General features: G+C 37.7%; 1 protein-coding gene across 3 annotated transcripts; it reads left to right on the plus strand.

The window, feature by feature from the left end:
- Nucleotides 1-11,138: 11,138 nt before the first annotated feature.
- LOC138172730 (hepatitis A virus cellular receptor 1 homolog) lies at nt 11,139-44,557 on the plus strand. 3 transcript variants are annotated; one of them, XM_069102505.1, is made up of 7 exons: nt 11,140-11,290; nt 14,882-15,223; nt 25,153-25,242; nt 31,030-31,085; nt 36,071-36,179; nt 40,552-40,588; nt 42,252-44,557. In XM_069102505.1, exons 1-7 carry the CDS (start codon nt 11,242-11,244, stop codon nt 42,451-42,453), a joined length of 885 nt encoding a protein of 294 aa, XP_068958606.1. In that variant the 5' UTR covers nt 11,140-11,241; the 3' UTR covers nt 42,454-44,557. The 3 variants fall into 3 exon arrangements, with proteins under 3 accessions (XP_068958608.1, XP_068958606.1, XP_068958607.1); XM_069102506.1 differs by having other exon boundaries at nt 11,163-11,290; nt 14,885-15,223; XM_069102507.1 differs by lacking the exon at nt 25,153-25,242 and having other exon boundaries at nt 11,139-11,290.
- Nucleotides 44,558-72,089: the final 27,532 nt, after the last annotated feature.

The following is a 72,089-nucleotide window of genomic DNA, read 5'->3' on the forward strand; positions in this document are numbered from 1 at the left end:
TTATCTGTACCTTTGTGCAGGCTGTATTCTCCCTATTGTCTTTTTTTTTTGGAGGGGGGAAGACAGGACAATTGGGGTTAAATGACTTGCCTGAGGTCACAGAGCTAGTAAGTGTTAAGTGTCTGAGATCAGATTTAAACTCAGGTCCTCCTGACTCCAGGGTCAGTGCTCTGTGCCACCTACCCCCCCCCCCCATCCTCTCTATTAACTTTCTCAAACTCCAGGAGAATGTAATCTCCTTGAGAGCAGGGATATTTGTCTTTGCATCCTTGAATTTAGCAATTGTGTCTTGCATATAGTAGACATTTAAATGTTGACTTGAAATGGCTTAACTGCTACATTCTCAATGGAACAACTTTGGGGGCAGTTAGTTGAAACAGTTGTTAGAGGACTGGGCTTGGAATCAGTAAGACTCATCTTTATGAGTTCCAATATGGCCTCAGATACTTACTAGCTGTGTGACCCTGGGTGGGTCACTTCATTCTGTTTGTCTCAGTTTCTTCATCTGTAAAATGAGTTGCAGAAAGATATGGCAAACCCTTCCAGTATTTTTGCCTAGAAAACCCCAAATGTGGTCATGAAGAATTGGACATTGCTGAAAGCAATTGAATATTGTGGAACTCCTTTGAAGTGGACTGTATTCATTTGGACATACAAGTTCTGCCCTCTGGGTTAAAAAAAAGGCCACATAACTTTGTTGATAAGTTGTTCGGTGGTATATGGCTCTTCATAATCCCATTTGGGGTTTTCTTGGGAAAGATACTAGAGTGGTTTGCTATTTGTCCTTCAGCTTATTTTGCAGGTGAGAAAACTGAGGCAAACAGGGTCACGTGACTTGCCCAGGTTCACACAACCAGGCAGTATCTGAGGTCACATTTGAACTCAGGTCTTTTTGACTCCAGGCCTGGTGATCTATTCAGTTCACCTCCTAGCTGCTCTATATTGATGTTATATTGAAGTAGTTCAGCTCTTATAAATAAATCTTATCCTTTGTAAGACCCTATTTTTTGTTTATTTTTCATTTTGTCTTCTTGAAATGAAGACTCCTCAAGGAAGAACCAATTTGTCTTGATTGCTGTGTTTAGTGCCTCCAATAGTAAAATAAATAAATAAAATAAATTGTGAATATAGGCGATCCATCTAAGACTGACTCATTCTGAGGTGCAAAAGGCAATTTATACTTATGGGTGATTTTACCTCTGGGCTTACAGCAGGCTCAGTCCTACTATTCTCTGTGCTGTCTCCAGCAGGAGTCTCCTAGTCGGAGTCAGAACACACCTGGTTTCAGGGTCTTTGTTGAAGGCAGTAAAGTAGTTGCTTCCAGAAGAGAGCAGATTGTTTATCCCGGAATTAAGTTTGTCTGCTAATCCTTTTACTGCCAAATACCAGACTATTGTTTGTGTTAATGATTGGTTTAAATTTACTAGGCAAAAATTTGTGAGGGGAGATGTGTGGGATGGAGAAGTTTGACTTTTCAAAGATACTTCAAAGTGTGGTTATGCAAAGAGATAGGGAATGGGATTCTGGGAGAAAGTTTCATTTAGGAAGAGAAGGAAGTAGATAAGGAAAGTGCTGAGGAAACACAGCACAAAGCATTTCTTCTGACCAGGCTACACTTCATTAAAGGTGAGTGGATTTGTAAGAAAACTTAAATGCCAAGAGAAGATCCCACCAAGGTAGGCAGATTTGGGCAAAACATTTTCCTTAATGCTTTGGCATTAAGAACTAAAAGGGGGAGATTGATAACTAACGAGAGAAAAAAATCTTATTTAAAAGTTGTGAGATGCCCTGGCTGATCTTCCTTCACTCCTGCTTCTTTCACAAGTTTTCTTTTATTTTAAACAGAATCCTGTTGTGAAATCACTGGTGTGAGTTCTTCAGGGGTCCGGGAGGATGTTCCCTATTTCCTCTAGTTCCCTGGGTGGGCTGATACCAGACTTGATTAATTCAAAGGTGTATGAGAAATGGGAAGGTTTAGGTAGGGAGGGAATGTTGTTCACTTTGATAATTTGCAAAGTATGACCTGGTGTAATTCTAAGAGGGAAATACTAGGGGTGGCTGGTTGGGGAAACCAATTATATTAAAATTGATAAGTCCAGAACATGCCATTCATGGTCACAGGAAATGTAGGCTGGAGTCAACAGCTATCTGTCTTGTTGATAGAGGAACTATGGTTCCTGGGCTTAGTTTAATCTAATTTTATTCCAGTCTAGTCCCATGACAATTAAAATCTTATAACGAAAATATTTCTAAGTCAGTGTTGCCTGGTGGCAAGGGGATTGAACATGTAATTGGAATAATACATAGCTTTAATGTTCATAGACAGTTTTTCTTTCCTATCCATTCCCAACTCTGAAGTAGAACATAAAGTTGAGAAAAGGGACTTTGATTTTTGTATTTTCAGTACCTAACCTTGCACACAGAGGGCATTTAATAAATGTATGCTGAATTGAGAGTATTACAAGTATTATTAGTCTGATTTTATGGAGGTAGAAACTGAGGCTCAGAGAGAAAAAAATTGATTTCTAATATTATGTGGCTAGTAAATTTGGGACCTGTGTGTTGAACCTGGCTCTGATAATTTCAGATCTAGATCTCTTCTCAGTACCAGGACTGATCAGCCACAGTCAAACACACTATACCTTGACCCCACCATGGTGATGTCATTCATTGATCTTCTTTGAGTAAGAAGGACAAATGACAACAAGGATTATGGCTCTGATCTGTAATTTACCAGCTGACCTGTTAAATATGGATAATCCACTAGCCACCTCTTAGAGTTGTTCATTGAGTATCAAATGAGATGCACTTTTTGGCCATTAAAAACCAGCTGTAACTGTAAGTAGCATCATCATTATGTGAAATAATGTTTGCTGCCACAAAATTCCAATACAATTAAAGCAGTTTTAAATAGTCTCTTAGAGTTGGATTTGACCTTGTACTAACTTGTACTTGCTCGATACAGATAAAGAGAATTTTAATTTTGCCCTATCTGAGAGAAATATTCTCTGCTCTCCTTTGGAAATTGCTGATGCTTAGCATTTTATCTGTTTTGCATCTCTCTGTGTTGCTCTAGGAAAACAAAACAACACCGAGGGGAAATTGTACGGCTTTATAGCCTCAGGCTGAATTCTTTTCCCCTTCTCTATATAAATAGCCGGGTTGGTTAGGGACTGCTTCTTTGTTTCTTCCTGGTGTGACTTGGGGCTTAGAATCTTTGTATCAAATCGTGGTGAAAAGTAGTCTTGGCCCACTTAGGCAGCTCAGTCAGATACATAATAGATACTTAACTTTTCTTGTTTTACTAGAATGTAGCATCATTAAAGCGTTTGTTCTAAATATTTTTGTGTGGTAGAAAAAGAGTTTTCAAAATGCTCTGACATTTGTACCTTTTTCAATATGGCTGAGGTTAATTTTGGTAAGTGCATCTTATATTAGAAAAACATTCCATACCCTTTGAGCTTCACTCTGAAGTAGGTCCTCTAATATCTCTGAGTCTCTTTCCTCCTGTAAAATGGGGGTATTAACATATTATCATGGATTTAGCATTGGAAGGTACCTTAGACATCTTTGAGTCAAATTCCCTTTCATTTACACATGCAGAAACCTAGGTTTAGAGAATTTAAATAACTTGACTCTGGACCTACTGGCTGTGAGAGACAAAGAAAAATCTGGATTCAAACTCAAGTCCACTGCCTCCAACAGCATGCCTTGAGCTGTCCTGAGATAAAGTTGAAGGGTTGTTTTGAAGAAAGAACTTTACAAAACTTCTGAGAAATGAGAATTATTCACATCTTATTATTGAGGAAACTGATGAACAGAATACAGGTATATATGGATAATATGAGAGATCTGGGTACATCATAAAATCACAGTATTTTTTTTTTCCTTTACTTTTTTGTATTTGAGAAATTGCATAATTGTTTTAAAATTTTTATAATTTCCCATGACAAACTCCTCTATTCCACTTTAGCTATACATAAAAATGCATCATAACCCTAATCTTGAAATCACTGACAAATATTCATTATGTTACTGAGTTTTGAGATTCCTTGACATGATCATGATCTTTATCATAACATCTTTCCCTCTACCTTATAACCCCTAACCATGTTATTTTTCCTCACCATGACCTGCAATCCTTTTGTACCTCACTTCTTTTTTTAAAAATTAATTTGTTTGTTTCCTTTTAGTTTACAGGATTCAATTCCACAATTCCTTGAGTTTCACATTGTCCCCCTCCCTTTTCTCTCCCCCCCCCTCCATGGCAGCATATAGTCAAGTATAGGATCTGTAAATACTTTCACATTATACATTAGTCAGGTTATAAAGACGGATTGTGTCAGATGGAATAAAAAATGGTAAAGAGGACATAAAACCAAACAAGAGAAGGAAAAAGATCAGGTATTTTGCTTCCACCTGGAAATAAACTCTGTTCTTTCTAGTTCTTTCTCTGGATGCACATATTTTGGGGTTTACTTATATCACTGCATTGCTGAGAAGAGTCCAGTCTATCATAGTTGGTCATCACACATACATTGTGTCTGTAATTGTGTACAAATTTCTCCTGGTTCTACTCTTCTCACTCAGCATCAGTTCTTTTAAGCCTCTCCAGGTAAATATGAAGACCTGTCTGCTCCTCGTTTCTTATAGCACAATAGTATTCCATAACATGCATATGCCACAACTTGTTCAGCCATTCCCCAATTGATGGGCACCCCCTTAATTTCCAATTCTTTGCTACCACAAAAAGAGCTGCTATAAACATTTTTGTACATATGTGTCTTCCTCCCAGTTCTATGATCTCTTTGGGATATAACCCTAGGAGTGGTATTGCTGGGTCAAAGGATATGAAAGTATTTATAGCCCTTTGGGCATAATTCCAGATTGCTCTCCAGAAAGGCTGGATCAGTTCACAACTCCACCAGCAATGCATTAGTGTTCCAATTTGCCCACATCCTCTCCAGCATTTGTCATTTCCCTGTTTTGTCATCTTAGCCAGTCTGACTAGTGAGATGTGGTACCTCGGGGTTGTTTTGATTTGCATTTCTCTAATCAATAGAATGATAGTATTTTAAAACAGTTAGGTAGCACTATGAATAGAGCACTGGACTTGGAGTCAGGGAGAGCTGAGTTAGAATGTGGACTCAATTACTTGACAGCTGTGTGATCCTGGGCAAGTTACTTAACCTCTATCTGCCTCAGTTTCCTCAACTGTGAAATGGGGATAATAATAGCATTTAACTTCCAGTGTTATTGTGAGAATCAAAAAGGATAATATTTGCAAAGAACTTAGAGTGCCTGGCATGTAATAGGTGCTTAATAAATGATTGCTTCCTTTCCCCTGGTAGAGATATCATCCAGTCTAATTCTCTTTATATTTACATGAGGAAACTGAGACCCAGAAAGGGAAAGTCATTTGCTTAATATTAGACAACTAGAGAATGGCAGAGCTGGACTAGAACACAATTCTCTTGACTCCCAATCTAATGCTCTTTCTGTTCTGGTAACAGAAGCTTTAGTGTCAGAGACTTGTTGTTCTTATCTTTTCACTTTCCTGTTGAGGTTCTGTTCCTTTGCTGAATAACTTCCACGAAGGGAAGGAAGTGTGTTAAAGTCCATAGCAATGGATCTCAAGGTTCTAAATTACCCTTGTAGGGTCAATAACTACCTTCTGTGGCTATCTCTAGCTAGCACATGAAAAATTTCTCACTCAGGACTGAATTTAAATCATCTCCAACAGGTCCACTTTGTGATCTTGCTGAAAGTGCCAGTTTTTATATCCTTTTGGAAAGATGGGTAAGGAAGGGAAGGGACAGTTGCTCTCCTCTGGCTGATGAATGGAGCCCAGAGGAAGGGTCAGTGAATTTTCTGGTGCTTGGTTGAGTTTAGAGAATCATTTTTTCTTTTCAAATATGCTCCTTTTATTTCTAGGATGTGTTTGTTTGTGGATCTTTTGTTGTTAGAATGTCGCTGAGGCAGGAAGACAGTTGTCGAGTTTACTATTTTTTCCCCTCTGCCCTACTATGAAATTCCAAATGAATGCCTGTTAGTCTTCCCCTATTTTGCATCCAGTTTCTCAGGCTACCAGTTCTCTTTTTCCTCTCCATTTCTGTTTTTCAGATAGGAAAATAAGCTTGAATTAAAGCCCCTTTAGAATGAGTAGATAACCTTTGACCCAGTAATACCACTTCTAGGTCTGTATCTCAAAAAGATCATAGAAGTGGGAAAGGGATCCATATGTACAACAATATTTATAGTATCTTTTTGTGGTGGCAAAGAATTGGAAATCAAGGGGATACCCTTCAATTGGGAATGGCTAAACAAGTTGTGGTACATGAATGTAATGGCATACTATTGTGCTATAAGAAATAAGGAGCAGATGGACTTCATAATAATTTAGAGAGACTTGTATAAACTGATGCTGAATGAGAAGAGCAGAACCAGGAGAAATTTGTACACAATTACAGACACTTTGTATGTGTGATGACTAACTTTGATAGACTGGGCTCCTCTCAGCAATACAAGGTTAGAAGATAACTCCAAAAGACTCATAATAGAAAGAGATATCCACATCCAGAGGAAGAACTACAGAATCTGAATGCAGACTGAAGCAAACCACTTGCTCTCTCTTGTGTTTTGTTTTGTTTTGTCCCTTCTTTCTCATTGTTCACTCCATTGGTTATAATCCTTCTTTACAACTTGACTAATTTTTAACATGAAGTTATTTGTAGATCCTATATTTGATTACATGCCTCCATGGGGGGAGAGGGAAGGAAAGAGAGGGGGAGAAAATTTGAAACTCAAGGGATTGTGGAACTGAATATTGTAAACTAAAAAGTCAAAAAATAAATTTTTAAAAAAAGAATGAATAGATAGAATTATCATCAAATGGTATCCGATGAAACAGTATTAGACATAAAAGGTTCTCAGTAACTATTTGAGTGATTATTTTTACCTTAGGACCTCACATCTACTACCTTTTGTCTGGAAAGGGAGAAGGAAAGAAGGGATTTTTAATAGGCATATAGATAAGAGAATGAGAATGCAGAATCTAGGTGCCTCACTTTTTAAAGCATAACTACATTTTCTTTTCCCTTTTTTTTGGAGGGGGGAAGGCAGGGCAATTAGGGTTAAGTGACTTGCCCAAGGTCACATGGCTAGTTAAGTGTTAAATGTCTGAGGCTGGATTTGAACTCAGGTCCTCCTGACTCCAGCGCCAGTGCTCTATTCACTGTGCCACCTAGCTGCCCCTACATTTCATTTTCAATCAACAAGCATTTATTTTCTCTCTCTCACCTCTACTTTTGGGGGTAAAAAATCCAACCCGTGTAATGAACCTGCATATTCAAAAAACTAAATTCCCTCCATAGCTATGCCCCCAAATGTGTGTGTCATTCTTCATAACACTTTATCACCTCTCTGTCAGGAGGTGGGTAGCAGGTTGTCATTATCTCTCCTCTGGAATCATGGCTGGTTACTGCATTGATTGGACCTCTTTAAGTTTTTCAAAGTTTGTCTTTACAATGTTATAGTTATTGTATAAACTGGGGACTTCTCTGGGGTCTTCTCTCTTGCCTCTGCCTCAGTTCATGTGTGTCTTTCCAATGCTCTCTGAAACCATCCCTTTCATCATGTCTTGTGGCACAATCAGATTCTGTTATATTCCTAGTCATTTGCCAATTAATGCACAGACCCTTAGTTTCCAGTTCTTTGCCATTAACAAAAGAGCACCCATAAATATTTTTGTACATATGGTCAGGAAACCCATTCTAAGAAGTCTTGGTCCTTAGCTTTGTTAATAGCTCAGAGGTTGATACAGAATTAGTTGGGTGACCTTCCTGAGATACCTGACCTCAATTTCTTGATCTCCAAAATGGAATAATTGGATTAAAGATAAACCTTTCTCTGCTCTAAAATTTGATGACTAAGATCTCTACCTTTCTGTAGAATCTAAAGCCATATGACACAGGAAAGTTTGTGGCACACACTGAATCATTTAGGCATATAATTTCCCGGGTTTGAAGATCTGGCTGAGCCAAGCAATAATAATGAAGCTATATTCTGAGTGCCGGCTAATTTATGAAGGTTGTTTCAACAAAACTCCAAATCTTCTCTGGAATGATTTGAGGTTTTGGGTCACTCTCAGGTGACTCCCGGAGGATTTTTTTAAGAGTGAGAAGGACAGAATTGTACCTACAGCAAAATAGCTAATGATCCCGGGATTTTAGAACAGGAAGTAACTTTAGAAGCTATTCTGTCTAATTCCTTTTAAAGATAAGGAAAATCTCTAAGCTTTATTTTCAGAGGAAGCTGAGACTAAGGTGGATAGAGATCCTAACCCAGAATTAGGAAGAACCAAGTTCAAATCCTGCTTCCAACACTTACTAGCTCTATACTAGACCCTGTGAAAGTCACTTAATCTTTGTCTGCCTCAGTTTCCTTATCTGTAAAATGGGGACAATAATACCCTCTACCTTACAGGATGGTTATGAGAGCAAAATATTATTTGTAAAGCACTTTGCAAACCTTAAAACACCACACAAATGCTTTGTTGTTGTTTAATCGTTTTCAGTCATGTCTGGCTTTTCATGAACCCATTTGGGGTTTTCTTGGCAAAGATACTGGAGTGGTTTGCCCTTTCCTTCTCCAGCTCATTTTACAGATGAGGAAACTGAGGCAAACAGAGTTAAGTGACTTGGCCAGTCACACAGCTAGTAAGTATCCATGCCTGGATTTGAACTCATGTCCCTAGGACTCCAGGCCTGCCAGATTCTCTTATCCCCTGTACCACCTAGCTGTTTTATTAATTTGTTTTCTCACTAGTTTGTTTCTCAATTTGTTATTCCTCCTTACTCAAACAATATTGTGATTTAGCTCTGATAGGTATGCAAGTATGGATATGTGGAGATATGATAGAAATGCAATCCATTTTAGTGAGGAAGAAAAGTGCTCCCAGGGAGGAGAAGATAGTTTTGGAACTTGGAGGTCCAAGATAAGGACTAAACTGCCTTAGCCACCACCCCTCGGGCAGACTGATTAGTTATTCTAGTCCAAAGCATTAAAGGATTGTGGCCTTAGTAGACATAGTAAGTCTAGTTTAAATGATTGTGTCATCAAAAATTGATGACTTTAAAATTCATCACCCCACCCAGGGGAAGAGGGTCTGTGGAATTATATCCCAATTGGCAGTGATACAGAAGTAGAGAAATTCACTTATTTGAGAAAGGTTACTGCACTACTGAGTGCGGGGTACTGGGGGAGGCACAGAGTATAGGTAAAATGTAGGCCACATTACCACCCTCATGAAATTCATAAACTCTCTGGAGGTTTAGACACAAATTGGTGATTATAAGTAGTTAGGTGGTCCTGGACTCAACAAGATCTGACTTCATATCCTACCTGAAACACTTAGAACCTCAGATGTCCCAACTGCAAAGTAGTTAGTGATTATAGTGTTTTGGAACAGGAAATTGAATTAGAAGTCACTCAGTCCAAGTGACTCATTTTACAGATCAGAAAATTCTCTAAGCCAGGGGTGGGGATTTTGCAACCTTAAGGCCACATGTGGGCCGATAGGTCCTAAGTGTGACCCTTTAACTAAATTCTAGTGTGGCCCTTTAGGACCTAGAAGGTCACATATGGCTTGGAGGCTGCAGGTTCTCCACCTCTGCAAGCTTTAGGTTCAGAGGCAGTTAGGGGGTAAACTGGGTAGAGCCCCTGACCAAGAGTCAAGAAGACACATGTAGCCCTCTAGTTCCTCAAGCACAGCCCTTTGACTGAATCTAAACTTCACAGAACAAACCCCTTGTTCTGTAAAATACGGACTCAGTCAAAGGGCCACACCCAAGGACCTAGAAGGCCACATGTGACCTCAAGGTGGGAGTTCCCCCACAACAGCTCCAGACATTTGAGTGAGAGTTGAAGCAGGAATGGGATTTCAACAGGCAGTTTTGGGTGCCAGGCAAAGGAGTTTGAACTTCACAAGGTAAAGTAGAAATCACCCGCTCACATGCTGGCACAACACCCCCATTCATAGGGGTTCACTTGGATAGCACCTTTGGGGCTGGAGCCCAGCCTTAGGTTACGAAAGTTTGGTTTAGATTCTTTGAGATTTTGAGATAGACCAAGACAATTCTAAAAGACTCATGATGGAAAATGCTATCCACATCCAGTAAGTTATACATAAGAGTTGTAGTTCCATGTGCAATTATTTTTTTTTATTATACCATGTTATAGACATGCTTGTTTTATTCTATAAATAAAGTCTTGTCATACTTCTGTAGTCTTCATATTCTTAATCATTCCCCAATTTATAGGCATCTATTTTGTTTCTAGTTCCTTGTTATCCCACCAAAAAAGTGCTGTTAATGAATATTTTAGTATAGATAGGGCTTTTTTATGTCTATTAGAAATTTCAAGATAACTTGACTAGGCTCATGGATATACTTTGTTGCTAACAAGCAAAATTAGCCTTGTGGAGCATTGGAAGGTGAGGAGTGAATTCCAAAATGTCTGCCCTAAAAGAGGGGCTGTCTGGAATGTGTTCCCAAGGAAGGAGGCCTTTCTTGGGCTTTGGGAGACTAAGATTTCTTTCTGGGAACTCCCTTAATTTAGTTACACCATAGAGTCCTCTTCACTTTCCCTCATCTTTGCTGGGTCAGAAATAGTAACTTAGGTTGGATCTTATGTGGTGGGAACTAGAGTAAGTCTAGTTTAATTGTAATGAACTTGTAAGGTTTCCTTTTCCAATTATGCTGAAAGTAATAGATTCCATTGTCCAGAGGTGAGACAGCAATAAATGAAATTTCATAGGAAGCCATAGGAGACACATAGGAAATCTCATTAATTAATTAATTACATTAAATTAATCTCATTAATATAGAAAATAGTCCCCAATAGCTTATGAAAGCTTTTATTCCATATGAAATTGTCAGGGCTAAAATTTATGCTAATTAAATAAAATGTTGTTGAAAATTTCATTCATTCATTTCTTGAAAATATGCATGGTTAATGAGATGTCTTATGTGTCCAGACTTTAGGAACACCCTGTAGACAGTAGATACCATGGACTTTGCTGGTGCCTGGGGGATTTGTGGTTCTCAAGTTTGACGTCTCATATGACTTGTCAAGTCAGGGGAAAGAGGAAGTTAAAACTGAAAACTCAGACTTTTCTAAAAAACTTCTTTTCCCCCGGGAAACTCAACCAGTCTGTTGTCTGACTTTTTTCTAGCTGGTACCATGGGGTTTCCCGTCTTGTTCAGCTGTGTCCTGATGGTGCTTTTTGCAGGTATGTGAGGGGTGGGTGGCATGATCCACATATAGGAGGGCTTTGGGGCTTTGCTTGGTCCACATGCTTCTTGGATTTCAGTAAATCTCCTACCTGTCATTCAGTACTAAAGGAAAATAAATGACAATTTTCTGGGCATCTGCACTTGAGAAATGTAATATGAAGGTTAATTAATTTTTCATAAAGAAAGCTTTATTTGTCATTTACCATTACTATTATCACAAAGTTGTTAAATTATTAGAATACAGTCAAGTAAATTGGTGAGATCTGATTGTTTTATATCAACAAATAGTTTCATTTTTCTTTTTGAAAGAGATATTTATATATTTTAAACCTCCAGATTGCTTCTTGCTTTGGATTTAATGAGATCAGAGACAGATAAGTTGTTTTAAATGGGAATATTTTTATTTGGAATGTTTTAATAGGATAATATAGTTATTTTAAAACTATTCCACTCTGCTCCCTTGATAAGCTTCATGCAAAGGGCATGTGAAACTCAGTTTGGAAACCTCTGATCTACAAGGAAGACACTTGTGGATGGTGGAATAAGGACAGGAAAGAGGTGTTTGATTTGGCAAACCCAAAGCCTAGTTCACATTAGAGGGCATGGGAAATGGAGTACAGAGGGATGACCAGATAATGAGCTGGGAACCAAGCTAAAGTCAAATGCTATCTATGAATGAAGGAGGAAAATTTGCTCTTTATTTAGGATTAAAGGATGATAGATTTAGATCTAGAAGGGACCTCAGAGGCCATCTAGTGCAGCTTCCTCATTTTCCAGGTGGGGAAACTGTGAACTGTGGTAGTGAAATGACTCACCCAAGGTCATAGAAGTGGTGAGTCTCAGAGATGAGATTTGAACTGAGATCCTCTGCCTTCAAATCTAGTGCCATTTGTCAGGGTACTGCCAGAATATATCATACCATACATCCTACTGAGTGTAACAGGTGAGCCATCCACATTCTGCCTTTAAGCTGCTTGAATTGGTTTGTTCTGCCTCTTCTTTCTGTCTGTCTGTTCTCTCTGTTTTTTTTTCTGACTATTCTGTCTGCCTGTCTTGTCTGTCTGTTTGTTCTGTGTCTGTCTATTCTGTCTGTGCTGTCTGTCTATTCTGTCTGTTCTTTCTGTCTCTGTTCTGTTTGTTCTATCTCTCTGCTCTGACTGTCTTTTCTGTCTGTTCTGTCTGTCTGTGTCTATTCTGTCTGTCTATCTCTTCCTGTCCTGTCTGTTCTGCCTATCTATTCTGTCTGTCTATCTGTTTATCTATCTGTCTGTTCTGTCTATCTCCTGGATACCTAGCTTGTAATCTGGAGGGACCTGTAAGGTTTCATACTTAATAGCCTTGTTCTATGAGGCAAGTCACTTAACTGAACTTCATTTCCATATCTGGAAAATGGAAATACTTTCACCCCTTACTTCACAGGAAATTTTTATTTTGTAAACTTGAACATTCCATGGAAATGTAAACATTCTAATTTCTTCCTTAATACATTAAAACAAACAAAAATTTATTCCAGGGGGCTGTTCTTGTTTATTTTTATATAATGCTACACAATTTAGCCCTTTATTATTGGGCAATTTTTTTCTCTAAATGTTTATGTTTTTTGTTTTGTTTTCTCAGCTTAGAGAATTGTTTCTTGTTCCTTGGGATGGAAGTTTATACTTATATAGATAGAAGTTGATAGAATTGAATGCTGTCTGGTGCCTTGAACAAAGTTGGGTACACAGTGCATGCAACCCTTTTTATTAATTGATTTCTTTTTATTTTTTAATAATATTTTATTTTCCCCCAATTACATGAAAAATAATTTTCAACATTTTATATCTTAAAATTTTGAGTTTCAAATTCTTTCCCTCCCTTTCTTTTCTTCTACCTCCCTCCCCCAAAGATGGCAAGCAACTTGACACAGATTTTACATGTGCAACCATGCAAAAGATTTTCAGATTAATCATGTTGTGGAAGAAAACAGAGACAGTCTCCCCCCCCCCCAAAAAAAAAAATAAAGTGAAAAATAGTATGCTTTGATTTGCATTCGGATTATATAAGTTCCTTCTCTGGAAGTGGATAGTATTGTTTGTCATGAACTTTTTGGAATTGTCTTAGATCATTGTATTACTGAGAAGAGCTAAGTCATTTACAGTTGACCATTGTACAATTTTGCTGTTACTGTATAAGGTATTTTCCTGGTTCTACTCACTCTATTTTGCATCAGTTCATATAAATCTTTCCAGGATTTTCCTGAAATAATCCTGCTTGTCATTTCTCACAGCATTCCATTACATCTATTACATTCTATCTTATGCTATTTCATTACAATCATATACAGCAACTTGTTCAGCCATTTCCCAATTGTTGGGCATCCATCTCTTCAATTTCCAGTTCTTTGCTACCATAAAAAGAGCTGCTATAAATATTTTTGTACAAATCAATCTTTTCCCTTTAGGATACAGGCCTAGGAATGGTATTGCTGGGTCAAAGGGTATGCACACATTTATAGTGCTTCTGGGCACAATTTGAAATTGCTTCCCAGAATGCTTCACAATTCCATCAACAATGCATTAGTGTCCCAATTTTCCCACATCCTTTCAACATTTGTCATTTTCCTTTTCTGTCATATTAGCCTGTCCTATAGGTATGAGGTGGTACCTCAGAGTTGTCTCAATTTGCATTCCTCTAATCAACAATGATTTAGAGCATTTTTCATATGACTATAGATAGCTTTGATTTTTTTCTTCTGAAAACTGCCTGTTCATAGTCTTTGACTATTTATCAACTAGGGAATCAACTTGTATACTTATAAATTTGACTCTGTTCTCTTTATATTTGAAAAATAAGGCCTTTATCAGAGACACCTGGTGTAAATTTTTTCCCAACTTGCTGCTTTTCTTCTAATCTTGGTTGCATTGGTTTTGTTTGTGTGAAAAACCTTTTAATCTAATTATTGATTGACTTCTGAAGGTTTTAGGACATATCTCTGTCCTTACTCTGATAATCTTTACAACTTGAAAATAGTGGACCCTCATTTATGTGAAAATATATATTTTTAATTATACATAATTTTAAATTATATTTATTTTTTTTAAAGCATAATTTAGGAGTCCTGGGGTTGGAATCAGAAACCTTGGATTTGAAGCACAACTAAAACACTTAACTAGCTTTTGGACCCCCTGGCAAGTCCCTTAATTTCTTAATTTCAATTTCTTCCTGTAAAATGGAGATAAATAATATTCTCACCCACTAGTTCAGAGGTTATTCACATCAGTTCAACATGGCCAACTATTTATGGGTGTGATGCTAAGTATCCGAGCCCAGATTTGATCCCCAGGTCATCAACACTAGAGCCGGTGCTCTTACTCGCTGTGCTACCTGGCTGGCCCATCCTTATTTGATTCTAATAATCCTGTGAGGTAGGTGCTGTTATTATACCCATTTAACAAGATGAAGGAAATGGAGGTTGAGGTAACCTAAGTGATTGGCCCAGAGACACAGAACTAGTATCTGAGACAGGCCTGACCTCCTCTTACTGACAGCCATTCTAGCCACTACCTTAATCACCTATTTTCTAACCTCCATCCTTTTCTCTTTGCCAGCAGGTCCTTCTATGTCTGATCAGACTGTGACAGGAATAGTGGGTCAATCTGTCACTTTGCCCTGCATATATTCAGTGCAGAATGGTGTCACATCCATGTGTTGGGGTCGAGGATGGTGTCCTCTGAATGGGTGCTCCAATGAAATTATCTGGACAGATGGACACAAGATGACCTTTCAGCATTCCAACCGATACCACTTAAAGGAGAACCTTTCTCAAGGGATTGTGTCTTTGACGATAGGGAACCTGACAGAGGCAGATGAGGGGATATATTGCTGCCGGGTGGAAATTTCTGGTTGGTTTAATGACCAAAAAGTCACGGTGAAACTGAATGTTGAACAAGGTAAGCCTTTCTCTTTTCTTCAAATGAGATATATTTGTAAAACACTTAGCCCAGTGCCTGGCACATGGTAAATGTTACATAAATGCTTAATTTCTTCCACTCCCTTCCTTTGCTCTTTGAAAAATCTTCTAAGAGAAACTGTGTCAAAGGAACTTCTCTTAGGTTTTACTGATCTCAATTTCCTATTTGGATTATCTGAGGTCTTCATTCAAGGTCCTCTCTTCTGTATGGAAGCTGGCATTCAGATACCCCTGTCCACTCTTGCTTTTTATTTCCTTATGAGAATTGTGCTAGGATGATTCTGGTTTGTAGAGAGATATGTTCAGAAGATCCACCATTTCCAGGCATTTGGAAGAGATTTATAGAAAATGGTATACCTTTGTCACATCTTACTGTCATAACCAGTAAAAAGGATAATGCATTTTGGAAAGGATCTGGGTTTTCATCCTGACTCTGCTACTCCTGGGACTTTGGGACCACAGGTGGCAGAACTAGAGTGATAATTGGAACCATCTCTGGGCCCAAGCTTCCTCATCTGCAAAGTAAAGATGTCAGTTAGATGCTCATTATAAAGTTCTTTTTCAAGACTAAACCAAGAATTTTGTGACCTTCTCATCTGGCCCTTGCTAGACAGACCAAACAGTTCATTTCCATACTGAGATAATGTTGAGTACCCCAGATGGAATTGAAGAGATTCATTGCAATTCAGCAGTTTAACAGACATTTATCAAGCCCCATAAGTAAAAGTTACAGATAGATGTGGGAGAACAAATATGTCGACCCTGTCTTCAAAGAACTTAACTTTTACTGTATGGTTCTCTAAAGTTACTTGGTGTCTGACATCATCTTCCCCATTAGGACAGTTTCATTTATAGAAGGCCTGAGTCATAGTCATAGTAATGCTTCATTATTCACAACCTAACAAGAGTGAGACCTCAAACTCTGAACTCAACCCTTTTGCCTATTCTTGATGTTTTTTTTTTTTTTGAGGAGGAAAGGGATGTGGGTTGTGAACTTTTCGATGCAGTGCCCCCCAAATGGCTGACTCTGAGGAAGCCATGTCTGGCAATGGGAGAGATGCCAAGAGCAAGTGGGCTTAGAAGAAAGCGTTTAGAGGGTAGATGCTCCACTCATTGAGTAGAGACAAGCACCTAGTATGTGCCAGACCCTAGCACTGTACCACCCAGCCCCCTCTGCAATGAGACCATAGGAAAATGATTCCAAACTCAGCTCAAGTGCCATCTTTTTCATGAACATTTTGTCAATTGAGTACCCCTCTCCAAACTACCTTAAAGTCAACATAAAGTTCTTGAGGGCAAGGGCTCCTCCATTTCTATCTTGGTGGCCCCTCTGCTTAGCATGGTGCCTAGAACAATGTAAGAGCTTAAAAGACTGTTGTATGGATTGAATGATTCCTACCTTCTTGGAGTAGTGACACTTCCCATGCTGATTTTGTTTTTGCCTTCTTCCTTTCCCACCTCTGTGGAAAATGCTGCATTCTCATTTATTTATTTATTTTTTCATTCATTCATTGGGAGGAGGCATTTGGGGTTAAGTAACTTGCCCAGGGTCACACAGCTAGTATGTCTCAGAGGCTGCATTTGAACTCAGGTCCTTCTGATTTCAGGACCCATGCTCTATACACTGTGCCACCTATGTGCCCTGATGCATGGTGTTTCTGTTAGCTATTATAATTCAGTTGAATAAATATTACTGTTTTGAAAAATTGAAGATAATTCCATAACACCCCTTAAATAACTAGATATCCTCAAGGATGATGTCACAAAATTAGTATTGGGGAATTCTTGTAGTCGGAGTTTTAGGTAGGGGATATAAGAATGAAAATCAAGTTTTCAAGTGTCTTAGGTCATGCATATATTCTAGGTCATGCTCTAGAGAGGCTAAATCAATGAGGCAGATAATTTTTAAATCTCTTATTAAATACAAATACTCAGTAAAGTTAGAGAGGAATAACTCTCCAGATCCCCTTAGGGAATCAGTTAGGTCAGTGGCATCCAAGACCCATGATAGTATTTGAGGTATCTCAGGATTTTGAGCTCGAAGGATCCTCAGGTCATCCCATCTAACCTTTAGAGATGAGGAGGATGAAGAAACTGAGTTTCAGGGAAAGGATAAGTGACAATTGCTGAGGCATCAGAGACCTGAGATTAGAACCTGCAAAATTGGTGCCCTTTAGCCTTAGACCCCTGCTTAGCCCATTAATGAAATCCAATGGATTTTGCTGGCCCTCCCAACATTTGCTCATTTCCTTGCACTCTTTTGCCTGATAGACTTATTCTTACTTTCCGTGCCCTTTACTGTTCCCATAGCCTGTCCAAGGTCTCAGGTCACTCCTGGTTGGGCCAGAAAGTTAAAAGCTTTTGAGTTATTTCAGGTTTTATTCCTTTTGTTGTTACTGTTCTTATCTTGGCCCTTTGGAGCTAAATCTGAGATGAAGGTAGATGGGCAGTATCTTTCATCTAATCTCCAAGAAAAATTAGATGCCTCATGGACAGACATTTCCAAGTACATTATGCACCATCCAAGTGACCCAATTTATTTTTATGAAGATTTGGAGTCAGGGTATCCAGAGTTTAAGCATAATGACTTGCATCTAGAAGGTGTTTGATAAATACTTGTTGAAATGAAATGGGATCTTTTGAGAAGAAAGAGGCAAGCACGTCTTGTGGAAAGAGAACACTGGACTGAGAGTCAGGAGAGCAGGGTATCCTGGGAAATGTTTAACAAGTGATTTTCCACTGAGACACACTTTCAAGTTTAATCTTCATTCTAAAGATTTTCTTCATCACTTTCTTAAGACAATCAATAAAATAATAACTCAAACTCTGATTTATAATATTTGCCAATTTCCAAGGTGCAGACGCTCACACTGAAAATTTAACAACCAGCTCTCTGGTTCAAGCTTTCTCTCACATCCCCCTGTCCAAGTCAGGGCTCTGACTTTTTATCTTGGGCAAAATACTTAAATCTTTACCCACAGTCTTCCCAACTGTTGACAAAGCACATAGAGCCCTGGGTCTGGGGTCAAGAAGATCTGAATTCAAATCCAGCCTCAGACACTTTCTAGCTGTCTGATCTTGGGTAAGTCACAACCTCTATCTGCCTCAGTTTCTTCACTTGAAAATGGGAATGATAAGAGTGACTCTCATGGTTGTGAGGCAGTTAGATGGTACCACCATGCTAGATAGAGCACTGAGCCTGGAGACAGGAAGACCTGAGTTCTAATTTGATTTCAGACACACTTACTAGCTGTGTGAAGTACATAGCACTGGACCTGGAGTCTGGAAGACCTGAATTCAAATGTGGCCACAGACTCTTACTAGCTCTGTGTCATTAGGCAAGTCACTTAACCTTGTTTGCCTCAGTTTCCTATATGTAAAATGGAGACAAATAGATAAAACCTGTCTCCCAGGATGGTTGTAAGGATTAAAAAAGATAATATTTGTAAAGTGATTTGCAAACCTTAGAGCAATATTTAAGTTCTAGCTATTATATCTGTCAAGTAGGCATCATAATCTCTGACTTACCTCTTGAGTATAAATGAGACGTAAAGTTCTTTGGAAATATCTATGCAAATGAAGGGTGACAGTTATTTCTTTTTCCTCATAAATAAGCCCAGAGGAAGCCATCACTTGCTCATTAACTGTTCCTTGATGCTGACCCATGAAATAGATTTGTGTGGACCTTATATAAAATCTCACCCTGGGTTTTACTCTTACTAAAAGAGAGATAGATTCTAGAATCATAAGGATTTTAGAATTGGAAAATAAGTTCAAGTTGGAAGGGAGTTCAGTGGCCATTAAAATCCAAACCACATCTGATTAGGAATCTCTTCAACATCTCTGACAAGTAGTCATTCAGCCTTTGCTTGAAGACATCCAATTAGGGGAACTCACTCTTTTCTAAAGCAAGCCATTCTATTTTGAAATACCTCTGTTAATAACTAGCATTTATTTATCACTTTCAGATTTGCAAAGCCCTGTAAGAATATTATTTCATTTGATTCTCACAGTAACCCTGTGAGATAGGTATCATTATTATCCTCATTTTTTAGATGAAGAAATTCAGGTAGAGAGAGGTTAAGTGACTTGACCAGGGTCACACAGTCAGTCAATAAGCTCTTGAGGCAGAATTTGAACCTAGTTCTTCCTGAGTCCAGCTGTAGCACACTATGCACTGGGTCACCTAGCTGCCTCTAAGGAAGTTTCTCCCCCCCCCCCCTTCCTTCTAAGGAAGATTTTCTTTATATAAATCTGCCCTTTGCAAATACCATTTATTACTCCTAGTTCTACTCTCTGTGGCCATAAATGAGAAATGTCCTTCTCATTTCATAGATATGGCAGAGAACTTGTGCCCCAGATAAGAGAAATGACTTATCCATTCCTCAAAGTACCAGAATTGTCATCTGGCATGCATTCTATCTTCAAGTTTAAAGATCTTTCCACTATGTATACTCCTGAAACTTCTGTTTGTCATTCATAATGTTTCCCAATGCATGTTTTTTTTTTCTTGTGTCTTTGTGGCTTCATCCTTGTCTTCAAAGTTTATTTCTAATACTAGCCAATATTGTTACTGCTCTAACCTCTACTTCTTATCTGATGTAGACAACCACCTAGGTCAGAGGATTTTTCATGGTAGAGAGAAGAGGGAGAGCTCTCTGAGCTCTGAGATTAGAAATGGAATAAAGAAGAATGGGAGCTGATTTTTTTAAAAAATTGATTTCTGTAAAATAGACTTCTAAAGACTAGTAAGAATCTGATGCCCATTCTTTAGAAAGCCTTCTTCATGGAGACAAGATATCATGTTGCCAGGACTACCTTCAGAGAAGAGAATATATTTTCAATGAGATAAAATAGATTTTAAGCAAAGGAAATAAATCTGAAGAAGTCTTTAGAAGGACCAACTAAGGCCGACCCCTCCAGAGCTATCTTAGCACCTATTTTCTCTTTTCTTACTATAGAACCTGACTCATTGGTGGTGGAGTGATTAGATCCCAATACCCTTTATCCATTTAGGTAGCACCTACAATTGGCAAAGATAAGTGATTTCATTTGGACAGGTGAAAATTGTTTAGAAAGGACCTTTGGGGCCCTTTGTGGGGGAATGCATTTGTAGTCCGGGCTATGGGGAGGCTCTGAGGCTGGGATGTCTCTTTGGTTCAGAAGTTCTAAGATACAATGATCTAAAGCTGATTGCAGGTCTGCACTATAAATCTGGCACAAATATAATGAGTCCCCAACAGTAGGGAACCACCCTTCCTGCCTAAGGAAAGGTGAACCGTTCCAGGTTGGAATGGAGCAGGTTAAAGTTACTGTGATAATCAGTATTGGAATTGGGTCCATGAGTGAACTTCTTCCACACTTCAAGTCTGGGTGAAATAGGAAGACCTAGTCTTCCCCCACCAAAGAAAAGAAGGCCATTGGGATAATATAAAGAAATGTAACATTATGTCCTATTTTTCTAAAGTGGAAATTTGTAATGCAATTTAGAGTTCTGTTTAACTTTGCAATTCCAGTCACGTGGCTCATACTCTAAATTCTCTTTTAGACATCCCTATAATGAAAGTTTAGATCTTAAGATAAGAGGGAAGATAGTCTCATTTCACCATTGGGGAAATAGCTTGTCTCTATTTAGACAAATTATAGGAATAAGAATCTGCTAAACCTGACTTTTAATATGGATCTCAAAACCCTTTATAAAAGACCTTTGATCAAAATTCTGGGAGGATCAGAGGTTTTTCAAACTGTTAACCATCATAATCTAAGGGAACATTTTTCCATTGACTATCTATTTGACCCACTTAAACTTCCTAATGAACTGAGATTTGTTTAGAAGGAAGTGTAGACAAGCAGGATGGTTTTGAAATCATGTATGAGATTTATTACACACTTTTAAAAATAAGAAATATGAAATGGAGATCCATGGTTCATATATATGATTGTTTTAAGTTCAGGATAAAAATTTTTTCTGAGATTCAGAAAGAGGAATTTAGGTAATGTTTAAGTTTCTTTAAAAAATATTTTTTATTTATTTCTTTATATTTTCCCAACTGCATGTACACTTTTCAATTTATTTCAAAAAATTTTGTGTTCTAAATTATCTCTCCCTTTCACCCTCCCCCACTCCTTGAGAAGGCAAGTAATGTGATATTGATTGTACATATAAAGTCATGCAAAACATTTCCATATTAACCATGTAACAAGAAAACACACACAGAAAACCAAGAAAAATAAAGCAAAAAAATATGCTTAAATCTGTTGACTTCTTAATAGTTGTCTGGATCTGTGATTTCTTTGTACTGTTTCAGATTAGAGAAAATATTTTTTCTTTTAGGGTCTATGGAATTCCAAGGGGTCTATGGAGAGATTTCAGGGTGTCTATGAACTTGAATGGGAATATACATACATACACATATACACACAAACATATACATATGTGTGTATGTATATATAAATATACATGTATGGATGTGCATATATATTCATTTCAATATAGTGAATTTTGGCCACTATATGATGCAGTGGATACAGTGTGCCTGCTGCCTACAGTCAGAAAGACTCATCTTCCTATGTTCAAATCTGACCTTAGATACTTACTAACTGTGTGACTCCGGGCAAGTCATTTAACCCGGTTTGCTTCAGTTCCTCATCTATAAAATGAGCTGGAGAAGGAAATGGCATTTTGTGCCTTTAAAACCATCCTTCTGGTAATGTATCCTTGGATTTCTCCAGACCATCAAAGTATATGTGTGAGATTTGTGACACGAAAATGGTCACCATCTCCTTTTATGGCATTGTCTGGGGCACTGAGAGTGACTTGCCAAAGGTTACATACATCCTGTATGTGTCAGAGACAGCTTTTTAGGCCAGATTTCCCTTACTCCAAGTTGATTTTCAGTCCAACATTCTATGCTTCCTCTCAGTTTGGTTTATAGAACTATGAATTATCAATTTTTTTAAGGTGTCTATGAACCAGGGATTTGAACCCAGTAAAAAGTTTGCTGATATTTCTAAAGATGGCCAGACTTCTCAGTATTTACTTATTCATACATTACATGAAATTTAATGTAGAATTTAGAGAAGTCAGTGTCATTCTTTGAAGATCATGACAGGGAAGATAAGTAAGGACTTCTGCAACCATGCATCTTTAGCAATTGTCTCACAATCTTATTTTGATCCTTGCTTGCTTTGATGGAGTTTCTGGAGGAAGTGAGCTTGGAGCTGAGATTTGTTAGAGGAAGAAGGTACCGACACAGATGTGTGATTGTTGTAGGCACAAGAAAGAAGGGGGAAGAACCCCCTAAGACATAAAGTGGGGAAGGAACTAAGAGATCAAGAAATCTTTTGTAAAGTCATGAATTGGGCATTGAGACCAGAGTCAATTGACTCATGTGGTGTTTCCAGTTTTCATTGCTCTAGGAAAAGCTGCCTCTCAATAGAAGGCAGAAGAAGCAGGCTTTAGCTTAATTAATCCTTGTTTTTAATGTTTATTCTAACACTAGCCAGTGCTGTTACTGCTCTAACAACCTTCGCTTCCACTCCCCCAATGCTGACAACCCTAACATCCTCCACTTCTACTCATCCAGTATTGACAACCACCAAGGATCAAAGCTCAGGTAATGTTCCCGTGTTTCTAATCAGGAGATTTTTGCTGAAAGAAAGAAGACTTTCTGTACAGGAGCAATGTATGGCCTAGTGCAACTGAGATTTGAAATGGAATGGAGTAGATTGGAAACTGGTTAAAAACGTGATTTCTCTATAATGAATGGGTTTCCAAAGGGTGATGAGAGTGTGGCAACCATAGTTCTGAAGGCCCTCTCGGTGGAACACCTCAAATTGAAACATTAGGTTGTCATATAGTTAGGACTTCCTTTGGGGGAATAGCAGAGAGAAGAAAAAATATACTATCCTGCTCTCTGTTTTATAAACCTTCCAGAAATAAGAATAGTAATATTAATTACTAAATATTAATATCTAAGCCATTTCTGGTTTGGGGAGAGATGTCCAAACTGGCATAGTTCCTCCATGTCCTCTGATGTCACTCCCCCCACCAAGACAATTTGAGGCAACACTTATAGGCATACTGAACAAGGAAAAGATCATAATATGTTCAAATAGTTTTGAAATCTCTGCCTCCTGGCTTCCCTGGCTTCCTTCAATCTCAGCTAAAATCCCATTTACAAGCCTTTTCTCATTCCTCTTATTGGTAGTGCCTTCCTTCTGTAAATTATCTCTAATATATCCTTTATTTATCTTGCTTCTATTTGCAGTTGTATCCTCCCTTAGGCTGAGACCTATTCTGGGCAAAGTCTGTTTTTTTTTTCTTTTTCTTTCCTTTTGTATCCCCAGGCCTTTAATCAGTTTCTGGCACCTAGGTGTTGAATAAAGGCCTGTTGACTGTGTGACTGAGCTGGTTAACACTCCAAAATTGTAGACACTCTCTCTTCTGGGACCACCATCTTCAGGGATTCAAAGGGTCTCTTCCCTGTGATCAATATCACTTCTGAATAATAGAAGAGAGCTCTTTCTTTTGAATGGAATAAAGGCCAACTTCCTTTGGTGTTTCCTTGGCCACTTCCTCTGGGCTGGGGAGTGATTGAACTGAAAGAAGATGCACTGGAAGACTTCTCTGTTGGAACTTGAGTCTCTACTCTTGATCCATTTCTATTTCCTCATAAGCAGCCTGCACCCCTTCTCCCCTACCTTTTTTAGTACAAATATGAAAAGGTCTTTTAGAATAGAGAAATATTATTTTGTAATTTCCTATTGAAATAAAAAGGAGGTTTTTAATATGCTTCCACATGATGAAAGAGGAATTAATCAAACAGAGTGAAGGGAGCCAATCAAATTGAAAGCCAAGCTATGCCCAGGCTACACAGAAGGGAATAGGTTATATCAAGGATGGCAAGGAAAGAGACATAAAGAAGAAGAAAGACAATTGAGGGGGAGGGGTGGAGGAGAAGGCAAATTAGAGAAAGGGAAGTAATAACTAGAGTGGAAAAAATTAAAGATACGTAAGGAACTTACTTCTGGTATTCTCCCAGGGGCAAAGAGGAAGAAGAGGAGGGCCCATAGTACAGTGAAAGGAACAATAATTCTTGGGTTTAATGAGATACTGTTTGTAAAGCATTTAGCACAGTGCTTGGCACACTGGTGTTTATACCTTCCCTCCCTTAGAGTATTGGGGTTCAAATACTTATTTTGCTCCTGCCTTCCCATGTAGGCCTAGGCAAGTCACTTAACCTTTCTGGGCCTCTATTTTCAAATCCATAAAATGAGGGAGCTGGATTAGATGGCCTCTGAGGTCTTAAGAAAGAAAAACCTAGAGTCAAGGTCAACAAAGAAAGTTTCTTGAGAGTAGAAAGACCAGGCCTACAAATATGGTGGTCATTTGCCACCTGGTGAAGCTCCTGGAAGGAGGGGAGGTGGGGAAATTGAATTTGAAAAGGGGTATAGGGAGGAGGAAGGGAGGGTGGGAATTGATATGTGACTTACAAAGGAACAGAGAAAGGAGGATGATGTTGATGCAAACCCTTGCTCTTTGGCCTTGGAGAGTTCTTGTCTGAAAGGAAAAGTCACACCTGAACATGATAGAGGAAAAGGTTAACAAGGAAGAAGACCTTCCTGTATGCACCCCAAAAGAGATGATCTTTTTGAGGGGAGGCAGGAAGGAGGTAGTCTAAGGAAAAGAAAGGACAGAGTATGTGCTAGTTAACAGAACATGTCAAGTTTAGGAAAGAGAAAATTGGGAACTATAGAGAAAAGGTCATAATTTCCTGGGTGATGGAGAGTATGAGGTGAGGGAGACAGATACTAGTGGCTTTGGGGAAAATGGAAAAGACAAATTTGGGAGACATTCCTAGGGCTATAACAATGTTCTCTGATAGACTGTTTCTTTTGTTCTGGTAGTTTCTTCTACTCCCGTTTCGGACATAGTGACAACCAGACCCTCAGAAACATCAGATGGAAAAATCTGGACACAGCCTAATATCCCAATTGGTAATGATTTCTCCCCTTATGTTATTCACATAAAACAAGATAAACCGTGGTCTGTTTGAACACATATGAAGAACTCAACTGCTAATGTGTAGGTACATACCGATGGGTAATTGGTATGGTTCCATTCACATCAATTTGGTGGATTATCCTGAAGTAAGTAACACACTTGAAAGTTTTGCTATGTATCATAAATTTGCATGTCCATCCATTTATGTTATATCTACAAAAAGTGAGGTGGCTATATGGTCCACATATATGTAAAACTTCTTACATGCTAGGTGTATCAGCAATGCCATATTCACAATGCCTATAGAGATTACAAATATGCTGATATAATTATCCATTAGAAAATACGTCATGTTTGCCATATGAGGAAATAAACTAGAAAATTTATTAAGATACCAAAAGACTGAGTCCCAAAACCAGAAAGTGAAAGCCATCAGAGTAGTTATGACATTGGCACAGGTAGATAAAGTAGAAAGCACCCACATTTTTAAGCCTTTAAAACAGAACAGGCTACCTCAGGCAAAGGTCCTCCTCTCCCCACTCACAGCAACCACCCAGCGTCCTGGAAGAGCGCTCCCAGCAGCTCCGGCCCCTGGCAGTCCTCAGCAGGAGTCCTTAGCAGAAAGTCCTTAGCAGTTCTAACTCAAAAAGGGCTTCGCGCTGCCACTGCCTCTGCTGCTGCCGCCGTCACCACCACCGCCAGCCACCGAAGGAACGCTAGCTTGGCTTCCGCTTCCTCTTGCTCCGCCCCTTCCTGCTACGTCAGCAAGTCCAACGGGGCATGGAAGATCTTTAAATCCCATAACCCTTACACTAGGGTTGCTAAATTGTATAGGGAAAAGGAAGCCTTGTGGTATCTTAGCAAATGTGCCTGGGATCCCATCCTTTCTGGGAAACGATCCCAATTAAAGGGATAAAGACTGGAACTGTGATCTCACCATTATAGGAAGGGAATGGAACACACATTTATATAGTGCCTACTCTAGTTATTGGGAATTCCTTGGTGAGGAAACTTCTGGAAAAGTTGGTATCTTTTCTGCAGGTAGCTAAGTGGTTCAGTGGATAGAGTATTGGGCAGTTGTAGTAGTTGGGAAGACTTGTCTTTTTGAATTCAAATCTGGTCTCAGACACTTACTAGTTGTGTGACCCTGGGTTTAACCCTGTTTGCAAGTAGTTTGTGGCAAACCACTCCAATGTCTGCCAAGAAAACCCTAAATGGGGTCTTGAAGAGTAAGATACAATCAAACAACTTAACAAAAACAAAGACAACAACAAATCTGTACAGCTTATAGGTTTAGGGAGTTATTGAGAGCACTGAGAGATTAAGTAAGTTGAGGCTGGAGGTACAGAGCTAGCATGTGTTATGAAACCAGGTTGTCTAAGATTTGAAATTAGCTTTGTCTTCTACACTATTCTACCCATCTCTGTTCAATTAAAAGGGCCCTAAACTAAAAACATTCAGAACTTTCTTCACTCAAAACAATTGAAATGGCATTTTGCTCTGGACATTTGAACCTAATTCCTCCTGACATGAGTACAAAATAGTCACATGGAAATGGGTTAAACAACAGCATAGAAAGTGACAGTAGCCCTTAGAATGCAATCCTTTTAGGGGCAGCTAGGTGGAACAGTGACCCTGGAATCAGGAAGACCTGAGCTCAGGTTTGACCCCAGACACTTGACATTTATTAGTTGTGTGACCTTGAGCAAGTCACTTAACTCTGTTTGCTTCCTTCCCCCCCCCCCCCCAAAAAAAAATTCAATGTTGTGGAGAGGGCAAATGTGGGATCAGGAGGGTGGACATCATTCTCTAAAATCTGTCAGAAAAAAAGTTGTCTTGCTGAAGACAGGATCATAGATTTAAAGTTAGAAGGCCACCTAGTCCAGCCTTTTTATTTTATAAAAGAAATGAAAACCCACAGAGGTTACCTAAAGTTACAAAAGTCATAGCTGACATCTGAGTCCACGTTCTTTGACTTCCAAACCAGTCTTGTTTCCTTTGGGCCATGGTGCTTCTCTAAAACTGATGATGTATTTGAATCACTATTATAGTCAATGGATCAAGGACAAGTTCTTACTAAACTGTGCTTCAGTTGGCTATAAAACCCCAGACCACAAGAGACCTCAGAAATCATCTGGTCTAACCCTCTCACTTCACACAGGAAGAAACTGGCCAGAGAGATGAAAAGTCAGAGAGTTTGTTAATGGCAGAATTAGAATTAGCACTGGATTATAGCATTCAAGTTTCATTAGACTCCATGGGGCACTAGGCACAAGACAGGTAGAAACTTAAAACTAGGAGATAGTCATAAGGAACTGAAATGGGATTTTCGATTTGATTGTAGTCTTGTTTGCATTGAATTAACATCACATTTTCTATAGTTAGAGGATTTTCTTTTCTACTAAAGTCTTCCTCTCATACTTCATTGTGATGTGGTTGTGATGCTGGGTTCTTAAAGGTTGTGTTTGCCAGCAGAGCTCAACCTCTGGCAGGTCCTATGAAACTGGGAAAGTTTTGTGCATGAACCTAGTGAAGGACTGTAAGGCTGTCATCAAAGACCAGTCTAGCACAGGTCAGAGATCTTATACTGTGCTGGCTACAGAGTAATGATTTCTTTTTTGACTGCTGAAACTCTTGAAGGCCAACCATTTATTTAAAGAGTGGTTATGGTTTGCCTTTAAATGGTTGTGTTACCACCATTTAAAAGACTGAGGTATGAGAAGGGGACTTTATGTGTTAGGGAGGTTGAAGAGGCTATGACTCATATTTAACATAAGGAGGATCTTCATCTTTCTTTACCTGTTATTTGATATATTACCTTACTAGTTCTCTCATCTCAGGTGTTGTAGTGCCAGTGCTGTATTTATAGCACCCACGATCACGATAAAGACTGTGACTAGAATTCTCACATGTTGCTTTATCACAAAATATAACAAACTCTCCATATAGAAGACAGAAGCAAAACATTTATTTAGCCACCAGAAAACTGGATCCTCAAACCAGTAAGCTGATTCTATCATAGTAGTAAAGAAATTAACAAACCAGAACACAGAGAGCCACAGCATCCTTTAACCTTGCCACAAACCAATATAAGATAAATATTCACTCACAAACTTCTCTATCTCCTTGCCTGAGTGTCTTTGCTCTCCCACCATCTCTCTAGCTCTGACTCCCAGCTTTCTGTGGCTCTGCTTCACCCTTCAGCAAACTCCTCCCACCACAGGCTCCGTGTCTCTACATTCAGCCTATTGGGGGAAGAGTTTACTTTCAAAGAAGGGAAGATCTTCAAATTCCCCTTCCCATTACAGGTATTAAGCAATCAAGGGATATGTTCTGAAATTTCTTTATAAATTTCTAAAATTAATCAATTAACATTGAGACCCTACAAAAGTTTATTGAATAAATTAGTGAAACCTCTTTTCCCCTAAGGTTTTGCTCATTTCTTTTTTCAAACTCTAATTTCCTCACTAATTTTCCTAAGCATTAAGTTTGCTATTGATATAATTCGTTAGTGCAACACAATAATGCAACAAATAACTATTTGCAACATTTTGACTCTGAGGAAGATTATAGCTATAGTCACCTAATCATTGCTGAGTTCTGGAAACAAAGTTTCTTCATTCAACTTTCTTAGGGTGGTGAGCCAAAATCTCTCTAATAGTCTCTTCATCTCTTTGCCTCATTCATCTCTCTTTAGCCATGATAGGTACCTACAGAATTATGGTTTTACAAGTATCTAAGATTCCATTCTTTTTTTTTTGGGGGGGGGAAGAAGGAAAGGCAATTGGGGTTAAGTGACTTGCCCAAGGTCACACAGCTAGTTAAATGTCAAGTGTTTGAGGTCAAATTTGAATGGGTCCTCCTGAGTCCAGAGCCGGTGTTCTATTCACTGCACCACATACCTGCCTCTTATTGCATTCTTTCTTAAAGATACAGTAACAGTATATAGTCTCTGTGTGAGAGACTACCAAAGTTGGGGTTGCATATAGAATCATAATTCCCTTCCTCCACTTAAGGATGATATGTATGATATACATTTTGAGATCATGGGCTAGTTTGTAAATCTGTGAATTTTCCAAAATAATACCTTGAAAATAAAGTGAAAGCCTATTCTGCTATCTGATGTATATATCTGTCATCACTGCCATAGATGTAGAGCTAGAAGCCATGGTCCCTGGAAGACATAAGATCTTTATTTTTCTGGCAGTATAGCACTGAAGAAAGATAATTCTCTTGACAATCAAGAGACCTTGGTTTGGTTCCCAGCTATGATACTTACTAAGTAAGTGATTTTAGGTGACTTTCCCTCCCTAAGACTCAATTTTCTCATTTGTAAAATGGGGTTAATAATAGCTACACTATCTATACCTCAAGTTGTTAGCAAGAAGATTCTTTGTGAACTTTAAAGTATAACTTAGCAGGCTGCCATGAGGGAAATTTTCCCATGTAGCTTTGGGTTCCCTTAGAGACAAAGGAAGAAAAGTTCCATTTATTGGTGAAAGCTCTAGGAAGTCAGGTTCTTTTCTAACCTTGTGTCTAGATGTAACTTCAACATGGATAAGAAAGAAAATAGATGGAGACTGTATGGAGAAGGGGAGTTTTAGGGCATTCCTCAGCAGCTGCAAGCAGGGAGCCATATGGTGATGGGATAGAAGTGAGAGAAGTAGGAACAAGCAGATTGGAGAAACAAATGGTAGGATGCAGTTGGGAGTGGAGAGACAGAAGGAAAAACACATGGCCTCCCTGAATCCAGGACCCCTGGCAAAATCCTAATGAACCTTGAGTCAAAGCAAGAGGCTTCACAGATCTCTAGCCTGCTCCCAAAGATAATCAGCTTCATGAGTAAGAAGGGACCAAATTTTAAGTTTTTACCATCTGGGTCATGAGTTCTGAATAGATTATGTCTCTCTCCTCCTATTCTGATAGAATTAGTGGAGATGAATGTTGAAATTAAGATTAGATTCTCTTTGGGAGTTATTTTATTATTTGATTTACCCTGGCCATTTACATTGCTTTATGTCTTGGTTAAATAATTTTATTTGGTCTGGTGATTCTTTCATTGTCTGGGAATAATCTTACATAGGATGGAGACTTTTTCCTTGATTTGAGTAGCAAATTATGAAAAGTCACTTTTAAATGAATGAATGAAGTGACTCCTGTCCCATAGTCACCATTGTTACATAAATGTGAGTATTATTCATTTGAAATTGGAGTATTGGATAGAATGCAATAAGACTCCATACAAAATACAGATAGCTTACATTTAAAAAAATTTTAAGGCCATAGATTCATTCACAACAGCTCTGTGAGGTAAAGTATTACTATTGCCCTCATTTTATAGAGGAGAAAGGTGAGTTTTAGAGGAATTAACTTATCTAAGGTCAGTACCTCTACTGTTAACAATATGACCTATTTCTTTTCAAAGAGATTTAATTTAAGAGGTAAGTTCCAATTTGGCGGTATCTTTTAGTTACACTAATAAATCTAAGCTGAGTAATATTCATTCTGAGTTGTATTATTCTGTACTTTGCATATGCTTTTGGAAAGTTTCCCTGGGGTGCCGTTGATGGCTTTTTGGTTGATGTGAAAATTGTGGTTATCTTAAAGGTTAAATATATGTCTAACTCAAGTGTGACTGTAGCATTTGACCTAATATTGCGGTCATCTATTCTACTCTGTATGCATCAACAGAGAGTTATGCTTCTTTCTAGTTACTCAGAGTCTGTTAGTAGAAAGTCAAGCTTTCTTAGTTAATCTAATTGACATTTCCTTTCTTTCAGGAGTGAATGACACAGTGACAGGGACTTCAGAAGGCTACCAGTATGAAAACAAAACGGTAAGTAAATAGTTCCTCCTACTCCCAATGGCAATTATCAACCAGTTTCTCCTGTACCTAAAGTATTCCCTACAAATAAATTGAGCACAAGGGATGGTTCTTGGCGAAGCAGCTCATTTAGTGACACCCTCCTGGCTCCCAGTGACAATGAGCCTCACTGGAAATGTAATTATTTTTAAGGCCTCTCTTGGGAGTTTGGAAGATCAAGTTGATTATCTCCTTATTTTTTCATTTTTTTTTGGGGGGGGAGGTAGGGCAATTGGGTTAAGTGACTTGCCCAAGGTCACACTGCTAGTTTTGTGTTAAGTGTCTGAGGTGGGATTTGAACTCAGGTTCTCCTGACTCCTGGGCTGGTACTCTATTTACTGAACCACCTAACTGCCCTAAGTTGATTGTCTTAAAGCTTGTCAGTTGTAGTCTTTTAGATTCATCTTCCTTGACCTTTTGACACATTTATTTTCCAAGGCATAAATGAATTTTAGTTCTCTCCTTATGGTCCCAGAATTATCTCATCTGTTTGTATTAGCTATCAGAATATGTAGTCAGGAATTCAGAAAGAGTTAAACAAAAGTCACAGAGCAGTGAATAAAACTCCTACATTAAAGCTCATACACTTTATTGATAGGAGAAACCTTTTAGTTCTTCACGTACAACTCATTTCTACTTTTTATTTTTATATAATTCTACTTAGCATGGTTTAGGGCAACTATGTGGTATAGTGGATAGAATGCTGGTTCTGGAGTCAGGAAGACCTGAGTTCAAACCTGGACTCAGACACTAGCTTTGTGATCCTGGACAAGTCACTTACTCCTGTTTGCCTCAGTTTCCTCATCTGTAAAATGAACTGGGGAAGGGAATGGCAAAATACTCTAGTATTTTTGCCAGGAAAACTCCAAATGAGAACACCAAGAGCTGGATGTGACAAATTACTAAAAAGCAACAGCAAAAAACATGATTTTCAGGTTTCCCAGCTTTCATCAAACTGGGAACAGGAATTTCGAAGGCTAAGTGCATTATTAAGGGGCAGAGAAGCACAGTATGATTATTGATGGTGACAAGACAGAAAAACTACCAAAAAGCAGACAAAAAACTCAAGAAGCCTAATGGCACAGGACTATTTGCAGTAGGGACAAATGGAGGGGGCACACCTTAATAAATAAACCCTGAGACCATTGCAATACTGTATAATAATTGATATTTATAAGGATAGTCTATAGTCACTGATGGTTAAATTGTATTTAGAATATTTAAAAAGGGAAATAGGTAACACAGATTTTTATCCAAACTGTTTAAAATAAAAGTATTTGGGGGGTAATAAGTGGTGAGCTTCATGAGTAAAACTGAATTTTGAGTTTTTACCATCTGGGTCATGAGTTCTGAATAACTGTGTCTCTTTCCTCCTATTCTTATGGGATTAATGGAGATATATCCAGAAATTAACTTACAACAATTAAATTCAACAAATATTTATTCAATCCCTACTATGTGCAGAGCTCTATTCTATGGACTAGGTTAGGTAGAGAAAAGACAGAGGTCCTCTCCTCAAAAATTCCAGTCTAATTTAAGAATAAATCATATACATAAATAATTGCTAATCAATAATGTATAATGATGACCTTGAATCATCAAGAACAGGCTGTATTTAATATCTTGTATACTTTGTTTAAAGGGACAAAAAGATTCATCATTTTTTGGCTCATGAGATCATAGTTTATAGAGTTGGAAGAGACCTTAGGTTAAGAGAAGTGGTTACCTTAAACTTCTCCTTTTATAGATGGAGAAACCAAAGCCCAAAGACATTATATGACTTTTCCAAAGTCACACAGGTGACAGATAGAATTTGAACTTAGTGCCTCTGGTTCCAGACTCTCTACTCTACCCCTCTGTGCCATTCACAAGACCTGATGGGAGGCTACAAATACCTGTTTAAGTGTGTATGCACACTCAATTGCACACCTTTCTCTTAAAAACTATATTTAAAATTATATAATCAATAAACACAACATTCCCCTATACAAAAGAACAGGAGATCTGTGTATTGTTTATAGCTTTTTATGTATATTTCAAATTCAGCATGGTAGTTCCAACACTGTTCTTCTTGTTTGTATTTTGTTCTGAAGTTTCTTCTCTTCCCTATTTTAGTGATTCTTTTTTTTTTTAAAGCAATTGGTGTTAAGTAACTTGCTCAAGGTTACATGGCCAGGTGTTTCTGGGTGGGTGCTAAGTGGTTGAGCCCAGATTCGATCCCCAGGTCATTCCGACACTGGGGCCAGTGCTCTTACTCTCTGTGCTACCTGGCCGCCCCTTAGTGATTCTTTTTAGTATTAACATCATTCTCCAATAATTCCTCCTCACCCTCCTATAAGAGTCCTCCCTTATAACAAACAAGTGTAATCACATAAAAAGAAATTCCCATGTTGGCCATGTCTGAAAATATCTGTCTCAATGTACCACTTGTCCTTTGCTTCTCTGCTAGGAGATCTCCCCTCCCCTTATTTTTAACCATGCTCACCACAACTTCTATACTCCATTTTTTTTTTTTTTTGGTAAAAAATTGGGAAAGAGGAGTAATGAATTTCAGAATATTGTAGGAACATAGGTAGAAAAACTATATCCCCCTGGCCAGGAAGTGATGATTTAGGCTCCTTGAGGTCCCATCTAGTCCTGTCTTTCTGTGAAGAGTCCTAATGGATTCAATCCTTCTTTCCTATTTCCAGATGAAACTCCAGATTAGCAGAGTCCTTGAAACCACATACTTTGTAGTCATACATGCAAATAGATTTGTCACGTTGTGCGGCAACCCTAACCCTCAGTGTGAAATCCTCATCTTTTGGAAATACACCAATTATTTTAGGAAAAACACAATTAACACACACTTAAATGGGAACTCTGGGCTTTGAGATATTAATGATTTATAAGGTTATTGTGGATTATTCTCAAGAAAAGGGCCATGCACACTCTAGAGAAAATATGAAATGTCCTTCACAGTTCAATAATAAAACTGCCACAAATAGCAATACACACACACACACACACACACACACACACACACACATTGTGTGGGCATTTTTCTCCCCTACTATTGGTAGCTAAGCTTTTTACCCAAGACCTTTCACAATCTGATCCTGCTTTCCAGTCTTATCTCCTTCTGTTTTCTTCTTGTGACCTGTTTTCCAGACAGGCTGGCCTGTTTTGAATATTTTCAGCATTTTTCTTCATATGTGCCTTTGTTCTTGTTGTGGTATTCCTTGTTTCTAGGATATCTCCATTAACTGAAATCCTTGCCATCCTTTTAGTTCCAGTTAAAATGCTGTCTCCTCTATGTTAGCCTTTACTGATTTCCACCATATCTGACTCCCAGGTAGAAATGATCTCTTCCTCTTTTGAACTCTCACAATACTTTGCTTGTACCTCTTTTATATACTGTGAAGCACTTAGTATAGCTCCTGACGCATAGTAGGCATAGTACAAATGCTTATTATCCTCTCCCTTTTCCTCCCCTATTAAGTATTATTTATTTGTGCATATAAGATCTTGGTAACTGGTCCCATCACTTCCTGGCAAACAGAGGGAGATGAGATAGAAGCAGTGTCGGATTTTATCTTCTTAGGCTCAAAGATCACTGCAGATGGTGACTGCAGCTATGAAATTAGAAACAAACAAACCCAGAGAACACTTCCTCTGTGGCAGGAAAGCTATGACAAATGTGGAAAGCATACTAAAGAAGCAGAGATGTCACCATGCTGACAAAGGCCCATCTAGTCAAAACTAAGGTTTTTGTAGTAGCAATGTACGAGAGGACCACAGACTTGACACTTGAATTGTACTGGAGAAGACTTTTGAGAGTTCCTTAGACAGAGAGGAGATCAAATCAGTCAATACTTAAAAGAAATTAATTCAGCTTATTCACAGGAAGGTCAAATACTGAAGTTAAACCTTAAATATTTTGACCATATAATGAGAAGACAGGACTCATTAAGTGTATGGCAGAAGAGCGGATGGATAGAGAGTGTCATGGAAACAATGAACATGAACTTGGACAGACTTCAAGAGATAGTGAAGGATAGAAGGACTTGGTGTGCTATATAGTTCATGGGGTCACAAAGAATTGAATACAACCGAATGACTGAACAACAGCTATTCTAGATTGTAAGCCCTTTAAGGAAAGGGGCCTTGTCTTATTTATCTTCATGATCAATGAATATGCAAGATCTTTAAAAATACTTATGATATCCCACATACCTATAATTTCACAAGAGAGGAAGTGGACCAATCCTTGGTAAATTTGGTGTGATTTTTTGCAGTGAGAATCAGGTTTGATTAATTGGGTGTCAGTCCAATTCTTTTTTTCTTCTTTTTGGAGGGGGGAAGGCAAGGCAATTGGGGTTAAGTGACTTGCCCAAGGTCACACAGCTAGTAAGTGTCAAGTGTCTGAGGTTGGATTTGAACTCAGGTCCTCCTGACTCCAGGGCTGGTGCTCTATTCACTGTGCCACCTAGTTGCCCCAAGAATCAGTCCAATTCTTAAAAAGAGCAGTACTTTAACATGCTTTTAATAAGGCCATTGATTTTGTTTCTAATTCCCATCTAGTCTTCTTATATGCCAATTTCACTTATTTATATAACTTTAACTCTTGGTTTTGAGTTCCTTCCTTGGCAAATGAGATTAATATTGCTAGTTACCCGTAATCCTATAGTGTCTAGCCTTGCATGTAGTATGTCTTTGATAACTACTTGTTGGAATTTGACAAATGTCATCTTAGAAATAACTTGGCAGACATGATATTTATAAATTTCAAATTTATGAACTAGAATTTTGGAATTGGAATAACCTTAGAGAAAAATCTTGTCTTCCCTATCCCCACTTATTTTATTGATTTGGGAACATGAGATTAAATAATTCCATTAAACAACTAATAACTATCCTAAGTAATTCTTTCTAGGTGTTTCACCAATACCTTAATTATGTATCTTTGTATCTCACAGGTCTTTCTTCATGACCAGTTGGTGACCAATAATAAGGGAATATACATTGGAGTCAGTGTCTTTGTTGGGCTGCTTCTCATTCTGATTTTACTTGTCTTTGTTTTGAAACGTAAGTCATTTCCAAATTCTTGACAATGATGTGCTCTGAAAAACCTTTAATTTCTAGAAGGATACCAGATTAGAAGAAGAAAAGGCTTTGAGTTTATATCAGGGATTATATCAAGCCACATGGTGACTTCTACTATGAGACTGTAAGTTTGGTGTAAAACTTCTGATAGAATTACTGTTGTGGCATCAAATTTGGAGACTGGTCATAGGCACTAGTTGAAAATTTGATAGATCAACCCAATTATTTAAAGAACAATGTTAAGCGTAAGTTATACTTGGAGAACCCGAGAGAGTCAATTAAAATATGGTTACAACAATTAACTTTATCAAATTTTATACCATAAGCTCACACAAATACTATACCTTATTATGCTCTTAATTTTGTTTCCAATTTTATCATTAATGTCTTGTATGGGGGTAGATTCAAGATGGTAGAGTGCAAGGTCACAATTGCTAAACCTTTCCCAAAACTTTTTCTACAAAGTGACTACAAAAAAGGCCAAACAGAATTTTGAGCAGGGAAAACTAAGAACAAGTCACAGCTTAGGAAGACAGAAAAAGAAACCTGTGCATACTGGGTTTGGGGCTGCCTGAGAGCATGATGCTACAGAAGCAGCATAGCTATGTGTTTTGGCTACAGTGGCATTAGCCATGGTGAAAAGTACATAGGCAATATGTACTATGACCAGTTTGGATTTATATCAGGATTGTATAACCTGTTTAATATGAGAAAAATAGGGGCATCCAGGTAGCACAGTGAGTAAGAGCACCAGCTCCAGAGTCGGGAAGACCTGGGGATCGAATCCGGGCTCTGACACTTAGCACCACACCCAGAAACAACTGGGTGTAACCTTGAGCAAGTTATTTAACCCCAATTGCTCAAAAAAAATGAGGAAAATAACTAAAACACCAAAACCTACAAGATTATATGAAAAGATGCAGAAGAAATTTGACAAAATACAATACTCATTCCTATCAAAAATACTAGAAAGCATAGGAACAAATAGAGTTTTTAAAAAAATAAGTAATAATTGTCTAAAACTAAAAATAAGAATCATCTATAAAGGGGATAAACTAAAAAGTCTTACCAATGAGATTGGGTAAGTATAAGCATAAGTAAGATAAGATAAACAAAATTCTCCCTTACCCCTAATATTGTTCAATATTGGACTAAATTAGCTAGCTATAGCAATAATAAATTGAAGGAATAAATATAGGCTATAAGTAAACAAAATTATCACTATTGCAGATGATATGAAGTTATAATTAGAGAACCCTAGAGAGTCAACTAAAATATGGTTGAAATAATTAACTTCATCAAATTATATAAAATAAACTCACATAAATTACTACCATTTCTATCTATTACCAATAAAACCCAGAAGTAGGAGATAGAAAGAGAAATTCCATTCAAAATAACTGTAGACAGTAGAAAATATTTGGGAGTTTTCCTGCAAAGACACATATAGGAATCATGAACGCAATTGCAAAACACTTTTCACACAAAAACAGATCTAAATAACTGAAGAAATATTAATTGCTCATGTGTAGGCCAATCTAATATAATAATGATGACAATACTACCTAAATTAATTTACTTATTCAGTGCCATGCCAGACAGATTGCCAAAGAATTACTTTATAGAGCTAGGGAAAAATAACAAAATTCATCTGGAGGAACAAAAAGTCAAGAATATCAAGGGAATCAACGAAAAAAAGTAAGGAAGGTAGTTTAGCTGCAGTACGAGGTATGAAACTATGCTACAAAGTGGCAATAACCAAACAATTTTGTACTAGATAGGAAATAGAATGTTTGATCAATAGAATAGATTAGGTATATAACATACAGAAGCAAGTGTGCATGGTAATGTAGTAGTTGATAAACCCAAAGATCCCAGGTCACTGTTTGACAAAAACTGTTGAGAAAACAGGGGAAAAAATTCAGAACCTAGGTCTAGACCAACATCTCACACCATATACTAAGATAAGCTCAAAATGGGTACATGATTTAGACATAAACTGTGACATATGCAAATTAGAGAAGCACAGAAAAAATGCTTGACAGATAAATGGAGAAGGGAAGAGTTCATTACCAAATAAGGAAAGAGAAGCTCAGAGGAAGTAAAATGGATAATTTTGATTACATTAAATTAAAAGGGTTTTTTTGCACAAACAAAACCAATGCAGCCAAATTGGGAGAAAAAGAGGCAACAAGGAAAAAATTACAGTGAATTTCTCTGATAAAGATCTCATTTTTCAAATATGTAGGGAGTTGAAACAAATTTATAAAAATAATAGCCATTTTCCAATTAATAAACAGTTAAAGGATTTAAACAGGTAGTTCTCAGTAGAAGAAATCAAAGCTATCAAAAATCATATAAAAATGATCTCAATCAATAATGATTAGAGAAATGCACATTAAAACAACTCTGAAGTACCATTTCACACCTAACAGATTGGCTAAGATGACAGAAAAAGAAAATGACAAATATTGGAGTGGATGTGGAAAAATAAGTAATAATGCATTGTCAGTAGAGTTATGAACCATTCTGGAGAACAGTATGGAACTATGCTCAAAGGGCATACTGCTACTAGGTTGATACCCTAAAAAGATTTTTTGAGAAATAGGAAAAGGACTGATATGTACAAAAATATTCATAGCATCTCTTTTTTGTGGTGGCAAAGAATTGGAAACTGAGAGGATGCTCATCAATTGGGCAGTGGCTGAACAAGTTGTGGTAAATGACTATGTTGAAATTCTACTATGCTATAAGAAATGATGAAGGGGATGGGCTTCAGCAAAACCTGGGGAGACTCCTATGAAGTGAGGCAAAGTGAAGCATAGCAAAACTAGGAGAATAAAGTACACAGAAATAGCAATCTTGTGATGACAAGCAACTGTGAAAAACTTAGCCACTGATCAATTCAATGATCCATAACAATTCCAAAGGAATTTCCAAAGGAAAAATATTGTCCACCTCCAGATAGAGAAACATTTTATCTTTATTCTGCATTATTAGCATTTTACATTTATGTAGTCAACAAAATAATAAGCAAGTCTTTCTTTAGAATGTTTGCTGATTCCATGAATGCTGACATTGAAAGTTTAACAATGGGGTCATTTCAGCTTTTTCCAACACAACCCTGAGTTAGAAGGCATGGTCTTGTTCTCAAGAAGTTTATAATCATAGAATGTTAGTATGAAAAAAAAAGATCTTAAAAATCATCTACTACAGGACTTCTTTTAAATAAAAAAAATCATTATTTCTCAATTACACTTTCAAAGATTTTTAACATTTATTTTATTTTAAGCAATTGGGGTTAAGTAACTTGCTCGAGGTTACACGGCCAGTTATTTCTGGGGGTGATGCTGAGTGTCTGAGCCTGGAATTCGATCTCCAGGTCATCCCAACACTGGAGCCGGTGCTCTTACTAGCTGAGTCACCTGGCTGCCCCTAAGCAATTGGGGTTAAGTAACTTGCTCAAGGTTACATGGCCAGGTATTTCTGGATGGGTGCTAAGTGTCTGATCCCGGGATTCGATCTCCAGATCATCTTGACCCTAGAGCCCGGTGCTCTTACTCACTGTGCTACCTGGCCACCCCTTAACATTTATTTAAAAAAAATTTGAGTTCCAAATTCTCTTCCTCTTGCCCCTCCCCCACCCATGTAGAAGGCAAACAATATGATAGCCACCATTCATGGGAAGTCTGGAGTAGGAAATGGCAAATCACTCTAGTATCTTTGCCAAGAAAACCCCAAAATGGGGTCACAGAGAGTCAGACTCTACTGAAATGACTGAACAACAACAGCAGCGGCAACAACATGCATGTGAAGTAATGAAAAACACTTCCATATTCTCAATGTTGCAAAAGGAAACAAAAAAGCAAGAAAAATAGAAAAGGTGAAAAAAAGTAATATAGGACTTCTTTATCTCTTTGGTGTCATAGACTCCTTTGGTAATCTACAACCTATCAATCCCTTCTTAGAATATTCTTTTCAGGAAATAAAATCCAAACACAAAGGATTACAAAGGAAGTCAATTACACTGAAATGAAGTTATAGAACTAAAACCGAAAACCAAATTCACCAACCAACATAAACAAAACAAGCTCATAGACCCCAGGTTAAGAACTCCTAGCTCTAATCCAATGTTTTCATTTTATAGATGAGTGTATGGGGGCTTAGAGAAATTGCTCAAGGTATTAGTGACAGAGGCAGGTCCAAAATGCAAATGATTCCTGATGCAATTGTAGAAAGATATACTGTGAGGGTTTAATCTTGAACTCTCTTATTTTGTATGCTTTGCTGACATGTTCAATTTTCCACTTTTTGGATTTTGACACCTTCTTTCCCCTCCTTTCCTCCTACTTAGGATATTTCTATAACAGAAAGAATCCACAAACTCTAAGGTAAGCCTCCGGCATTGTTCTGCATACTCATATCTCTCAGTATATAGAGTTGCCTCTGGAAGAAGTGGAACAGTCCATTTTCTTTCTTAATTGTTTCTGACAGTTCTATCTTAAGTGAAAATTGAATATCAGTCGTGTTTCTTGTTCTTCCTTTTTGCACACTAACCTCTCCTCCCCCCCACTGAATAAATATCCTAATTCATCCCAGCATGCCTTTTTTCCTACCCACCCCTATTTTAGTAATTTTCACTGGCTTCTTCCTTTCTCTGGAACAGTGTCAGAACTGTCACAGGATTAACCAAGCAGTTACTCTTTGCTAGAGGGAGTATAATTGAATCTCCTAGCCCACTTGGTGATGAGGTGAGAAATTGAATTAGATGCTCTGGTCTCTATAGTTGGTCAAATTGGAGTGGCCTAGAGCCAGGTCTCCACAGAGCCAAAATGAACAGACATGAGCTTGACTGTGTGACTGCAACTCAAGATATTTGACTGAATGGAGGCATAGGGATCTATTTGGGTGAATTTGCACCTGGTGCTCTCTTGGAGTGATTTCTCTGCTGGATTTGCACATCTGGTTGATTTTACTCATATTTAGAGGGCTTTTATGTCTTAAAACTGCATCCTTGTAGATACAAATAAGTTTCAGGGTCATTTAAATCCCAATTAAAAGGCTAAATTTAAGTATCTTCTGGTTAATCAAGATTTTCTTTTGCTCTTGATTTGAGAATAACTTTTTCTGAGTGGGGGTTGGGGTGGAGTACAGTCTCCATACAATCAATGCTTCTGTTTCTATTCAGCTTTTTGTTTTTAAAAGGTTGTTTTTATTCATTTGAGGGAGAATTGAGGACATATTTTTATATTCATCTTGTACTTCCCCCTTCTTCCCAAAATGAACTCACCACATTCTTATTGGTAGAACATCCTCCCAATAGAATATAAGATTCTTGAGGACAGGTATTATTTCACTTAGTCTTTGTATACCCAGGAGCTTATGTATTGCACCTGGTGGTGCCCACAGTAGGTATTTAATATATGTTCTATTGAATTGGTTATTTTTGAAAAATGTAATAATATTTGTTATTATATCACATTCATTTCTGAGTCTGTTTCTTTTTATCAGGACTGGAAAATGAAATGAAATGATCAACTATCACATGGAATAATGTTTCTTTTTGCTTTCTGAAATAAATAACCAACTGTGCCAACTCCTTTCTTTGTTTCTACAAGGGGGTATTTGTGAGCAGTCCTTATGTTTAGCTGCAAAAGTGGAAGGAGCCACACAGGACAGACAATGTTATGTAGTTCTCTGTTTCATGGGTTGCCATAGCCAAAGGATTTTTAATTGGGGGGGCTAGCTGCTAGGAAATATCATCTTAATTTCCAAATATATTCTTCTCTTTTCCTCTACCCAGAAAGCCATTTCATATAATAAAGAATAAAAAGAAAGAAAAAAAAGGAAGTCAGTTCAGGAAAACTAAGTGGGTTGGTTGCTTTCTAACAACTGGTCTCTTTTAGTATCCTTTAACTGCTTTAACTGTTTTTTGACTTTAACTTTAACTGTTTAAAGGGAATTTTCCTCTTGAGGTTTTAAGTGGTTTGTATGTTAGATGACTTCCTTGTCCCCCCAGGTCCTTATTTATCATTCACTATTTTGTTTCTGCAGTCTGACTTTCTTGGCCGGTAGTAAAAATGAAGTTGTAAGGACGACCACTGAAGATGGCAACCGTGCAGAGGACAATGTCTACACAATTGAAGATAATGTCTACATTGTTGAGGAGGAAAATGCCTACATTATTGAAGAGGAGAATCCCTATGTTGTACCAACATGCAGTGAGAAACAGCCGCCCTCCAAAGTTTGGCCATAACATCCTCAACTGACAGGTCGTCTGACCTTTTCCATGTTCACTTCACCTTCTTTTAAGTTCATGGCCTATTCCTAGGTGTTATCTCTACCTGACAGGAGCAATTGCAACAATAAATGGTGACTCTGGAGATGATACAACTCACTTGGTGCCAAACAATATCACCTTTATCAGACTACAAGTTGTGCCAGAAAGATGGGAGTTGAATCTGGCACTAATTCTCTTAAACTATGCCATTTTGTGTCATGTGTAGACATAGAGAACTTGGGGTTTCTGGAGAGCCACACAATCATTGCAGCTTTCAATCAACCCATAAAGCAAATAAAAGGATAGTTTTGTTTGGTAAATTCCAATTGCTACATTTTCCCTTAAGTTTTTATGTAGGCAGCTGGCTTTATCTCTTCCATAAATTCAATTTCTTTAGCACAGGTAGATCCAGTTCCCCTTCTTGGCTTTTGCAAATGTGGCTTGTTGCCAACTCATTTCCTGGGAACTCAGAGAGCTCATTTCCATAGTTACAGGAAACTAGGGTGCCTTTCATAGCTTATGCTACAGTGTGTGCAAAGAAGTTCTATTAATAGGCAATGGATATTGCTTGGAACTAAGAACATGAATCCAAGGTAGAGAAACTGCAATTGTCTTGGCCTCCTGCTGCCAAAAACTGACATAAGACACATAAGTCTGAGCCATGAAAGGAAAAACTACCTTGAAAAACTGCAGTGAATGAGGTGTCCAATAGGAAAGGTCTTTTAGAAAGAAATAGAGGTTGTTGCTGTTTGAGGAGATCACTACTCTAGACTGACAATCTCTTTCCATCTTTCCCTAGCAAATTTGCTTTTAAAATGTAATGAATAAGGGGAAAAGGCCAGAGGATGTGTGTGTGTGTGTGTGTGTGTGTGCGTTCGAGAGCGTGTGTACTCACACATGTGTGTAGGGAGGTGGTGATTGACATTATGGACAATCTGCTATCCCTTCCTCAAAAATTTGCTTAGATTTTTTTGGTTCACTGGGGCAAATTTGTATAGTAGGAAAAACAGATCCAGGGAACAATGAAGATATTATTATGGTTGTTGTGATGAATGGTTTCAAATGAGAACCATTTTCTTTCTAGTTATTTAGAACATTTTGAAAGCTGAGATCATCTGCTAGGAACCTGTGTTAATAATATGATGTACAATGACTCTCCATTATCGATAGTACTTTGCAATGCTTTCTTGTCCTAATTTCAAGCTGGAAATTTGTAGCAACTTTTGGAAGAGATTTCAGTGGTGATGACAGCTCCATTAATAAGGGGGCCAACTTGATTCTAAGGATGGCCAACATGTAACTGATCCAAAAATGGTACTCATAGAAGGATCACAGGATGAGGGAATCAGACTTAAACTACATCACTAATTAGATACAAAATCATAGCTAAGTTAGCTTATACTACAATTTTCTCAGTTCTCAAATGGGTAAAACTACTCTGACCACCTCAGGGTCATTGTAATGATCAATGGGGAAAATAGCTATAATAACCCTTTGAAAAATGAAGCACTCTGCAAATGAAAGGTATCATCACCATTATCATTATTATTTGGGGCCATGTATTTATGTGGAGGCCATCACAGTAGGAGGTCCACATTACCCGCCCACTAAGTTGGATAGTGATGATCATGATGCCAGTGGTCTCTCGAGCAGTAAACTCGCTGCTCCAGTTCATATGTACCTCTTTAACAATGCTTCTTTAGAAATTACTTGCCAAGAGGAAAAAAAAGATCTGTTTAACAACTTTTCTCTGAGTCAAAAATATCTTTCATGATTTGATAGTCTTTTTTGAATGAAATATTTGTAAAGAAGAAAATTGTAGACTGCGACATTTAGATTCATGACATTTCACAAGTCTTTAACCCCTTTAGCTGGTTTGAGACAGGATATCATTTGGAGTTATCAGTGTCTTTGTCTTTAAATTTAAGTGTATCTGCAAATAAGCTGCTCCTGTCTTTCACTGAAGAAAATAGATCCGACTGAACAATTTTTCAAAATTATGTGCTGTAATGGATTCTGTGAACAGGTATTTGAGTCCCATTGTGGCCATAAAACAAAAATAAAGGGTTTGCCTTTGAAAGAGTGGCTTGTTTACTTAATTTGTGAATAGCATACATAGTTAGACCATAACATTGTAATATTTCCTCACCAGAGGTCCTCTTAATGTTGTATGAATGTAAGTAGCTATAATGCAAGATAGTAAAAGGATCACAATATAATTATAAGTAAGCTATAATCTAACTAGAAGTTGTGAAGAGAAGCTCTATGCTGTAAATAGACTGACAATTCAATTTGTTTGGTAGACCATGGGAGAATATCTGAGTCCCAGATATGGAAACCTAGCATTGCTATTAAGAAGCTAGGTTAATAAGAAGCCCTATAGATAAGTTAGAATACACTGTTAAATGAATATCTAGAATGTATCATTTTTTGCTATTTCTCAAAACAGCTAGGTTCCCAAAGTGGGAGATATTGCTTACCGGTGGGGGGGTGGTTTGGAATGGTCGGGGTGGGGGGAGTGGTTTGGAATGGTTGAGGTGGGGTGGGTGGGTGATAGTAGCCTCAGCTGCAATTGGGGGTGCTGAATAAAAATAAGGGGGCAGTGGAAGCATAAAGAAAGAAGAAAATTGGGGTGGTTATGTGGTGCAGTGAGTAAAGCACCAGCCCTGGTGTCAGGAGGACCCAAGTTTGGTTCTGGCCTCACTTAACACCCATACACACACACACACACACACACACACAAACTAGCTGTGTAACCTTGGGCAAGTTACTTAATCCCAATTGCCCACCAAAAGGCAAAAAAAAAAAAAAAATTAAAAACTTCGTATATGTTTCATATGTTGCATAACAGTTAAGGTTGTAGTGATTACATTATTTTCCAAATAAACACGCAAAATGCAAGTTATAACTGATCAATGGTCAAGTCCACTGACAGATCTTAACAAGCAAGTATTAGGCGAGTGTGTCATTGTTGGAAAGTCCAGTATGCATTGGCAGGAATATGTATGTGATTTGTTTACCAATATGATACTATACAGTTACATGAAATTTCAATGCAGGATCCCCCCCCCCCACTTATAATAAATTACTAAATTTAAGATACATCATTCAAAAAAATTTATATACATTTTGAAATGATGCAAATTTCTCAAAACCCAAACATTAAAGGGTTAAAGAGAATACATTTCCAGGGGATGCTGGGTAATTTTTTAAAAGGGAGCAGAAGGCCAAATAAGTTTGGGAACTTCTGAATGAATATTGCTAGTTAAAAGAAGGAAATATTAGACCTTTTCAACAAGATGCCAAAATAAAATGGTATTATACACATTACACAAAATCTCAGTTTAAGAAAGTTTCCCCTTGAGGTTACATTGAGAAAGCAGCTAGAATTCTCCAGTCTCAGATGTTAAAAAAAAGGAAATAAAATAAAAATTAATATTATTAGGAAGCTAAATAGCTAACAAGAAATCATGTACTTCCATTAGAGATAATGCATCATCAACAGGATGTATAGTTTTCACTAATTTGATTTTTTACCTAAATAGCTAGATTAATCTATTTCTATCCAAAGCAGGGGTGTTTCAAAAATAATAATATACTTTTAAGTTTTAGTAGCTTAAAACTGCTGGTTTACTTACTAGTGATACTCTTATTGATTACTTACTACTAATAAAAACTTACTAGTAGTAATGTTAGTGGCATCCTATTGAGTGTCTGGGATTGTAGTTACTTGCTACTGATACTTCAAGAGAAACTCTACAAAGTAATATACAATGTCAAGGTCTAACTATACTCCTTAAGTCTCTCATTTCTGAGCTATAGTATATAGGGCATTCTAAAAATCTCAGTGCAGTTTTATTGACTATAATAATGATGTCACATAATGATACTATTTAATAGTTTAAAACCACAATAAGACTTTTGGTACATGCTGTATGATAGAGCCTATAAAGAACTGGCTTAACAAAAATACAGTTAGACCCTGACAGTGTACATTTTTCTGGTGAGAGTTCCTCTTGATGTATCGATGCAAGTTGCTAGAGTAGTAGATACTCAGTAGATGCCCCCAATATTACTACTAGTAAATTTATTACTAGTAAGTTTTTATTACCAATAAGTAATTATGGCTACTGTGTTTGATAACTAATTAGAAATAATCCATATTACCTATGATGTTGTGGTGCCAATACTATACACACAGCACTGATGGTGACTATGAACTATGGAATAGTTCTGAATCACAAATTGAACAGCTTCTCCATAGAGAAGACAGAGGCAAAACATTTATTCAGATGCCAGAAAGTCAAATCCCCAAACCAGAAAACTGAATCCATCATAGCAACAAAGAAGTTAATACACCATAACACAGCAGGGAGACACACCATCCCAAACCTTCCCACAAACAAACACAAACCTACCTGTCTCCTTGCCTGTGTCCTCCCTCTCCCTCCACACTAACTGCTCTGACTCCTAGCTTTCTCTCAGCTCTGCTCCACCCTTCAGCAAACTCCTCCCTCCACAGGCTCCATGTGATTACATTCAGCCTATTAAGGGGCAGGGAAAATCTTCAAAGTAGGAAGAATCTTCAAATTCCCATAGGTCTATTAAGAGGCAAGTTAGATCTTTAAATTCCCATTCCCATTACAGATGTATGTATGGCAATTGGATCAATTTGATCTGGCTTGGTATCATTCTACATAGCTAGATTAATTTATTGCTAGCTATTGGAGTAACATCTTAAAACCTGCAAAACCTTGTTCACAAACTTTCCTTAAGTAGAATAGAATTATGTATGCATTCAAGATACCCCTAGTCCCAGCAGAAGGTATCTTGGGATGCTGGATTAAGATGAATGGTTAGATTGCTTTGATCCTATGTTGTAAAAATCTAATATCTTTGTTGGGAAGCTATCAATATATTGAGACATACAGCTAGAATGTTTGAATACTAATGTAGAAACATGATCAAGAAATGATGTTAGATAGCAATTTCCTCTAGATTCCATCAATTCATTTCTATTATTCTAATTAGTTATTTCTATCCAGTGCAGTGATCTCATAGAACCTTTAAATGAGATATTTAAGGAGAATTACGATTATATCTGACATTTTACTAATTTCTTCAGAAGAGTTCCTCTTGAGCTTATATTGATGCAATATTCAGTAGTAGGATCTCAATAATTCTATAAATTATGTAGCTAACTAGAAATCACGAACAAACTATGAAGTATACAATGTAAATGGGCCAACTGGATTATTCCAAATTGTTCAGTATGATTTTACATAACTAGATGAAGCTATTCTTTGCTAACAAATATTAGAATCTCCAATCAAGTAGACTAGAATTAAATAATCATGGGCAACTAGGTGGTATGGTGGATAGAATGGTGAACCCAGAGTCAGGAGGATCTGACTTCAAATATAGCTTCAGGGACTTTTTTTTTTTTAAAGCAATCAGGGTTAAGTAACTTGCTCAAGGTTACACAGCCAGTTATTTCTGGGTGTGGTGCTAAGTATCTGAGCCTGGATTCGATTCCCAGGTCATCCCGACACTGGAGCCAGTGCTCTTACTCGCTGAGCCACCTGGCCACCCCAAACACTTTGTGATGCCAGGTTGGACTTATTACTGTCCCTTGTAACTCATCTTTTTTGGAGGACAATTGGGGTTAAGTGACTTGCCCAAGGTCACACAGCTTGTTTTTGTGTGTTAAGTGTCTGAAGTTGGATTTGAACTCAGGTCCTCCTGACTCCAGGGCCAGTGCTCTATTCACTGTGCCACCTAGCTACCTCGCCTCAGGTACTTATTATCTCTGTGACCCTAGGCATGTCACTGAACCTTTCTCTACCTCCATTTCCCCAAATGTAAAACAGGAACAGTACTAATATTCACCTCCAATGGTGATTGTGAGGATAAAGTGAGACAATATTATTAAAGTACTTTGCAATGCTTAAAGTGGTATATAAATGTGAGCTGTTATTGTTATTATTGATTTTATAGTTCTTAGTCTTAGCAGAAGATTCATCTAGCTAGATTATTTGAGTCACCTACATAAAAATAAAATACTGCTATTAGGAAGTTAGGTAGTTTATAAATCATGCTAAAGGAAAATATTGTGAAAAGAAGCTCTACATGGTAACATTTTATTTTCTATTCTTTTAAATAGCTACATGGATCTATTTCTACCTAAAGTAGTTATGTTTTAGAACTTAAAACTTAAAGTATCTTTACTTTATTGAATAAAGGTATATCTGACAATGAATCAGTTCTCTTGGTAGAGCTCTTCTTGTTTCTCTAGTGATACAAATAGCCTGGATACTGGTAGATACCAAATTTCTTCATTGGTATGTATTACTATTTATATTAAGCGTCTAACTCTAGTCCATTTTACCTTATTCTAGTATTTCGTTGCTTTAGTTAGAAAAATTCTAGTTTTAAATCTAAACAAATCATTCATTCTAGGGGCGGCTAGGTGGTACAGTGAGCAAAGTGCCGGCCCGGAGTCAGGAGGACCTGAGTTCGGTTCCAGCCTCAGACACTTAACACCCACACAAAAAAACTAGCTGTGTAACCTTGGGCAAGTTACTTAACCCCAACTGCCCTCCAAAAGGCAAAAAAAAAAAAAAGAAATCATTCATTCTAGAGCAATTTCTATTTAGAGTAATACAAATTTAATTGGCATATTCTAGAAATTCTTTTGACCATGCATTGTCTATCTTTTGCCCACTTTTCTTTATTCAGTTTGTAGCAATATGGAGTTTCTGCATTTAGGATTTGAGTATTCTTACTATATATTTCAGTCTTACAACAAGAAAAACTTTTGTTCTTGAACTTCTGAAATATGAATGTTTAATTATTCTACTTATGTTTCTTATTTGAGCATTCTAATATTTTACGTCACTAGCATGAAATAGCTTTCTCTAGTTGTAATGGCAAGCAAAGTAGTAATTTGTTGCTAATTTTAGCTATTCAAGTGCCTTTGATTGTATCAAGAGTCTCTGTCGGAAACAGTACTTTGTGCTGCCCTTAATAGCTCTAAAGGAAGTTGAAGACTTTCCCTGCCCTTAATAGGCCTAATGTAATCACATGGAGCTCATGGTGGGAGAAGCTTGCCAAAAGAGCAGAACAGGAGGGGTGGAACAGGAAGGAGCAGAGCAGAGAAAAGCTCTAGCAGAGCTGGGAGCAAGCAGAGCTAAGAGAGAGAATGTTTGTGATGTTGGCACTCTGTTTTTCTGTCTGTGTTGATTTTACTTTGCCAGACAGAAGCATACTGTCTGTTGAAAGAGGACTTTACTGCTGTTACAGAAGTCCTGGAGGATGTCTTTACTGTTGATATGTGTTTGATTGTCTGTCGATTTGTGTTACTTTGTCAGATAGAAAGTGAATTGAGATGATGTATAAATATTATTGTAGCTCTGCTAAGCTTAATGTGTGTAAATATTGTTGTAGCTCTGTTAAGATTTGTCTTCCTAGAAACAGAAACTGCAAAGGGCTTGGAGTGGAGCAGTCCCCATGAACTGAGATATAGAACAAGGTCAAGAGCTGCCTATGTGTGAATCCATGCAAGAGCTGGGAGCAGTCAGCCCATGGAAGAGGAGCCCAGGGGTTTGGAAACCAGCCTCAAGTCAAGATGAAATAGCTTTACTTGCATACTCTGTATTGACTGATGAGATTGTGACTTACTGTGACCTAGAGGTGGATGGTGTTTGTACTTTCTGTTACCCTTTAAGGGATGATTGGCTTAAGGATGATTGGAAGCCAGCCAAGTCAAGATGAAAGAAGACTACTTGGATACTGTGTATTGATTGAGGAGATTGTGACTTATTGAATTATATGTTTTGTTTAAGAATATGTGGCCACCTCAGTAATAAGTTATGTTATATTGTTGTGAATGTTGTGCTTTAGTTTCTTGAATGTTTTGCTTTAGTTTATTTTTGAAATAAATAGAGTTCACTATACTTTGTGATTAGATCCTTAAAGTTATTCATAGAAGCATTCCTCAGGAAAGCTGCTCATGATTGACTTTACACTAGTCATCATACAATTAATCATATAGACCTTTCCAATTGATGAAATATATTTACTATTGTCTGTTTCTCTTGATTCCTACATTCAAGGATTTTGTTTACTCCTTACCATTTTGTTAGGAATGTTTGGAATTACTTTCTTCACAGTTTCATTTTACTCTTTGTATCATTATACCCAATTTTGCTGGAATAGATTATTCTTTGTTGTAAGTATTTATCTTTTGCCTATTGGAGTAACATATTCCAGGCTCTCTTCTCTTTTACAGTAGCAGCTGGCTATTCTTATGTGAACCTGACTGTCCCTCATTGGTACTTGAACTCTTTCTATTTGTCTACTTGTATTATTTTTACTTTGATCTGGAAGCTATGTATTTTGACTGTGATATTATTGGGAGTTTTCATTGAGAGATTTCTTCTAAGAAGTAACCGGTCTACTGTTTCCTTATTTTCAATTTGCACTCTAGTTCTAATCGATCCAGACAATTTTCATTTGTGATTTCTTGATGTGTGGTTTATAGACTTTTTTGGTCATGGGTCATGATTTTGGACATGGTTTTGATCAAATTTGACCACAATTTGACCATTTTTATTTATAAATTCTAAGATAATCTTTCTTTGATCAACTTTACATTAAAAAATAGTAGATCATTTATGTTTTCTTTGTTTCCCCCAATCTTTTGATTTTCCTTTAACTTTTCTTATTTCATGGAGTCACTGCTTTCTGTTTTGCCTATTTTGAGCTTCAAGAATTTCAGTTTTCAGGCAAAAGGCTTATTACTATATGTTTTAAACTGTTTATTCTTGCCATTTTTTTGTTCCCTAGTAATTGTTTCCTTTAACATTGAATCTTGTGAGTCTTCCCTGCTTCTGGAGGAGGTGGAGGAAGAGGGGTGAGGTCCTCATTCTTTGGAATCAAGATAGGGGACCACAGGCAGCTTGAGGTCCACCTGCCCCTCATCCTTTCCCCTTTTACTTCCTTCCCCTACCCTATCCCACCCCTTCCCTCTGTTATCACCCTTTCTCACCCATCTCCCTTCTTTTACCCTCTCTCCTCAACTAACTGATCCTCAATGAACCTGTGGGAGCATGCATAGGGATGTGTGAATGAGGAAAAAAAATCGGCCCAACTGATTGAGGCATTTGGAAAACATGTGCAATACATAACAGCTGGGGGTCTCTCACCTTCAGGAAGGAGTAGGGAAAAAAGTCAGCAAAATAAAAAAAAAGCACCACTCAGAAGATAATTTGTGTTTGGAGACATTCTGAGAACATTCCAGTTACTACAGGCTTGCTCTCTGTGGAAATTTGTCTCAGAACATGGAGAAGACTTGTAGCATGATCCACATTATTTGATAACATTTCAGTTGTGTCAAACTTGGTCTCTGGAAATGCTAATTTTGTTAGAGAAGCCTCAGAATCCACATCCTGGCCATGTTCCAAAAGAAATATAGGAAAACAAAGGCACAAAAACCTACATTTTGTATCTCTTGATACTACAATACATCCAACAGTATTAAAGGGAACAGAGTCTAACCTACAAACAATTCTGCATTATTAACATTTTCTCCATGACTGTAAAAATCAACAACAATAAAAAAGAGAGATGCCTGATTTGTAGTACTGGTCAATTTCTGAGGTGTAAACGTTCAGACTAAAAACTTAACAATTGTCTCCAGCCCACCTCTGACTGACTATAAATTCAAATCCATGGAACCCCATTGACAGTTGAGATCTTGGGCTCCATACCTCATTTATTTCCTGAATAAAAGATTTTCTCCATGAGTCAGTCATTGATCAACAAGTATATTGTAGTAAATGCACACTTTTTGCTAGGCACTGCACTGATGGCTGGGGATATAAAGACAAAATAAAAATAAAAATGGTCCCTTTCCTCAAGGAGCTTATATTTATTGGGAGAGACAACATGCAGCTGTCAATCAACTAGAATCAACTACAGAAGGTTCATGCAATTCTCAATGGAATTTCCATTTCATACCATCATGGTTCTTCCAGAACCAGCCTTCCCAGAACACTCCATGTATGGAGTTTGCATCAGAGGTACAATGTACATGTGTCAGTCCCCTGTTACATAGGCAAAATAATCCCCCCTAAATTGGAGGGGAGGCTTGAGGGAAGTACTGGTAAATTAGTGAATAAGAAGAAGTAGAATTCATGGAGGAGGTGGCTTTTAAGGCGAGTTTTGAAGAAAACTAAGGATTCTAAGAGGCAGAGGTGAGGGAGGAATGCATTCTATGCTGGGGGACAATTTCTAAAGGCTTGGGGGCAAGAGAAGGGATGTTGTGTGAATTATAATAGGAAACAAAGAGTAAATTTTCAGTTAGTAGTATTGCTTGAATAAAATTCAGAATTCTCCCCTTTTGTTTTATGCCCCTTAGTTTAAAAAAACTATTTATATCTTATGTTTTTACACCTTCATTTGCAAATATACGTCCCTCACCCAGCCATCCCTTGTCACAAAGATTAGAGAAGAAAGAGGAAAAAAAATGAAGTTTGTCCAAATTAACTAACACATCAATGGAGTCTGGCAATGAAATGCTCCCCACCCATAGTTCCTCATCCCTGCAAGCAAAAGAGGGAAGTCTATTTGCTAATATTTTGCCAAGATCCAAGTTTGGTCATTACACTTTATTAGTATTGCTTCCATTTTTTATTTTTCATTTTGCTCCATTGTTGGAACCATCCCATCTATCTTTTCCTGATTCTGCTTACTTCACTCTGCATCAGTTTATATGTCATCTTTTTTCTTTGAAGTAGATTTTTATTGATACCTCTTATTTTTGCATCACCTAGACATATATCCATATATGTCTATATATGCCCCTCTCTCCTAAGTCACCACTTATAACAGAGATTTTTTTTAAAGAAAAAACACAAAGAGAAAGAAGAGAAAAAAAAATTAGCAAAATTAGTCAGTACCTCAAGGAATCTTATATTATGTGCCATGTTCTGTACCCAAGGACTTTCTATGTCTGTAAAGGAGTCAGGGCAGGAGAGGTCTTCTCATATCTTCTTTGGGGCCAAACTTGTTCTTTACTATTTTGCAATATTCATGTACATTTTGGGGTGTATTTTTCTCCATTTGCATTGATATAGTCATTGTGTATATTGCTTCCCTAGCTTTCCTATCTTCATTTTGGTTTAGTTTTTGTCTTTCCATGTTTCTTTATAGTCATGTTCATCATTTCTTATAGTGCAATAATATTTCATTACATTTATCGTAACCAAAAGGTGGACAGATAGTTTGTCTCTAGTCATTTGCTACCATGAAAAATGGCGCTATCAATATTCTATGTGTATGAGACCTTTCCTTCTGTCTTTGGCCTCCTTGGGATATATGTATAGAATAATGCTTGCTGGGTCAAAGATGTCGGGCATTTTAGTCTCTTTCACTTGCCTAATTCCAAATTATTTTTCAGAGTGGTTAGATCAATGAATAGCTCCACTACAAGTGTATTAATGTACTTTTGTTTTAGCATTCCTTCTGACATTGCTTATTTCCATCTTTTATCCCTTTTGGTAATTTGTCAGATGTGAGGTAAAGTGTTAGATTTCTTTTGATTCGGCTTTTCCTTGCCATTCAGTGATTTGGGGCAACTTTTCATATGAAGGTTCGTAGTTTGAATTTCTTTATTTTAGAATTGTTTGCTCATATCTTTTGACTCCTTATCCACTGAAGAGGGGTTCTTGGTTTTATATATTTGTGTGTTTCCTAATAAAGTGCCCTTTAAAAGGAATTCTGGGGGAAGAACTCATTTAGTGTAACCTGGGGAAACTATACAGATGATCAGAGACTCTGTGAGTGAAGAGATTGGAAGTGAATTGTATTTGACCTCATTGGGCAGTTAATTTACTTGGTATTTCTCAACCATTAAAAAAAATCACTTATCAACAACATTTGTTCTGGTATGTTGTTTTATTTCAATTCATATTTTTAAAGTTCTTTAGTTTAAGAAGAGAGGAAAAGGGGAAGTGAAATCCTTGGAGTTGCATTATTTCATAAGTACTTAAGGAAGCTTGCTATTTCAAACTGTTTGATGCCATTTTTTACTCAAAGTTCCTCTTCTTTAGAAGAAGATGGGGAAGAAGGTTTTTTTTAAAATGACCATTCTCCCCCAAAAAGCTTTGAGACAGTATAAATCAAGTCACCTGAGAGACTTTTAAGGTGGACTTATTTGTTTACTTAGCTAAACTTTCAATGTAGCTCAATTAAAAAAAAATCTATTTCACAGAATTATAGAATTCCAGAATTGGTAGAACCAAAGGTCATAGATTCTATCCTACAGCTAATAATAATAGCCATATTTTTATAAGCATTTACTAAACCTGACCACTGGGCTAAATGCTTTATACATATTATACCGTGTTTCCTCGATAATAAGACCTATCCTGAAAATAAGCCCTCCCCTTACTGTGTAAGATTCCTCTCAAATAAGCCCTCCCCCGAAAATAAGCCCTATTGAGATTGCTACTGTAGTGAAGGTGATCCCCTGCACTACACGCTACATTACGGTGCCCTCTGTATGCACTGTGGCCCCCCCTCCCCCCGTGAAATGCATGCCATGCTCCGAGCTGCATCCAATCAGAGCTGCAGCAGTGAGCGCGTCATCCTGTTCTTCCCCAGTGATTTGCTTATTGAATAAAGGTACATTTTTTTGTTCACATTTACCTGTTTATTAAAATTGCTGTTAATGTTCATTAAAATAAGCCCTCCCCTGAAAATAAGCCCTCTGGCGTTTTTCTGTCCAAAAAATTTAATAAGACAGTGTCTTATTATCGGGGAAACACGGTATTATTTGATTCTCACAAAAAAAAAAAAACCCTGTAAGGTAGGTGCCAATATTATCCCCATTTTGCAGGTGAAGAAACTGGGACCAAGAGAGGTTGAATGACTTGCCCAGGGTCACACAGCTAGTAAGTGCCTGAGGCCAAATTTGAGCTCAAATCTTTCTGACCCCAGATCCAGATCTGTTACTGCACCACCTACCTGCCTTTGGATAAAGTTCTCCTCTACATCACATTAGAAAAGTGGTTAGTCGTCTTTTGTTTGAAGACCACCAGTGAGGGAGGACTCCCTATCTCTGGAGGAAGGCTTTTTTGCTTTGGGCTAACTCTGATTGTTAGGAAGCTTTTCCTTTGGACATTAAATTCAAATATTTCTTGTTTTTACTTGTTTATGGTACCTCATTTTTCCCTCTGAGACCAGGCAGTACAAGTCTAGTCCTTGGTTACTTGTCTTTCCTTTCAGTTCTCCTAAATGGAGGCACCTGAGAGTATCTTTGGAGCATGCCCAGATTAGAGACTTATGACCCCTGCCATGTATATGGAGGTAGCTTTCTTTGATTGACTGCCAGAATCTTTCAAATTAGTGATGCTGAGCTGTCTGTTTTTTCCCCCTCTGCCTCTCTTTCACTTACTTTTACCTACTACTGTGTCCAGAGGGTGAAGATCTTATAGGCACAATATAGGCACCATGAACTGAAACAGTGAGAGGTGAAGGGCTTTCTTCCCCTGCTTCCTCTTCTTTTGCCTTGACTCTGAGAAAAGGACCTGGAGCCGTTCATTTCTGTTTTGTGTTGTTTGTCCTCAGTTTCGGGTTTTGGAGATGATCCTCATAGGACCCAGGAGTTTGAACCATGGCAACTCTGCAGCTAGGGTTGTGGGTACTGTGGTGTAGCCAGTGAGCCCAGAATTTTTGTAGTTGTTCAAACATGACTCTTTGTGACTCCTCATTTGGAGTTTTCTTGGCAGAGATACTGGAGTGGTTTGCCATTTCCTTCTCCAGTTCATTTTGTAGATGAGGAAAATGAGGCAAACAGGTTAAATGACTTGCTTAAGGTCACACAGCTAGTAAGTGCCTGAGGCCAGATTTGAACTCAGGAAGATGAGTCTTTCTGACTCCAGGCCTGGTACTCTATCTACTGCACCAAATAACTGCCCAGCATAGATACCTGTGATAGTAATGGCAATTAAAGATTCCCCTGTATTGGCTTGGTTTTCAAATTGATTGTGTTAAAACCCAGAGCTTGTTAATCCCACCTGTGGGATGGGCTTGTTGATGTGAAGGGAGAGTCCTGAACTGGGAGGAGCTGGTGATGTAGATTTGGAGAGACACTAGAGAGAGGCGGAAGATCTTTTTAGAAGCAGCACCTCGTGGAGAGAGAGAGACTAAGAGAATTGCTGGTGGCCGCTTTGAATTGCCCTGGACTTTTGAGACCTGCCCCCTGAGCTGCCAAGGACTGAGGAGACATGGCTGTTTTGCTGGTACTTTGTCTGTCTGTTTTGATGTTATTTTGCCAGATTTGTCCACTGGTGAAAGACAGTCCTTTTGTTGAAGAAGTCCTGGAACCTGGCTGTTCGCTAAGAAGCCCTGAGACTGTCCTGCAGACAGAGAGTGAATACTGTCCACTGGTGAGGGACAGTACTGTTGTTGCAGGGGTCTGGAGACTGTCCTGCAGACAGAATGAATACTGTCCACTGGTGAAGGACAGTGCTGTTGTTGCAGGGGTCTGGGAGCCTTTCTGTTGGTTCAGAAGCCCTGAAGAAGGATTTTCTTGTTGTATGTTTACAGAAATCCTGGGAGAGGGCTTTGCTAATGTGTTCAGGGGTTCTAGGACTGTTCTACAGACAGAGGATAAATTCATGAAGGGACTGGCAATGTATCTTATGGCCTTGCTAAGCCTTGTCTTCCCAGGAACTAAGATTGCTGAGAACTTGCCTCGTGTCAAGATGAAGAAAAGACCTCCATTTGGGTATTAAGTGCTGTGTTTAAACTTGATGTAACTCTGGGGTAGATTCAATTGTGATCCAGGGGTGGGGAACTTTTGACCTTATGTTTGGAAACTAATCTCCATTTGAGAAGAGGGGCTTTGTGGTGGACTTAATTAAGGTATAGCCTAGGGGTGGAGAAGTATTTAGAACAGAGACTTTGTAATTGATTGAATGATTGGAAGGTCCTGGGGTGGGTTAGTCCTTGTAGATTATTTAATCACACTTAGTAAATGCTGTATTTGGAATGATGTCATGTTTTAATCTTCTCTGTTCTTGGTTGGTCACTGAATAAAATAGAGAGCACCTATGCTGGTATTTTGAACCTGGGAAGTTGCCTTTCTTTTGGCATTACATTACAATACCCTGAAAATCCAGGATGATCGGGACTTGATGCTGGGAGGGGTTTTTGGATCTTAAACAGGCACTGTGCTCTATGGGAATTGAGCTAAACTATGAATCCAATCCCCTTCTTCTTCCCAAAGACTGAAGTGGTACAAAGGGGGGGGGGAGGGGAGAATTATGCCTTCCACATGTTGGGGTAATAAATTTATATATCTGCGATTATACCTTTTGAGGTAAATATTTTTGGGTAAAAGCCAATGGGGTACAGGAGGAAACCCTCTACATTTGAGGGAACTTCCGTGGGGGCTAGAGGCTTTTTCAGAGGACCTTGACACACCCAATCCACTTAAAGGTACTGGAAGACCCTGGGGAAGAAGTAAAAATCTAATCTACCTGGCCTTCTAGGCAGTGACAGCCATGGTGGCCGGCGTCACATCATTTAAAAATCCCAGCTTGTTGATGAATTCTGTGCAATCTACTTATTGTCATTGTTTCTTTCTGTCTTCTGAATTTCATTCTTGAGATCTTTCCATCCTTCTTGTGCTGACTTCTGTGGAATTTAAGTTCCGAACATCTTCTTTGTTCTCTCCCCGCACTCTTGGAGATCTGCTCTCCACAAATTTAAGATGTGTACTTGATTACATTCTGCTTTTCTCTCCTTCCTTCTATCCTTGATGCTTGGATGGAGTGATTACCTCCTCTCTAATCCTCTGCCATTTCCAAAGCTGCAAACTTGGTGAAAACTAGATTCCATAGAAATATTTTCTTTATTAATTTCTCCATATTTTGAAGGATGAAGTTGTCATTAGAGGAAGTCCAGATATGAGCTTTTCTACCTGGAGAATTCTAGAGGAAAAGGAGGGTAGCTGAAGTCCCTGCATACTATCATTTTCATACTTGTATGCATAAATTGCATACAAGCATTTTCACCTGAGACCTGAATTTATTTTCATCTACTTTTTAATTCTATCCAGGAAATATACTTTGAAGACAACATATTTCTTTTGTTGCCTCTATTGGTCTCTATTCAAAAGATCTAATGAAGCCATTGATTTTTTTCACATCACTTATCTTATTTAAAAAAAATTATCATGGGGGTGGCCAGTTGGCTCAGCGAGTAAGAGCACTGGCCCCAGTGTCAGGATGACCTGGGGATCAAATCTGGGCTCAGATACTTAGCACCACACCCAGAAATAACTGGCCATGTAACCTTGAGCAAGTTACTTAACCCCAATTGCTTTAAAAAAAAAATATCATGAACTTGGCAGTAATATTTTTTCCATATATAAAGGACAAAAATAGAATTGACTAAGGAATCATTGATCTAACATGTATCATATGTTTTAAGTACAAATAAAATTTAATATGGTAGCATCAATGCTCTTCTTGTCTGTGTCTTCTTCTGAACTTTTTCCTCCCCTGAGTGTATTCGAAGCCAGGAATTCTTACCATTTTTTTGCGTCATGGTCCCATTTGGAAATCTGGGGAAGCCTATGGACTTCTCAGAATAATGTTTTCAAATGCATAAAATATATAGAATTATAAAATAATTGTCTCTAAGAACAGTTATTTCAATGTATTTAAATATTGAATTGAATTGAATGCTTATACTTGAATACTTAATTCAAAATTTAAAAATTTAATAAATCCAATAAAATTCAAAAATTTTTAAATTTAACTTAATTTTAATTTAATAAATTCAAAATTTCAAAAAATTTCAAAATATTTTCAAAATATATAAAAAAATAAATTCACAGGCCCCTGGGTAAAGAACTTTAGTTTTAAACTTTGCAACATTACTCCATTCACACCTTTTATCTAGTGTGTTTCTTATGATTAAAGTATACTCTTCCAGAACCAGTCTTGACACACATCTTATTAAATGTTCAACTCTTTTCCTATCCTTTATCTCATCCCACTAAATCTCAGTGATATCCATGAGATCACATTGGCCTCCTGACATTAAGATCATTTATTTGTTCACCTTGCTTGTTATGTGTGCTTGATACCCATGTATAGACATCTGAGGTCATGAGTTTTGTTGCCTGCCCCTTTTCTGGAATTTATTTCTGGTATTATTCAACACTTCTACTTCCTCCAGCTTGTAGGTTTTCTCTAGGCTCTATACTTTGGCGAATAGATAGATACAGGCAGTTTTCTCCCTTCCTTTATAATCACAAAGCTCCTTTAATTAGATTTAAAAGACTTGAGGCAAAGACACTTCTCCCATATAAAGGACTAATTAATCAACTTAGATTTTATTTTACTTTTTGTATGGGTAAAAAAAAGCATGTCTTTTATTTTTACATCATTTTCTCCCTCAAATCTAACTGCTTCACTCTCCTCCCTTCCCTTCACCCTCCTCCTTTCCCTTCCCTCCCACCCAAACCCTTACCCAGTGACAGGAAAAGACATTTTTATCAGTGCTAGTTAGGTGTACTGCATCCCTGGCCAGGAGGCACACTCCTTTATTTTCAGCTATGGCCCAGATATAAAATTCTCAAACACCATATCTTTAAGTAGCTGTTCCCTTCCCAAATCAGTCTTTTTGTGGAAAGCCCCAGCAACAATGATTGAAACATAACCTCTGCCCCTAAAGTGTTGTCAGTTTTTTGTCCAAGACTTCGAAATCCTTTACAATGCTTTTTTATAAAAACAATTTATTCTGAATTTATACACTAAAAATAATTTCCATCCCTAGCACAGAACACAAAAACATTCTATATGAAACCCACTATTTACTTTTTAATAGTATATAGTAAATTTTACATGTTACTACTCTCCTGTTTCCGTCTGAATAGCCTTCAGTTATTTCCTGTGCATTTTACAAAGTGTTATAGTGGTACTTTTTTTTTTTTAAGCAATTGGGGTTAAGTAACTTGCTCAAGGTTACACAGCCAGGTGTTTCTGGGTGGGTGCTAAGTGTCTGAGCCCGTGATTCGATCTCTAGGTCATTCCAACACTGGAGCTGGTGCTCTTATTCGCTGTGCTACCTGGCCGCCCCCATAGTGGTACTTCTTTTTCTGAGTAGCACATTGTTCCTCCCACCTATGACCCTCTCCTTCCTCCCTACCCACTGCTCATCCATGCAAATTTAGAGAGAAAAACAATAACAGTCTTGTAAGAAATACACATACATAGTAAATTAAAACAAAATGAATCCATACAGTGGCCATGTCCAAAAATACAGAATATCTCTTTGCTTATGTCCTTCACCTTCTGAAAGGCTATGTGTCTCAGTATATATATATATATAGCATGTCTCAGTATAGGTTCTAGAGATATGGTTGGTAATTGCATTGATCAGAGTTCTGAAACATCTCAAAGTGGTTTTTCTTTACAGTGTTACTGTCCTTGCATAAATTGTTTTGGTTCTACTCACTATGCTTGGCATAAGTTCATACAATCCAGGATTTTCTGAAAATGTCTCTTTCATTATTTTAATAGCATGTCAATATTCTTATCCATGTATTTGTACCACAAGTTGTTAAGCCATCCCTTAATTTTCTAAAAGGTAATATAAGGTACTCCCTTGAATTCTAGTTCTTCGATTTTCTTCCCTTGTGGCTCCTCCCTTTAAAAAAAAAAGCTCACTGTCAGGATCAGGAAGTTCATTTTACCTGTGACTGTTCCTTCCTTGGTACTATTATTCTTGTTTATTACATTTTATTTTTGATTTATGGAATAAAACAAGCATTTCCATAATATAGTGTAATAAAAAGATGATTGCACATGAAACTGAAAATCTACTACTATACATAACTTGTTATTCCTTTCAAATATATAACAAAATTATCATGTAAAATTCCCCCCACCCCACACTAGGGAGGGCTACCATTAGACACAAATAGGTATATATACATATATATGTGTGTGTACATATATACAAATATATGTTTGTGTATACATATGTGTGTATATATGTGTGTAAAATTATTCTATACATACTTCTATTTATCAAATCTTTCTCTGGATGCAGATAGCATCTTTCTTCATATGTCCTTCATAGTTAATTTGGGCAAAGTTGTTCTTAAATAATATTACTGTTTCTGTATACAACATTCTCCTTCTTCTGCCCATTTTGCTCTCTTTCCATGTTTTTCCAAGATCATTGAGTTCATCATTTTCTATAGCACAATAATATTCCATTACAAACACATATCATAATTTGTTCGGCCATTCTCCAATTGATGGGCATCCCTGCGATTACTAATTTTTTGCCACCACAAAGAGAGCTGCTATAAACACTGTAGAATGGATAGGTTCTTTTCCTTTTTTCCTACTTATTCTCCCTTTTACTTTTTCTCTCACTCTTCACTCCCCTCCCCCAATCCTGCTTGTTTCCTTGTTGTTTGATATGTTTCTACAATAAACTGCCCACCCACCCATTTTCAACTGTTCTTTTCCTGGTTCAGTTTAGAGTGAGGTTCATTTTATGCCTACTCTCAATAGCCAGTTCTTTATGTTTGTATATTCTTCTTCCCATGCAAATTATGAGAAAAAGAGAGGTCATTCTTCCTCTTTTCTACTCCAGTGTAGTCTTTCTTGTACTCTCCCATTTGCGCTGGCTGTTCAGTTGTTTCAGTCAGGTCTGACTCTTTGTGGCCACATTTGAGGTTTTCTTAGCAAAGATACTGGAGTGGTTTACCATTTCCTTCTCCATATCATTTATAGATGAGGAAACCGAGGCAAACAGGGTTAAGTGACTTTCCTAGGGTGACACAGCTAGGAGGTGTCTGACTCTAGGACTGGCACCCTATCCAATGTGCCATCCAGCTGACCTTCCATTAAGTATAGTTTTTTTTTCACCACTTTCTTTTCTAGGGTACTCACCCTCTTTATAAATTCTTCCCTCAAGAATTTTTATTTCAATTAAAAAAAATCTTTGGTTTCATTTATTTTAGTTACATAGTCATGAAGGAAATTTATTTTTTCCCCTTTGTTTCTGTGCTTATAGTTGTTATGAAGTTAGATTTGCAATGACTTTTGATGCTAGTTTAAGTTTTCTTTGATTTACTCATTGCTCCAACTTTAGACTGTGAATTAGAGATTTTGTACACAGGGCAGTCCTTTCTCAGGCACTTGCTGGCTCTGTGACCCTGAGTAAGTCATTGAACCTTTCTTCCATCTCCTCATCTGTAAAATAGGGATAATAATAGCAACTACTTATAGAGCTTTAATTAGGAACAAATAAGAATATTTAAAAAGTGCTTTGCAAACCTTAAATCACTATAGTTGTTATGTACCAGATGCTTCCAGGTCCTGATGAAGCACAGGGGCTAATTAGCTTAGTTTCAGAGTGTAATGGGGTTATGCCAAGATCACCTAATATAGAGATACCCATGTTGAAGGCACCTAGTACCTGCTTGTTTCTAGGAGAAGACAGTCTCTCTTCCCGTTAGGGAACAACCTCTTTCTATTAGCTGTGATTTTGGTAATCAGCTGCATCTTTATAACTAAGAGAGTGGGATAGTCTTTCCAACTCTGAGTAGGGGTGAAGGTGTTGTTCACCCACGTCATGGGCACCAAATACTAAACTGGATGTGGGGATAAATACGCCTTCTTTCTCACTATCTTTTTAGGCCTCTTCACCACAAGAAATGGCCTTGGGGTTTCAGTCTGCTTTATATGCATTTTTTAGTTCTAGGCATAGGCCATGGAGTCACAGGACTCCTGAAATCAAGTCATAATCACTTGGAGTTAGGTCTAATTCCAGGCCTGAAGTTGTTGCCAGCTCATCCAGGAAAGCCTGAGAAGTCAGAGTACTGGGACTCAAGTCCAGTGGGGCTTTGGACTTTAAACTTGGTGGACCATGCTATGTGGAAACAGTTAGGCTATGAACCCAATCCCTCTTCCTTCCTCAGACTGAGAAGATAAGAAGAGAATATACCTCCAGGTGCTGAGGGGATGTTTGTGTGTTTTTTCTTACTATATTTTTGAAGTAAATATGTCATGAAAGCTAATCTGATTGGTAAGTGGTTAAATGAAACCAGGGTCCTGAAGACTTCCTAAAACTGAAGGAATATAATCTATGGAGGACTGAGGCTCACAGACTAAACTTTCCTCTCCCCTACTTAAATGTACCAGGGAGGAGTGGGACATAACATATCTGGCCTTTGGACAGTAGGAGACAGGGTAGTTGCTATTACAAAGGGAGTATCTTAGAATGTTTCTGCAAAGACATCCGTTTCACATTGTCATTGTGACCAGGAAGACCAAGCAGCAATACACACTCTTAGTCACTCATTCTATGACTAATTTTGGCTTACTGCCATTGGTGGGACCAGAATAATATCTGGTACCCATTCTCCAAGCCAACATTTTGATAGATGTTCTGAATTGTTACTTGGAGAAGTAAAATCTTGCATAACATTTCCTTAGACTAACTTTGGTAACTCCTCATTCATTTCCAAAACCACATAATCCATAGTGAGTATTTTGTCATGCCCTTATGCTAACCTCCAAGCTCTGTTATAATTTAAACCCTGATTAGTTATGAAACGACATAGACTGAAGTGAGCAGAACCAAGAGAACAATTCATGCAATGATAGCAAAATTTGAAAGAAAAATGATTTTGACAGACTTCTTTAATACAATGATCAGCCATGTTTCCAGAGGACTTATAATGACGCATGTTACTCATCCCTGATGGAGAGGTGATGACCATAAGATGCAGAAAGGATATTACATGGATTTTTTTTGCTTGAATATGTTTATTTGTTAGAATAGCTTATTTATCTTTCTTGCAGTTTTTAATTTAGGGTGCAGAGTGGAGATTATTTAACAATAATAATATTCACGTTCAATCATTTTTCAGACTCTTTGTGAATCCATTTGGGGTTTTCTTGGTGTAGATATTGTAGTGGTTTGCCATTTCCTTCTCCAACTCATTTTATAGATGAGGAAACTGAGGCAACCAAGGTTAAGTGACTTGCCCAGAATCATATCACTATTGACCAAATTTGAGACCAAATTTGAATTCTGGTCCTCCTAATTCCAGGACTGGTTCTCTATCCATTGCGCCACCTAGCTGCCCAAAACAGTGATGCAAAAATGCAACACCTCCCCCCACTTCCCACCCAAAGCATGTACAAAACACTATCAAAGGTGACCCTGTAGGGTTTTGAAATGATGAGTGCTTCTCTATCAATGTTGTTATTCAAGAGAATGACTCACTTGCTGAAATCAGAAATTTCGTGGGTGAAAAATCTATCTGACGAGGATGGGTGAGAACAGGTATTTTGCTTGTACTGTTTCTCAAGTCCAAAAAGATGAGTTAATTCTTGAAGAAAATGATACTGAACTCGTATCAGCCTCAGCTGCCTTGATCCAACAGGCCACCACGGTCAAAAACCAAGGATATCAGAATATTTTCAGATCTCCATTTCTGAGAAAGGTGCAGTGCAACAAAGAGGGATAAGTTGGAAGAGATGCCAAAGACTATGTCCTGAGGAGTCAACACTTACTCAGATGTCAAAATAATTTTTGCATTTTTTTCAACAACAGTGATACAAAAATGCAAAAAAAAATATTGATTTATAACATTTTGAAAAGTACACAGAAAGTTCAGAAGAAATCATGGATAACTAGAATAATATTGTTAATATATAGACTATATTGTATACTTAAAGAAGAAATATGAAATGGAGACATGCTTTTATCCATAATAATTTTTCCTCGTTTTTCCATGTGTGTTTGGAATCGCTCTTTTTAGTGTTTAAGTTCAGAAAAAATATTTAAATATTCATTGATCTGTGATCTCATTGATGTGAATAATCTCTTTGGATATGGATATGATAGAGGGCCGAGGAACTCAAAAGAAGAGAATAGTGCACAATGGAACTGGTTCACCAAGGAGTTGAGCTAGGGAAAGAAGGAGAGTGAGGAATCAAGGGACTGGAGGTCTAGATGCGGAGCAGCGTTTGGTGTTGGAAGGCAGAATGAGAGATGAAAAACTGATAGACTGTGATGAGATAAGGGGATTTTGAAGTTCATGAACATGGAGGTGATGGATTTGTGGGTGATGGCAAGATCAAGTTAATGATGATCTTGATATATGGCTGAGGTGGAGTAGAAAAATAAGTCATGGGAAAGGACCTACTAGGCTGAGGACCTTGGAGGTTAGAGTGTTTGAAGGAATATCAATACATAATTTGAAGTCCCTTTGTATGAAGCCGAGAGTTGGAGAGGAGAGGAAGATTGTGAACCAGGTTCCTAATACATGGAAGAAGGATGGGGAATGTTCAGAGGTCTGTAGATAACAACTGACATAATTTTGATTGGGTAGTAGATGTGTATTGTATGGATCTCAAAAGAAAAGAGATTAGTGAATGATTACAATAGCCAGAGAACTTAGAAGTAGCAAGGAGAAGCAGAGAGTTCAATTCTCTTACCTTGACCAGTGAGTCAAGAGGAAAGTGAAAGTGCATCTAATGTTGGAAAGTATTACCAGGGAGACTTGTCTTTGAGCAATTCAGGTCTCAGTGAGAGCCAGAAGATTGAAGAAGTGGGAAAGGAAAAGTATTATGAAAGCAAGTTTGTTGCCTATGAAGCAGACATTCCAGAAGGCAGTGGATGAGGTGTTTGTTTGGGTGGTTGGAGGGATGTGTAGAAGGGGATGGGAATAAGGAATTGGGTCTTAGGGGCATGGAGAAGGGGGTTTGGATAATGACCTGCAGGTGTTTTTTTTTTTAAATTACATATATTAAATTTAAGTATCTCCAAATCTGCTTTATTTGTCTGTCTCCTTCTGAACTTTCTTCAACCCTTCTATCTCAAAAATGTTGCTATGATGCTCTTCTTTGTTTTTTGTTTTCCCTTCGTTGTTATTATTATTTTTGCATCACTATCATTGCTCCTCTCTTTCCCTCCACCATTCTTCCCCAAAGGCCCCCCTTTGTTTATTTTTAAAATCAAATTTTATTCAGATCTACTGTCTCTCACCACTTTACCCATCCCACCTCTACCACTATTGAAAAATGCAAGAAAAATAAAACTGATACAAACATGTATGATAAAACGTTTTGAGGTACTCAGTGCCTTTATGAGCCTTTTGGTTGCCAAGGACATCCCCTGGGGTGCCTGACCCAAGTCTACCTTTCCTGAGTAGCATCCTGTGCCCTAGTTCAGATTCTACCTGGCCAGATCTCCAAGTTCACAATTTCCTTGTACACAATTTCCTTCACCCAATTCTCAGAACCTGTTCTGATTTATTATTCAGTTATTGATGATGACAATAGTTTTATATGTTATCTTTTTGATGGTTTATTTCTTTTAATACTTAAAGGATCTTTAATTTCATTGGTGTGGGAGTATTATGTTTGTCGGCTGAGATACCACTCTCACTATTAGTTGGTGGTCTTTGAGAGTTGCTGTGGCCAAAAAAAAACTCCACTAACCTGGAGCCAACCTGGTAATGAGCCTCTTTGACCTCCAAGCTTTGCCTGGTTCTTAGACAAATATCTTTGTCATCTTCTTTCCTGTTGTTCCTTTCAATGTACAATTTGGTTTGGTCATAAGAGCCCGCTTGCTATGGCTTTTCTAAGATGCCTCATCTCCTTGCACTGAATGTTCCCCACACCTGGAAGTCTTTCGATTCTCACCTCCATCTCTTAAAATCCCTTTGATCCTTCAACACTCAGCCCTTGAGGGAGAGGCTGGAGATGCAATGCTGAAGTTCAAGTAATAACTAATTAGCAAACCAGTTTAGCCAATATGTAGAACTGGTAAAGGAAAGTTAAGTGAAATAGCATTGCAACTTTGGGGAAAAACAAAGCCTTGAAACCTATGCTTTTGCCTGATTGTGAAAGACTTTTTTTTGGGGAGAAGGGGATTTATTTTTTTTTTAAATTCAGAAATCCATAAACTAGCATTTCCTTACACATAGTAGGAAAACACATGAAGTTGAGAATTTATATTATGCAAAGCTTACCATATATATGTTAGATTCTACATGTATTTTTCAAAATTGTACTTGACAGGGGTGGCTAGGTGGTGCAGTGAGTAAGAGTGCTGGCCCTGGAGTTGGGAGGACCCGGGATCAGTTCTGGCCTCAGATACTTAACACCCACACAAATAAACCTGGCTGTGTAACCTTGGGCAAGTTACTTAACCCCAATTGCTTTAAAACAAACAAACAAAAAACCTGTACTTGACAGTGATTATTTCTAACTTCCTGTTCCATCATGTGTTAAAAAATATTTCAATGTTCACCCCCTTTAATTTGTTCTTTGTTTCCTTTATCCTATCTTTCTGCCCCCACCCCCAGCTACTTCAGTCTTACTTTAAGGATATGCCTGATTGAAAAGAAGAAAAACAGAACTCTTGTAACAAATATATGTAAGAAAATTTCCCACTTTGGAAATTTTGCTGTGTCCAAAAATGTATATCTTATTCTGCATCTTGAGTTCATTACTTCTTTGTCAGGAGGTGTCTAACATGCTTCATCATTGGTCCTCTGGAAAAAATAGTTGCTTACTACATTGATTAGAATTTTTAAGTTTTTCAAAATTGTTTTTATTTACAATGTTGTTATTACTTTATAAATTATTCTCTGGGATCTTCTCATTTCACTCTTCATCAGTTCATATGATTCTTCCCAGTATGCTCATTTCTTAATTTCTTATTTTGAAATAATATTTCATTACTCTCACATAGCATAATTTGTTCAGTCTTTTTACTCACTTTGTTTCCAATTCTTTGCTGTAACAAAAGAAAAGGTTATACGCGTTTTAGTAACTTTTTGGGCATTGTTTGAAATTTTATTTGTGAAGGGCTTTATTTTTTATTAGTTTATTACTCTTAGTTTTCACTTCCACAAATTTTAAATTTTCTCCCCCTTCCTCCCCTTTTCCTTCTCAAGACAGCATGCAATCTGATATGGGCTTTACACATACATTCTTATTAAACACACTTTCACACTAGTCATGTCGCACAGCAAAACCTTAATGGGAGAGACCATGATAAAGAAAAGACAAAACAAAACAAAAAAGAAGTGAAGGGCTTTAAATGCCAAGCTGTTTGTATTTATTCTAGGAGGATTTTTTTTTAAGTAATTGGGGCTAAGTAACTTGCTCAAGGTTACATGGCCAGTTATTTCTGGGTGTGGTTCTGAGTATCTGAGCCCGGATTTGATCCAGGTCATCCCGACACTGGAGCCGGTGCTCTTACTCATTGAGCCACCTGACTGCCCCTAAGCAATTGGGGTTAAGTAACTTGCTCAAGGTTACACAGCCAGGTGTTTCTGGGTGGGTGCTAAGTGTCTGAGCCTGGGATTCGATCTCCAGGTCTTCTCAACACTGGAGCCGATGCTCTTACTCACTGTGCTACCTGGCCGCCCCTCTAGGAGAATTCTTAACCTAATGTCTGTTAACTTGTTTCAAAAAGTTTTTTGAGAATTATATTTCACTACAATTGTTTTCCTTAGTAAGCCTATGTAGCTTATTAATACATTTAAAAATATTCTGAGAAGGGGTAAATCGATTTCAAGAGACTGGCAAAGAGGTCCATGACATAAGAAAAGTTTAATAACTTCACTTCTAGGGGCAATAAGAAGTTACTGAAGTTTCTCCAGTAGTTTAATGACATAGATTAGGCTTTCGGAAGATTGTTTTTTAATTAGGAAAATTTTATTTTCTGTCCCTCCCAACGGCTCATATTACTTAAACAAAACAAACCAAAACAAAAACTTCCTTTAAGAAACACATAGTGAAACAAAACAAATTCTTGCATTGGCGATGTCCAAAAACATGTTTTGCTCTGTATCTTTAAATTATCACCTCTCTGTCAGGTGGTAGATAGCATGCTTCATCATCATTCCTCTGGAATGATGCTTGGTCATTATGTTGTAAGTCTTTCAAAGTTGTTTGTATTTTCAATGTTATTGACCATAAAAATTGTTCTCCCATTCTATATCAGTAAATAAAGTAAGGTTTCTCTAAAATTCTCTCTTTGATCATTTCTTATGGGATAGTAGTATTGATATACCATGATTTGTTAAGTTATTTTACAAATGTTGGAGACCCCTTTGGTTTGCAGTTATTTGACACTATAAAGTAAGCTTCCATAAGTATTTTTTTGTATATATGTACAAAAATTATTTTGCCAGAGGTGTCAATAATGGTTTGCCTAGAAGAGAGAATGGGAGCAGAAAGTTCTTTCTGAATGCTGTTGAAATAGTCCAGCAAGATATGATCAGGGCCTGAGCTTGGACAGTGGCTGAGTGAAGAAAAAAAATGGATATGAGATATTCTGCGAAGGTAGACGTTGTGAAGATATAATTCATAAGAATTGGCAACCGATTGAATATGGTGTGGAGTGGTGAGGGAAAGTGAAGAGTCAAGCATGATTTTGGGGTTGTAAGCCTGTTTGATGGTGGAACCCTTAGAAAAAGAAGTGTTTTGAGTAGGAACAAAGTTGAGGAGTGTAGAAATTAATGAATTCCATTTTGGGCACATTGCATTTGAACTGTTTATAGGCTATTTAGTTCGAGATCTCCAAAGGGAAGTTGTTGATGCAAGACTGAAGTTCAAGAGAGAGATTAGGTCTTCTGGATATATAGATTTGGAAACCATCATCATAAAGATGATACTTGAAGCCTTGGGCACTAATGGAATGAATCAGTAGAGAAAGAAGAGAAAATCCAGGAAAGAGTATCAGGGGACACCCACATTTGGGGAATGATATGTGGGCGATCATACAGTAGAGGAGACTGAGAAGGCTTGGCAAGAGATAGAAGAGGAGAATGAGGTAAAAGACTGAGTCAGGAAAATCTAGCAAGGAAAGAGTATCCAAGTCATGGATTTGGACTGGAAAATGTAAGAAAGGGTAAGCCTCCAGGAAATAAATAAAAACCAATAAATCTCAGTATCTTTTCCTCTTCTTTTTTTCATTTAGGTAATAATGGAGAATCTTGGGGACCAAAGTATAATTTATCTAACATTTCAGGAACAAAAAACCAAAACAAAACCACAACATTTTTGGGTTACCAGGATTGGTTTGTGGGAAGTGGGTGAAATGCAGGCCAATACCTATTTGAGGGTGATATAAAGATCAGGGCTGGGGACACTGGACTGGAGTAGAGGAGGCAAAGGGAGGAGTCATAGAGATTATCTTTCTTCCTACCCTTCCTCTTCCTCCTGACAATACTAGTCTTGCTATTTCCTGTCCTGTGAGCATTAGTCCTTGGGTGAAGTGAAAAATGGGAAACTGAATGGTGATGTGGAGGGGAGGTTATCTATCTAGGTAATTACTGGTTGAGTGGGAAACAGAAGGAATTAAAAAAAATATATAGTCTTAAGCAAGGATGCATGAGTAGAGGAAAGGAAAGGCTATAAAGAAAAGAAATTCCTATAGCCCCTTAACTGTTCCAGATAATTATGTCCTTGTAAAGTATATATAAACTATGGCACCTAGTACTGGGGCAAGTATTGATAGAGTTCCAAGGCCTGAAGTTAGAAGACTCTTCCTGAGTTCAAATGTGGCCTCAGATACTAGCTGTGGGATCTTAGGCAAGTCACTTCATCCTGTTTGCCTCAGTTTCCTCATCTATGAAATGAGCTGGAGAAGGAAATGGCAAACCACTCCAATATCTTCACCAAGAAAACCCCAAATCGGGTCATGAAGAGTTGGCTAACTGAAAAAAATGACACCAATAAAATACAACCTATCACTCCCTGTTAGGTATACAGTGGGCACTTAATAAATTGATTCCATATGTCAATAGCTTTTGTGAATCTATTGAATTTAGTATGAAAATAAAATCATATATTTAGAGCCAAAAGGGACTATATAGATCAAGGAATTTAACCCTTTCATGTTATAAATGAAGAATCTGGGACCCAGAGATTTCAGTGACTTGCCCAATGTCACACAGCTAGTAAGTAGCAGAACCGACATTTGAACCCAGATCTTTGCATGCTCCTCCATGGTCCTTCTGCACAACCATACCTCATTAAAATATTTTCCATTCCTTGTGTTATTAGATAGCGTATTTTTAATAAGAAAAAACACTGATTACATTTGATTTAAAGGCATAGAATCTACTTCCCAGAAATACCAAGTTATGTTTTCCTAATTTCAGTATTTTCCATATTACTTTATCTAGAGATTGCCTTTCATTTTCAGGGGGGTGAAAGTCATGTAATAATAGTTTCTTGAACCCTTGCCCAGAATCTGGGGTCCACCCATGTTTCCCATTTCCTCTTTCTATTTGTGGAAGCATTTATATTGAGGCTAGTGGCTTTGACTTGTATCATGAATAGATGCAATCCTAGGTCTTCTGTTTATCTGGCACTGCTGCTGGTTCTGTTCATCCTTCCCATATCCAGATGGTTGAGGCTATTTGGACATTCCAAAGAAGAAGTTGATGTAAAACTTTTTATTCATTGAGAATTGGAAGGGACTCTAGAGACCCCCTATTCTAACTGGTCCTGAAACTGATGCCTAGGAATATTTCA

The sequence above is a fragment of the Petaurus breviceps genome, unplaced genomic scaffold (assembly GCF_028583685.1).
Source record: "Petaurus breviceps papuanus isolate PSGF00001 unplaced genomic scaffold, PetGlider_PUasm1.0 551, whole genome shotgun sequence".
NCBI classification, from domain to species: Eukaryota; Metazoa; Chordata; class Mammalia; order Diprotodontia; family Petauridae; genus Petaurus; species Petaurus breviceps.

Coding starts and splice junctions, on each gene's coding strand:
- LOC138172730 (XM_069102505.1), top strand. CDS start 11,242: ATGGGGTTTCCCGTCTTGTTCAGCTGTGTCCTGATGGTGCTTTTTGCA. Junction 15,224..25,152: donor GAAACTGAATGTTGAACAAG/GTAAGCCTTTCT, acceptor TTGTTCTGGTAG/TTTCTTCTACTCCCGTTTCG. Junction 40,589..42,251: donor AAGAATCCACAAACTCTAAG/GTAAGCCTCCGG, acceptor TTGTTTCTGCAG/TCTGACTTTCTTGGCCGGTA.